The sequence below is a fragment of the Amphiura filiformis genome, chromosome 15 (assembly GCF_039555335.1).
Source record: "Amphiura filiformis chromosome 15, Afil_fr2py, whole genome shotgun sequence".
Taxonomy (NCBI): domain Eukaryota; kingdom Metazoa; phylum Echinodermata; class Ophiuroidea; order Amphilepidida; family Amphiuridae; genus Amphiura; species Amphiura filiformis.
Window position 1 is genome coordinate 54,356,184 of NC_092642.1, and position 57,688 is coordinate 54,413,871.

Here is a 57,688-nt window from a genome sequence, read left to right on the forward strand (position 1 = left end):
AAACATTCAGCTGCACAATTGTAAAAGGTAGTCAAAAAGCTTAACCGAACCATAATATTTAAAGGGCATTAGACCTCGACCATTGCATGGTCATTATTTATCAAAGTTCGAGCAAAAAGAAAAGTATTTTGTCTCATCGCATCTTGATAATACAATACATTTTCCTTTATGTTATTTTAATACATTTTCATCAATATAGCACCAACATTTAAGTTGAATATGCGGCTAATAAAATAAGTTACAAACCCATAAAAAGTATCTGTATATGAATATCGATTCTGCGTGGAAATTGGAAATTGAATGCATTTAATTAGCAAATAACGCAAAGTTCTACAATAATACTGGTTTCGAAATATAACAAGGGTGTATTATTTCGTTTCAACTAGCAAATTTATACTAATTTGGTGTAAAGTAGTTACCTCCCACGATCAAAATGTACATGCACACAAATACGTCCTTGCGATAAATAATTACTGTTGACCTTTGCAAGGACCATACCAGTAATTGAACCTTTTCTACCGGATGAATGATTTTGATATGTACGAGCAACCAGTAGCTACGTGCTATAAAGGCAACATGGTATAGAAACAGAAACACTCTCTGTCGCAATACAATTAACAAGTTGCTAAACAAATTGAATTGGTATATATTTGAAATATTTACGTAACATTAAATTACTGTCAGTTTGTGGTCGGATCAGGTGCCGGGGATTCATCATGAAAAAGGCAATGACAAGCATCGGCATTAGGTAAGCCAATAGAATAACATAAGCGGGCGTTAGGTGATTGCATGTTATTGGGTGCGTATGCATATATGCATTGCTAATATGATTTGTGCTTGAGACCCAAACTACACAATGAGGACCTCGTGTATGACGAAGACCTGGACTCGGGTCCTCGAAACATATTAGTTATCTGAAAATATTACAAATGGGGTTCTATACCCTATCACAAATGAGGTTCTATACCTTAACTACTATGTACCTCTGTCTATGGTTATTGTTCCGATATTTTACTGAATTATAAAAACTGACTTTCAACTTTCAAGTCTGAGAGGATGACAACCTCTTTAGCAATATGATTGAGTTTTTTTATGTAATGATTTGTTTTTAAACAGCTTGTTTAGGCTTTTTTAAGCTTTAATGAGTATTCAAATGAACAATCATTTTGGTGATATCTTTTTTTTTAGACCAAGATAAATCTTAATCATTTTTCTTTCTTCATATTTAGGGCCATGAGCGCTGTTCAAAGCACGATTTCTTCCCTGCAAATTAAGAAATCATTGGAGGAAGTGAAGCCTGATATCGATAAAGCCGTCACGTATCTCCAGACATGCGAAGATTATAGTTCCAAACAGGCCAACTTTAGCTTCGGTAGTCTTGTGGAAGTAGCTGGATGTGGATTTATTGCTTGTGATCTAAATAAAGTGGGCACTTACCTGATAGAAATCGGCTACGTTGCGCTATTCCCAAAAATGTGGAGTGCTTTACAAGAATATGTGGTGAAGGAAAAATTAAAATCTCAAGGCTGTGAAAACTTAATAGACATGTTGAATGGTTATATGGGTGTTTCAGATATCAGTGTTGATTTCGGAGAAGAGCTCGTGAAAGTTGATGCAATATCGTTATTGTTTTCAGCTCTTAAAAATCTGGATCATAATGACAAACGTGCGTATGAATTGATCAATCCGATATTAGGTAATTTGCAGAATATCATACGACTCAACAACTCACATCGCCCCTACTATAGAAAGGAAAACGCTGTAACCATTCTGGAAAGGTTCTTGGATTCCTCAAATATGGTACTGAAAACAGATAGTTTGTTGATATTAGCCTATATTGTAGAGGAGGACGACAACAAGCATCTTGGTGACAAAGGAGTAATAGACTTTCTCGTTGATATTTTGAGAGCTGCGGTGAACACGAAGAGCCATACAGCGGCAATATCATCCGGAGCTTACTCAGCGATGGAAATTCTTGATGGTTTGAATCATTTAGCTGTCAATGATGATAATAAAGTGGCAATCGACAAGGCAAAGGGTATCCCAGTCATCGCGCAAATGTTGCTTAAGGGGTTTACATTGGAAGAGCAACAACTAGCTGCAGAAGCTCTGTGGAATTTGGCTTTTGTTGAATCCATTAGGCAAAACATTCTTAAAAAGGGTGTCGGTGTTCCAGGTAAGATTCAGAGAATTAGTATAGAAGGTATAGACATAGGAACATGCCATACTACATTTAGATATAATATATATAAATATATTATTTTACTGGAATAAAGCGGTAGAATATGTAACAATGTAACCATTGCCACTATTGCTTTGAAATATTCTACACATTGCATTCCTGAAAAAGTATTGGCAAATTGTTAAATATTACATTATGCTCTTATAATATTAGTACTAGCACATGCATATTATCATGTTATGTGTTTTGTATTCCTCTTTGAACATTAAAGCTTTGGAAAAACTACAGAACTCTGAAAATCCAGACCTTCATCAGGCCTGCGTGTCTGCTCTCTGGCAGATTAAATTAGGTGGACTCGCAAATATGCCAAAACAACCACCAACATACAGGGAAGCTGTCTCGCAAGAAGCCCAGTCCCAACAGCAAACTCCGCGTATTATGATTAGCTATCAGTGGGATTCCCAAGATCGCGTGCTGCAAATACGAGACAAGTTATCGGCTGCTGGTTACGAAGTTTGGATGGATGTTACAAATATGAGTAAGTTGTAAATTCTTATTGGCTAGTTTTTTTTGCAAATACTGAATTTGAAACTGGAAATGATTAAATTTTGTGCCATTTTTACTTGGTGTCCATAATCTGTCCAAACTGCCTATTCAAAACACGCATATAAAATTGGCCATAACTTCATAACCATTTATCCTATTGAGGTCATTTACATTTGTCCATAGTTTCGACTATATTGGAACAACTACGATATATCTTTTTTCCAGTTGAGAGTGCGAAAATGTGCACAAGTCGAATTTCGGTTTTCAAAAGAATACTTATGATGAATTGCGCGTGAAGCACCCGAAATGTTTGACTGACCATTTACAATTCGCAAAATCGATAAGAAGGGTATCCAGGGAACATACCATCCCTTGCCCCTTATAGCTATGCCACATTATTAAATGAGATAATATAATTGATTTCAAGAGGATAATTTTAAGTTCTTCTATTCTTCCAGAGGGAGATATTTTGCATGCAATGGCCCAAGGTGTGGAGAATTCTACAGCTATACTCATGTGCATGTCTGAGAAATACAAGGAAAGTCGTAGCTGTCGATCAGGTAATTCGTAAAACAAAAAATACCATTACTAGCAATGATAGGCTAATGGGTAAACGATAATGTTCCTAGATTTACATAACATTTACACACATATTATACACAAGTGCGCAAGAAATTCTGTGTCAGTGTTTGACACGGAGAACTTCTTACAGCTTCCCTTTTGATGTTCACTGATATACGAAGAGCTCAGTTGCAAAAGGCATTATATCCACCTATGGCTGAAATTGAGTTGTTGGCATGACTTTATAGCTTCATAACACCTTCCTTCTGGGGATATCGTATGCTTTCCGTTTGGAAAATCTAGGGGAATTTCCGAAATCTGAACTTAAAAAGAAAGTTATATTTAAGGAAAATATTCTAATGTGTTAATATATAATAGTAACATTGAATGTATGTCAAAAGATAAAAAAAAAAAGAAAAACATTGAATGTTCTGTAACTATTAGAACAAAAAGGAACTTTGGCAATTAGAAAATACCGTTGTGACATGATGCTTACATTAACGTCAAGGGCACAGTCTTAGCTCTCAAATGCCGTTTGTTCTGTTCAATTTGCTTTTTTTTAATCTCGTTTTTTTAAATCGTGCCACTTTTACTAGGGAATAGGGCTGTACATGTAAATTAATGATAGCCGATGTTGATGCGTTAATCATATTTCTGTTTATATTTCACAAACAGAGGCCACCTATGCCTACAAGCTACAATCAAGTGCAAATTTGCTGGGACACTTTCATAGTTCAATGACCCTCCCGCACCCCTTATTCAATGTTGTATACCAAATGCCTCATTTTTTAAATGGCCTATATTTTTGCTCCAACATTGGTTGGTGGGGAGGAGGATTCGAAATAGGTTGGAAACTATACAAATAAAATATCACATGGTGAACTTCATATGACCGGTTTTATTGAACAGAGGGCGCGAAATATGAACAAGTGTCCCAGGGACATTTGCACTTGATTGTATTGAAGAAGAAAAAAAATAATCTATTACTTTCAGTAAAATTACCATACCTCGCAATCGCGTTGCTCGATTGACATGATTTGTTCACTAATTTAAAACAAATAACATTGCGCATTTTTGGTTACTTTAATTGTCATTTTTGTCAAACTAAATATTTTAGGTATCAAAATGCTGTAATACATGCATTATTTAAGGCATATTTGACACATGATTGCTATTATAAGCGCATTGTCTCAAAATTCACTTTTAAAACAATTTAAAACTAATCAAAATTAAATCATATTGGAAATATAGAGTACAATCAGTTAAAAATACCTACTGAAATAACAAAAAAATCATAAAACAAAACAATTGTTTCCCTTTAGTTCATTGGTAAATGTAAATGTAAATTGGCAACATAAAGGAAAAAGAAAAAAAAGAAAAAGAAAGAAAAAGAAAAAAGGAAAAAAAAAAAGAAAAAAAGAAAGAAAGAAAGAAAGAAAGAAAGAAAGAAAGAACGAAAGACAAAAAAGAATAAAAAAGTAAGAAAGAAAAATAGCATTACATGGATGCTAAAGAAAGAAAGAAAGAAAGAAAGAAAGAAAGAAAGAAAGAAAGAAAGAAAGAAAGAAAGAACGAAAGACAAAAAGAATAAAAAAGTAAGAAAGAAAAATAGCATTACATGGATTCGAACTCGAGATCTCGGGGGCGAGAAGCGAGGCCAGTAACTATATGCCACCGGGAGACTGATGACAATTGCACTCGATTTCAGCGTATTTAATCCTATCATTGCAATGCTACTGTATTGTGTTATCGAGCTTCGATCCAATGAAATCATTCATTAAAACTGATGTTTTGGTCGTATTCAGCATTTATCTAACGTATATTTTGAATATACACGGTCACATTATACATACCTTCCTAACTTTGATATGTTTATTGGTAATTATTCCTCCATTTAAGCCAAATGAGCACGGTCTACCATAATGTTAAATAAATATATATTACTTTTTAAGTTATATTATTCTGGTAGACCGTTATTGCGTCATTAATTCTTGTTATCCTTGTTATAAATAAATTCGCATGAATAACAACAGCTCAACCATAGTGTAGTGGTTTGCTTACTGCCTTCTGATCATGAGGGCTACGGTTCGAAGCTCATTGTCGCCGATATCTTTACTTTTAAATCCTGCTCTTTATCTCTTTTTTATTTTTGAATACCAATAATAAGCACATTTAAAATGTGTAATTGTATATAATTGTATATACACTTTTGGCATGGCATTGTTACGTTGAATTAGCGTGTCTGTGATGGTAGTTGAAGGCCTATATTAAAGAGTTTAACGTGCATTCCGATAATAGCATTTGAAATAGGGTAATGAGTTTGAAAGATCAATGATAAGACAAACATCATGATTCTGTTCTATTTATTTCTATATTTTCTTAATTTCTTATTTGGTTTGCTTTTATTATGTTTGTAAATTCTTCCAAAGGAGAATTTATATGTCCACTCTAATTTAAACAATCAATGTGTCAAATATTCCTTGAAAAATGCATGCATTGCAGGGTTTGATATTCAAAAAATGTTTAATTTAATAAATTTTTAAAATTGGCTCATCATGTAATGCATAATGAAAATATCTTGACATCACTGAAAAAATTATGAAAATCGAGCAACGCGTTCGAGAGTTATGGCGATTTTATTGATATTAATAGATTATTTTTCGCATCCCTATACAATCAAGTGCAAATTTGCTGGGACACTTTCATAGTTCAATGACCCTCCCCGCACCCTTATTCAATGTTGTATACCAAACGCCTCATTTTTAAATGGCCTATATTTTTGCTCCAACATTGGTTGGTTGGGGAGGGAGGGGATTCGAAATAGGTTGGAAACTATACAAATAAAATATCACATGGTGAACTTCATATGACCGGTTTTATTGAACAGAGGGCGCGAAATATGAACAAGTGTCCCAGGGAAATTTGCACTTGATTGTATAGAAGAAAAAAAAAAATAATCTATTACTTTCAGTAAAATTACCATAACTCGCAAACGCGTTGCTCGATTGACATGATTTGTTCACTAATTTAAAACAAATAACATTGCGCATTTTTTGGTTACTTTAATTGTCATTTTTTGTCAAACTAAATATTTTTAGGTATCAAAATGCTGTAATACATGCATTATTTAAGGCATATTTGACACATGATTGCTATTATAAGCGCATTGTCTCAAAATTCACTTTTAAAACAATTTAAAACTAATCAAAATTAAATCATATTGGAAATATAGAGTACAATCAGTTAAAAATACCTACTGAAATAACAAAAAAATCATAAAACAAAACAATTGTTTCCCTTTAGTTCATTGGTAAATGTAAATGTAAATTGGCAACATAAAGGAAAAAGAAAAAGAAAGAAAGAAAGAAAGAAAGAAAGAAAGAAAGAAAGAAAGAAAGAAAGAAAGAAAGAAAGAAAGAAAGAAAGAAAGAAAGAAAGAAAGAAAAAGAAAGAAAGAAAGAACGAAAGACAAAAAGAATAAAAAAGTAAGAAAGAAAAATAGCATTACATGGATGCTAAAGAAAGAAAGAAAGAAAGAAAGAAAGAAAGAAAGAAAGAAAGAAAGAAAGAAAGAAAGAAAGAAAAAAGAAAGAAAGAAAGAACGAAAGACAAAAAGAATAAAAAAGTAAGAAAGAAAAATAGCATTACATGGATTCGAACTCGAGATCTCGGGGCGAGAAGCGAGGCCAGTAACTATATGCCACCGGGAGACTGATGACAATTGCACTCGATTTCAGCGTATTTAATCCTATCATTGCAATGCTACTGTATTGTGTTATCGAGCTTCGATCCAATGAAATCATTCATTAAAACTGATGTTTTGGTCGTATTCAGCATTTATCTAACGTATATTTTGAATATACACGGTCACATTATACATACCTTCCTAACTTTGATATGTTTATTGGTAATTATTCCTCCATTTAAGCCAAATGAGCACGGTCTACCATAATGTTAAATAAATATATATTACTTTTTAAGTTATATTATTCTGGTAGACCGTTATTGCGTCATTAATTCTTGTTATCCTTGTTATAAATAAATTCGCATGAATAACAACAGCTCAACCATAGTGTAGTGGTTTGCTTACTGCCTTCTGATCATGAGGGCTACGGTTCGAAGCTCATTGTCGCCGATATCTTTACTTTTAAATCCTGCTCTTTATCTCTTTTTTATTTTTGAATACCAATAATAAGCACATTTAAAATGTGTAATTGTATATAATTGTATATACACTTTTGGCATGGCATTGTTACGTTGAATTAGCGTGTCTGTGATGGGTAGTTGAAGGCCTATATTAAAGAGTTTAACGTGCATTCCGATAATAGCATTTGAAATAGGGTAATGAGTTTGAAAGATCAATGATGAGACAAACATCATGATTCTGTTCTATTTATTTCTATATTTTCTTAATTTCTTATTTGGTTTGCTTTTATTATGTTTGTAAATTCTTCCAAAGGAGAATTTATATGTCCACTCTAATTTAAACAATCAATGTGTCAAATATTCCTTGAAAAATGCATGCATTGCAGGGTTTGATATTCAAAAAAATGTTTAATTTAATAAATTTTTTAAAAATTGGCTCATCATGTAATGCATAATGAAAATATCTTGACATCACTGAAAAATTATGAAAATCGAGCAACGCGTTCGAGAGTTATGGCGATTTTATTGATATTAATAGATTATTTTTCGCATCCCTATACAATCAAGTGCAAATTTGCTGGGACACTTTCATAGTTCAATGACCTCCCTGCACCCTTATTCAATGTTGTATACCAAATGCCTCATTTTTTAAATGGCCTATATTTTTGCTCCAACATTGGTTGGTGGGGAGGAGGATTCGAAATAGGTTGGAAACTATACAAATAAAATATCACATGGTGAACTTCATATGACCGGTTTTATTGAACAGAGGGCGCGAAATATGAACAAGTGTCCCAGGGAAATTTGCACTTGATTGTATTGAAGAAGACAAAAATAATCTATTACTTTCAGTAAAATTACCATAACTCGCAAACGCGTTGCTCGATTGACATGATTTGTTCACTAATTTAAAACAACTAACATTGCTGATTCATTTGGTTACTTTAATTGTCATTTTTGTCAAACTAAATATTTTAGGTATCAAAATGCTGTAATACATGCATTATTTAAGGCATATTTGACACATGATTGCTATTATAAGCGCATTGTCTCAAAATTCACTTTTAAAACAATTTAAAACTAATCAAAATTAAATCATATTGGAAATATAGAGTACAATCAGTTAAAAATACCTACTGAAATAACAAAAAAATCATAAAACAAAACAATTGTTTCCCTTTAGTTCATTGGTAAATGTAAATGTAAATTGGCAACATAAAGGAAAAAGAAAAGAAAGAAAGAAAGAAAGAAAGAAAGAAAGAAAGAAAGAAAGAAAGAAAGAAAGAAAGAAAGAAAGAAAGAAAGAAAAAGAAAGAAAGAAAGAAAGAAAAAAAAGAAAGAAAAAGAACGAAAGACAAAAAGAATAAAAAAGTAAGAAAGAAAAATAGCATTACATGGATGCTAAAGAAAGAAAGAAAGAAAGAAAGAAAGAAAGAAAGAAAGAAAGAAAGAAAGAAAGAAAGAAAGAAAGAAAAAGACAAAAGAATAAAAAAGTAAGAAAGAAAAATAGCATTACATGGATTCGAACTCGAGATCTCGGGGGCGAGAAGCGAGGCCAGTAACTATATGCCACCGGGAGACTGATGACAATTGCACTCGATTTCAGCGTATTTAAGCCTATCATTGCAATGCTACTGTATTGTGTTATCGAGCTTCGATCCAATGAAATCATTCATTAAAACTGATGTTTTGGTCGTATTCAGCATTTATCTAACGTATATTTTGAATATACACGGTCACATTATACATACCTTCCTAACTTTGATATGTTTATTGGTAATTATTCCTCCATTTAAGCCAAATGAGCACGGTCTACCATAATGTTAAATAAATATATATTACTTTTTAAGTTATATTATTCTGGTAGACCGTTATTGCGTCATTAATTCTTGTTATCCTTGTTATAAATAAATTCGCATGAATAACAACAGCTCAACCATAGTGTAGTGGTTTGCTTACTGCCTTCTGATCATGAGGGCTACGGTTCGAAGCTCATTGTCGCCGATATCTTTACTTTTAAATCCTGCTCTTTATCTCTTTTTTATTTTTGAATACCAATAATAAGCACATTTAAAATGTGTAATTGTATATAATTGTATATACACTTTTTGGCATGGCATTGTTACGTTGAATTAGCGTGTCTGTGATGGTAGTTGAAGGCCTATATTAAAGAGTTTAACGTGCATTCCGATAATAGCATTTGAAATAGGGTAATGAGTTTGAAAGATCAATGATAAGACAAACATCATGATTCTGTTCTATTTATTTCTATATTTTCTTAATTTCTTATTTGGTTTGCTTTTATTATGTTTGTAAATTCTTCCAAAGGAGAATTTATATGTCCACTCTAATTTAAACAATCAATGTGTCAAATATTCCTTGAAAAATGCATGCATTGCAGGGTTTGATATTCAAAAAAATGTTTAATTTAATAAATTTTTTAAAAATTGGCTCATCATGTAATGCATAATGAAAATATCTTGACATCACTGAAAAAATTATGAAAATCGAGCAACGCGTTCGAGAGTTATGGCGATTTTATTGATATTAATAGATTATTTTTCGCATCCCTATACAATCAAGTGCAAATTTGCTGGGACACTTTCATAGTTCAATGACCCTCCCTGCACCCCTTATTCAATGTTGTATACCAAATGCCTCATTTTTTAAATGGCCTATATTTTTGCTCCAACATTGGTTGGTGGGGAGGAGGGATTCGAAATAGGTTGGAAACTATACAAATAAAATATCACATGGTGAACTTCATATGACCGGTTTTATTGAACAGAGGGCGCGAAATATGAACAAGTGTCCCAGGGAAATTTGCACTTGATTGTATTGAAGAAGACAAAAATAATCTATTACTTTCAGTAAAATTACCATAACTCGCAAACGCGTTGCTCGATTGACATGATTTGTTCACTAATTTAAAACAAATAACATTGCGCATTTTTTGGTTACTTTAATTGTCATTTTTTGTCAAACTAAATATTTTTAGGTATCAAAATGCTGTAATACATGCATTATTTAAGGCATATTTGACACATGATTGCTATTATAAGCGCATTGTCTCAAAATTCACTTTTAAAACAATTTAAAACTAATCAAAATTAAATCATATTGGAAATATAGAGTACAATCAGTTAAAAATACCTACTGAAATAACAAAAAAATCATAAAACAAAACAATTGTTTCCCTTTAGTTCATTGGTAAATGTAAATGTAAATTGGCAACATAAAGGAAAAGAAAAAAGAAAGAAAGAAAGAAAGAAAGAAAGAAAGAAAGAAAGAAAGAAAGAAAGAAAGAAAGAAAGAAAGAAAGAAAGAAAGAAAGAAAGAAAGAAAAAAAAGAAAGAAAGAAAGAACGAAAGACAAAAAAAAGAATAAAAAAGTAAGAAAGAAAAATAGCATTACATGGATGCTAAAGAAAGAAAGAAAGAAAGAAAGAAAGAAAGAAAGAAAGAAAGAAAGAAAGAAAGAAAGAAAAAGAACGAAAGACAAAAAGAATAAAAAGTAAGAAAGAAAAATAGCATTACATGGATTCGAACTCGAGATCTCGGGGCGAGAAGCGAGGCCAGTAACTATATGCCACCGGGAGACTGATGACAATTGCACTCGATTTCAGCGTATTTAATCCTATCATTGCAATGCTACTGTATTGTGTTATCGAGCTTCGATCCAATGAAATCATTCATTAAAACTGATGTTTTGGTCGTATTCAGCATTTATCTAACGTATATTTTGAATATACACGGTCACATAATACATACCTTCCTAACTTTGATATGTTTATTGGTAATTATTCCTCCATTTAAGCCAAATGAGCACGGTCTACCATAATGTTAAATAAATATATATTACTTTTTAAGTTATATTATTCTGGTAGACCGTTATTGCGTCATTAATTCTTGTTATCCTTGTTATAAATAAATTCGCATGAATAACAACAGCTCAACCATAGTGTAGTGGTTTGCTTACTGCCTTCTGATCATGAGGGCTACGGTTCGAAGCTCATTGTCGCCGATATCTTTACTTTTAAATCCTGCTCTTTATCTCTTTTTTATTTTTGAATACCAATAATAAGCACATTTAAAATGTGTAATTGTATATAATTGTATATACACTTTTGGCATGGCATTGTTACGTTGAATTAGCGTGTCTGTGATGGTAGTTGAAGGCCTATATTAAAGAGTTTAACGTGCATTCCGATAATAGCATTTGAAATAGGGTAATGAGTTTGAAAGATCAATGATAAGACAAACATCATGATTCTGTTCTATTTATTTCTATATTTTCTTAATTTCTTATTTGGTTTGCTTTTATTATGTTTGTAAATTCTTCCAAAGGAGAATTTATATGTCCACTCTAATTTAAACAATCAATGTGTCAAATATTCCTTGAAAAATGCATGCATTGCAGGGTTTGATATTCAAAAAAATGTTTAATTTAATAAATTTTTTAAAAATTGGCTCATCATGTAATGCATAATGAAAATATCTTGACATCACTGAAAAATTATGAAAATCGAGCAACGCGTTCGAGAGTTATGGCGATTTTATTGATATTAATAGATTATTTTTCGCATCCCTATACAATCAAGTGCAAATTTGCTGGGACACTTTCATAGTTCAATGACCTCCCCGCACCCCTTATTCAATGTTGTATACCAAATGCCTCATTTTTTAAATGGCCTATATTTTGCTCCAACATTGGTTGGTGGGGAGGAGGGATTCGAAATAGGTTGGAAACTATACAAATAAAATATCACATGGTGAACTTCATATGACCGGTTTTATTGAACAGAGGGCGCGAAATATGAACAAGTGTCCCAGGGAAATTTGCACTTGATTGTATTGAAGAAGACAAAAAATAATCTATTACTTTCAGTAAAATTACCATAACTCGCAAACGCGTTGCTCGATTGACATGATTTGTTCACTAATTTAAAACAAATAACATTGCGCATTTTTTGTTACTTTAATTGTCATTTTTTGTCAAACTAAATATTTTTAGGTATCAAAATGCTGTAATACATGCATTATTTAAGGCATATTTGACACATGATTGCTATTATAAGCGCATTGTCTCAAAATTCACTTTTAAAACAATTTAAAACTAATCAAAATTAAATCATATTGGAAATATAGAGTACAATCAGTTAAAAATACCTACTGAAATAACAAAAAAATCATAAAACAAAACAATTTTTCCCTTTAGTTCATTGGTAAATGTAAATGTAAATTGGCAACATAAAGGAAAAAAGAAAAAGAAAAAGAAAGAAAGAAAGAAAGAAAGAAAGAAAGAAAGAAAGAAAGAAAGAAAGAAAGAAAGAAAGAAAGAAAGAAAGAAAGAAAGAAAGAAAAAGAAAGAAAGAAAGAACGAAAGACAAAAAGAATAAAAAAGTAAGAAAGAAAAATAGCATTACATGGATGCTAAAGAAAGAAAGAAAGAAAGAAAGAAAGAAAGAAAGAAAGAAAGAAAGAAAGAAAGAAAAAGAAAGAACGAAAGACAAAAAGAATAAAAAAGTAAGAAAGAAAAATAGCATTACATGGATTCGAACTCGAGATCTCGGGGGCGAGAAGCGAGGCCAGTAACTATATGCCACCGGGAGACTGATGACAATTGCACTCGATTTCAGCGTATTTAATCCTATCATTGCAATGCTACTGTATTGTGTTATCGAGCTTCGATCCAATGAAATCATTCATTAAAACTGATGTTTTGGTCGTATTCAGCATTTATCTAACGTATATTTTGAATATACACGGTCACATTATACATACCTTCCTAACTTTGATATGTTTATTGGTAATTATTCCTCCATTTAAGCCAAATGAGCACGGTCTACCATAATGTTAAATAAATATATATTACTTTTTAAGTTATATTATTCTGGTAGACCGTTATTGCGTCATTAATTCTTGTTATCCTTGTTATAAATAAATTCGCATGAATAACAACAGCTCAACCATAGTGTAGTGGTTTGCTTACTGCCTTCTGATCATGAGGGCTACGGTTCGAAGCTCATTGTCGCCGATATCTTTACTTTTAAATCCTGCTCTTTATCTCTTTTTATTTTTGAATACCAATAATAAGCACATTTAAAATGTGTAATTGTATATAATTGTATATACACTTTTGGCATGGCATTGTTACGTTGAATTAGCGTGTCTGTGATGGTAGTTGAAGGCCTATATTAAAGAGTTTAACGTGCATTCCGATAATAGCATTTGAAATAGGGTAATGAGTTTGAAAGATCAATGATAAGACAAACATCATGATTCTGTTCTATTTATTTCTATATTTTCTTAATTTCTTATTTGGTTTGCTTTTATTATGTTTGTAAATTCTTCCAAAGGAGAATTTATATGTCCACTCTAATATAAGCAATCAATGTGTCAAATATTCCTTGAAAAATGCATGCATTGCAGGGTTTGATATTCAAAAAATGTTTAATTTAATAAATTTTTAAAATTGGCTCATCATGTAATGCATAATGAAAATATCTTGACATCACTCAAAAAAGTATGAAAAACGATCAACGCGTTCGAGAGTTATGGCGATTTTATTGATATTAATAGATTATTTTTTCGCATCCCTATACAATCAAGTGCAAATTTGCTGGGACACTTTCATAGTTCAATGACCCTCCCTGCACCCTTATTCAATGTTGTATACCAAATGCCTCATTTTTAAATGGCCTATATTTTTGCTCCAACATTGGTTGGTGGGGAGGAGGATTCGAAATAGGTTGGAAACTATACAAATAAAATATCACATGGTGAACTTCATATGACCGGTTTTATTGAACAGAGGGCGCGAAATATGAACAAGTGTCCCAGAGAAATTTGCACTTGATTGTATTGAAGAAGAAAAAAAATAATCTATTACTTTCAGTAAAATTACCATAACTCGCAAACGCGTTGCTCGATTGACATGATTTGTTCACTAATTTAAAACAAATAACATTGCGCATTTTTTGGTTACTTTAATTGTCATTTTTTGTCAAACTAAATATTTTTAGGTATCAAAATGCTGTAATACATGCATTATTTAAGGCATATTTGACACATGATTGCTATTATAAGCGCATTGTCTCAAAATTCACTTTTAAAACAATTTAAAACTAATCAAAATTAAATCATATTGGAAATATAGAGTACAATCAGTTAAAAATACCTACTGAAATAACAAAAAAAATCATAAAACAAAACAATTGTTTCCCTTTAGTTCATTGGTAAATGTAAATGTAAATTGGCAACATAAAGGAAAAAGAAAAAAAGAAAGAAAGAAAGAAAGAAAGAAAGAAAGAAAGAAAGAAAGAAAGAAAGAAAGAAAGAAAGAAAGAAAGAAAGAAAGAAAGAAAGAAAGAAAGAAAGAAAGAACGAAAGACAAAAAGAATAAAAAAGTAAGAAAGAAAAATAGCATTACATGGATGCTAAAGAAAGAAAGAAAGAAAGAAAGACAGAACGAAAGACAGAAAGAAAGAAAGAAAGAAAGAAAGAACGAAAGACACAAAAAATAAAAAAGTAAGAAAGAAAAATAGCATTACATGGATTCGAACTCGAGATCTCGGGGCGAGAAGCGAGGCCAGTAACTATATGCCACCGGGAGACTGATGACAATTGCACTCGATTTCAGCGTATTTAATCCTATCATTGCAATGCTATTGTATTGTGTTATCGAGCTTCGATCCAATGAAATCATTCATTAAAACTGATGTTTTGGTCGTATTCAGCATTTATCTAACGTATATTTTGAATATACACGGTCACATTATACATACCTTCCTAACTTTGATATGTTTATTGGTAATTATTCCTCCATTTAAGCCAAATGAGCACGGTCTACCATAATGTTAAATAAATATATATTACTTTTTAAGTTATATTATTCTGGTAGACCGTTATTGCGTCATTAATTCTTGTTATCCTTGTTATAAATAAATTCGCATGAATAACAACAGCTCAACCATAGTGTAGTGGTTTGCTTACTGCCTTCTGATCATGAGGGCTACGGTTCGAAGCTCATTGTCGCCGATATCTTTACTTTTAAATCCTGCTCTTTATCTCTTTTTTATTTTTGAATACCAATAATAAGCACATTTAAAATGTGTAATTGTATATAATTGTATATACACTTTTTGGCATGGCATTGTTACGTTGAATTAGCGTGTCTGTGATGGTAGTTGAAGGCCTATATTAAAGAGTTTAACGTGCATTCCGATAATAGCATTTGAAATAGGGTAATGAGTTTGAAAGATCAATGATAAGACAAACATCATGATTCTGTTCTATTTATTTCTATATTTTCTTAATTTCTTATTTGGTTTGCTTTTATTATGTTTGTAAATTCTTCCAAAGGAGAATTTATATGTCCACTCTAATTTAAACAATCAATGTGTCAAATATTCCTTGAAAAATGCATGCATTGCAGGGTTTGATATTCAAAAAAATGTTTAATTTAATAAATTTTTAAAATTGGCTCATCATGTAATGCATAATGAAAATATCTTGACATCACTGAAAAATTATGAAAATCGAGCAACGCGTTCGAGAGTTATGGCGATTTTATTGATATTAATAGATTATTTTTCGCATCCCTATATACAATCAAGTGCAAATTTGCTGGGACACTTTCATAGTTCAATGACCCTCCTGCACCCTTTATTCAATGTTGTATACCAAATGCCTCATTTTTAAATGGCCTATATTTTTGCTCCAACATTGGTTGGTGGGGAGGGAGGGATCGAAATAGGTTGGAAACTATACAAATAAAATATCACATGGTGAACTTCATATGACCGGTTTTATTGAACAGAGGGCGCGAAATATGAACAAGTGTCCCAGGGAAATTTGCACTTGATTGTATTGAAGAAGAAAAAAAATAATCTATTACTTTCAGTAAAATTACCATAACTCGCAAACGCGTTGCTCGATTGACATGATTTGTTCACTAATTTAAAACAAATAACATTGCGCATTTTTGGTTACTTTAATTGTCATTTTTGTCAAACTAAATATTTTTAGGTATCAAAATGCTGTAATACATGCATTATTTAAGGCATATTTGACACATGATTGCTATTATAAGCGCATTGTCTCAAAATTCACTTTTAAAACAATTTAAAACTAATCAAAATTAAATCATATTGGAAATATAGAGTACAATCAGTTAAAAATACCTACTGAAATAACAAAAAAATCATAAAACAAAACAATAGTATACATTTAGTTCATTGGTAAATGTAAATGTAAATTGGCAACATAAAGGAAGAAAGAAAGAAAGAAAGAAAGAAAGAAAGAAAGAAAGAAAGAAAGAAAGAAAGAAAGAAAGAAAGAAAGAAAGAAAGAAAGAAAGAAAGAAAGAAAAAAAGAAAAAAGAAAGAAAGAAAGAACGAAAGACAAAAAGAATAAAAAAGTAAGAAAGAAAAATAGCATTACATGGATGCTAAAGAAAGAAAGAAAGAAAGAAAGAAAGAAAGAAAGAAAGAAAGAAAGAAAGAAAGAAAGAAAGAACGAAAGACAAAAGAATAAAAAAGTAAGAAAGAAAAATAGCATTACATGGATTCGAACTCGAGATCTCGGGGCGAGAAGCGAGGCCAGTAACTATATGCCACCGGGAGACTGATGACAATTGCACTCGATTTCAGCGTATTTAATCCTATCATTGCAATGCTATTGTATTGTGTTATCGAGCTTCGATCCAATGAAATCATTCATTAAAACTGATGTTTTGGTCGTATTCAGCATTTATCTAACGTATATTTTGAATATACACGGTCACATTATACATACCTTCCTAACTTTGATATGTTTATTGGTAATTATTCCTCCATTTAAGCCAAATGAGCACGGTCTACCATAATGTTAAATAAATATATATTACTTTTTAAGTTATATTATTCTGGTAGACCGTTATTGCGTCATTAATTCTTGTTATCCTTGTTATAAATAAATTCGCATGAATAACAACAGCTCAACCATAGTGTAGTGGTTTGCTTACTGCCTTCTGATCATGAGGGCTACGGTTCGAAGCTCATTGTCGCCGATATCTTTACTTTTAAATCCTGCTCTTTATCTCTTTTTTATTTTTGAATACCAATAATAAGCACATTTAAAATGTGTAATTGTATATAATTGTATATACACTTTTTGGCATGGCATTGTTACGTTGAATTAGCGTGTCTGTGATGGTAGTTGAAGGCCTATATTAAAGAGTTTAACGTGCATTCCGATAATAGCATTTGAAATAGGGTAATGAGTTTGAAAGATCAATGATAAGACAAACATCATGATTCTGTTCTATTTATTTCTATATTTTCTTAATTTCTTATTTGGTTTGCTTTTATTATGTTTGTAAATTCTTCCAAAGGAGAATTTATATGTCCACTCTAATTTAAACAATCAATGTGTCAAATATTCCTTGAAAAATGCATGCATTGCAGGGTTTGATATTCAAAAAAATGTTTAATTTAATAAATTTTTTTTTTTTGGCTCATCATGTAATGCATAATGAAAATATCTTGACATCACTGAAAAAATTATGAAAATCGAGCTACGCGTTCGAGACTTATGGCGATTTTATTGATATTAATAGAGTATTCTTTCGCATCCCCTATACAATCAAGTGCAAATTTGCTGGGACACTTTCATAGTTCAATGACCTCCCCGCACCCCTTATTCAATGTTGTATACCAAATGCCTCATTTTTTAAATGGCCTATATTTTTGCTCCAACATTGGTTGGTGGGGAGGGAGGGATTCGAAATAGGTTGGAAACTATACAAATAAAATATCACATGGTGAACTTCATATGACCGGTTTTATTGAACAGAGGGCGCGAAATATGAACAAGTGTCCCAGGGAAATTTGCACTTGATTGTATTGAAGAAGACAAAAAATAATCTATTACTTTCAGTAAAATTACCATAACTCGCAAACGCGTTGCTCGATTGACATGATTTGTTCACTAATTTAAAACAAATAACATTGCGCATTTTTGGTTACTTTAATTGTCATTTTTTGTCAAACTAAATATTTTTAGGTATCAAAATGCTGTAATACATGCATTATTTAAGGCATATTTGACACATGATTGCTATTATAAGCGCATTGTCTCAAAATTCACTTTTAAAACAATTTAAAACTAATCAAAATTAAATCATATTGGAAATATAGAGTACAATCAGTTAAAAATACCTACTGAAATAACAAAAAAAATCATAAAACAAAACAATTGTTTCCCTTTAGTTCATTGGTAAATGTAAATGTAAATTGGCAACATAAAGGAAAAAGAAAAAAAAGAAAGAAAGAAAGAAAGAAAGAAAGAAAGAAAGAAAGAAAGAAAGAAAGAAAGAAAGAAAGAAAGAAAGAAAGAAAGAAAGAAAGAAAGAAAAAAGAAAGAAAGAAAGAACGAAAGACAAAAAAGAATAAAAAAGTAAGAAAGAAAAATAGCATTACATGGATGCTAAAGAAAGAAAGAAAGAAAGAAAGAAAGAAAGAAAGAAAGAAAGAAAGAAAGAAAGAAAGAAAGAACGAAAGACAAAAAGAATAAAAAAGTAAGAAAGAAAAATAGCATTACATGGATTCGAACTCGAGATCTCGGGGGCGAGAAGCGAGGCCAGTAACTATATGCCACCGGGAGACTGATGACAATTGCACTCGATTTCAGCGTATTTAATCCTATCATTGCAATGCTATTGTATTGTGTTATCGAGCTTCGATCCAATGAAATCATTCATTAAAACTGATGTTTTGGTCGTATTCAGCATTTATCTAACGTATATTTTGAATATACACGGTCACATTATACATACCTTCCTAACTTTGATATGTTTATTGGTAATTATTCCTCCATTTAAGCCAAATGAGCACGGTCTACCATAATGTTAAATAAATATATATTACTTTTTAAGTTATATTATTCTGGTAGACCGTTATTGCGTCATTAATTCTTGTTATCCTTGTTATAAATAAATTCGCATGAATAACAACAGCTCAACCATAGTGTAGTGGTTTGCTTACTGCCTTCTGATCATGAGGGCTACGGTTCGAAGCTCATTGTCGCCGATATGTTTACTTTTAAATCCTGCTCTTTATCTCTTTTTTATTTTTGAATACCAATAATAAGCACATTTTTAAATGTGTAATTGTATATAATTGTATATACACTTTTTGGCATGGCATTGTTACGTTGAATTAGCGTGTCTGTGATGGGTAGTTGAAGGCCTATATTAAAGAGTTTAACGTGCATTCCGATAATAGCATTTGAAATAGGGTAATGAGTTTGAAAGATCAATGATGAGACAAACATCATGATTCTGTTCTATTTATTTCTATATTTTCTTAATTTCTTATTTGGTTTGCTTTTATTATGTTTGTAAATTCTTCCAAAGGAGAATTTATATGTCCACTCTAATTTAAACAATCAATGTGTCAAATATTCCTTGAAAAATGCATGCATTGCAGGGTTTGATATTCAAAAAAATGTTTAATTTAATAAATTTTTTAAAAATTGGCTCATCATGTAATGCATAATGAAAATATCTTGACATCACTGAAAAAATTATGAAAATCGAGCAACGCGTTCGAGAGTTATGGCGATTTTATTGATATTAATAGATTATTTTTCGCATCCCTATACAATCAAGTGCAAATTTGCTGGGACACTTTCATAGTTCAATGACCCTCCCTGCACCCCTTATTCAATGTTGTATACCAAATGCCTCATTTTTTAAATGGCCTATATTTTTGCTTTTACATTGGTTGGTGGGGGAGGGAGGGGATTCGAAATAGGTTGGAAACTATACAAATAAAATATCACATGGTGAACTTCATATGACCGGTTTTATTGAACAGAGGGCGCGAAATATGAACAAGTGTCCCAGGGAAATTTGCACTTGATTGTATAAAAAAAAAAAAAAAATAATCTATTACTTTCAGTAAAATTACCATAACTCGCAAACGCGTTGCTCGATTGACATGATTTGTTCACTTATTTAAAACAAATAACATTGCGCATTTTTGGTTACTTTAATTGTCATTTTTGTCAAACTAAATATTTTAGGTATCAAAATGCTGTAATACATGCATTATTTAAGGCATATTTGACACATGATTGCTATTATAAGCGCATTGTCTCAAAATTCACTTTTAAAACAATTTAAAACTAATCAAAATTAAATCATATTGGAAATATAGAGTACAATCAGTTAAAAATACCTACTGAAATAACAAAAAAATCATAAAACAAAACAATTGTTTCCTTTAGTTCATTGGTAAATGTAAATGTAAATTGGCAACATAAAGGAAAAAGAAAAAAGAAAGAAAGAAAGAAAGAAAGAAAGAAAGAAAGAAAGAAAGAAAGAAAGAAAGAAAGAAAGAAAGAAAGAAAGAAAGAAAGAAAGAAAAAAAAAGAAAGAAAGAAAGAACGAAAGACAAAAAGAATAAAAAAGTAAGAAAGAAAAATAGCATTACATGGATGCTAAAGAAAGAAAGAAAGAAAGAAAGAAAGAAAGAAAGAAAGAAAGAAAGAAAGAAAGAAAGAAAGAAAGAAAGAAAAGAACGAAAGACAAAAAGAATAAAAAAGTAAGAAAGAAAAAAATAGCATTACATGGATTCGAACTCGAGATCTCGGGGGCGAGAAGCGAGGCCAGTAACTATATGCCACCGGGAGACTGATGACAATTGCACTCGATTTCAGCGTATTTAATCCTATCATTGCAATGCTACTGTATTGTGTTATCGAGCTTCGATCCAATGAAATCATTCATTAAAACTGATGTTTTGGTCGTATTCAGCATTTATCTAACGTATATTTTGAATATACACGGTCACATTATACATACCTTCCTAACTTTGATATGTTTATTGGTAATTATTCCTCCATTTAAGCCAAATGAGCACGGTCTACCATAATGTTAAATAAATATATATTACTTTTTAAGTTATATTATTCTGGTAGACCGTTATTGCGTCATTAATTCTTGTTATCCTTGTTATAAATAAATTCGCATGAATAACAACAGCTCAACCATAGTGTAGTGGTTTGCTTACTGCCTTCTGATCATGAGGGCTACGGTTCGAAGCTCATTGTCGCCGATATCTTTACTTTTAAATCCTGCTCTTTATCTCTTTTTATTTTTGAATACCAATAATAAGCACATTTAAAATTTGTATTGTATATAATTGTTTATACACTTTTTGGCATCGCATTGTTACGTTGAATTAGCGTGTCTGTGATGGTAGTTGAAGGCCTATATTAAAGAGTTTAACGTGCATTCCGATAATAGCATTTGAAATAGGGTAATGAGTTTGAAAGATCAATGATAAGACAAACATCATGATTCTGTTCTATTTATTTCTATATTTTCTTAATTTCTTATTTGGTTTGCTTTTATTATGTTTGTAAATTCTTCCAAAGGAGAATTTATATGTCCACTCTAATTTAAACAATCAATGTGTCAAATATTCCTTGAAAAATGCATGCATTGCAGGGTTTGATATTCAAAAAAATGTTTAATTTAATAAATTTTTTAAAATTGGCTCATCATGTAATGCATAATGAAAATATCTTGACATCACTGAAAAATTATGAAAATCGAGCAACGCGTTCGAGAGTTATGGCGATTTTATTGATATTAATAGATTATTTTTCGCATCCCTATACAATCAAGTGCAAATTTGCTGGGACACTTTCATAGTTCAATGACCTCCCGCACCCCTTATTCAATGTTGTATACCAAATGCCTCATTTTTAAATGGCCTATATTTTTGCTCCAACATTGGTTGGTGGGGAGGAGGGATTCGAAATAGGTTGGAAACTATACAAATAAAATATCACATGGTGAACTTCATATGACCGGTTTTATTGAACAGAGGGCGCGAAATATGAACAAGTGTCCCAGGGAAATTTGCACTTGATTGTATTAAAGAAAAAAAAAAATAATCTATTACTTTCAGTAAAATTACCATAACTCGCAAACGCGTTGCTCGATTGACATGATTTGTTCACTTATTTAAAACAAATAACATTGCGCATTTTTTGGTTACTTTAATTGTCATTTTTTGTCAAACTAAATATTTTTAGGTATCAAAATGCTGTAATACATGCATTATTTAAGGCATATTTGACACATGATTGCTATTATAAGCGCATTGTCTCAAAATTCACTTTTAAAACAATTTAAAACTAATCAAAATTAAATCATATTGGAAATATAGAGTACAATCAGTTAAAAATACCTACTGAAATAACAAAAAAATCATAAAACAAAACAATTGTTTCCCTTTAGTTCATTGGTAAATGTAAATGTAAATTGGCAACATAAAGGAAAAAGAAAAAGAAAGAAAGAAAGAAAGAAAAAAAAAAAAAAAAAAAAAGAAAAAAAAAAGAAAGAAAAAGAGAAAGGAAAGAGGGAAAGAAGAAAGAAAGAAAGAAAGAAAGAACGAAAGACAAAAAGAATAAAAAAGTAAGAAAGAAAAATAGCATTACATGGATGCTAAAGAAAGAAAGAAAGAAAGAAAGAAAGAAAGAAAGAAAGAAAGAAAGAAAGAAAGAAAGAAAGAAAGAAAAGAACGAAAGACAAAAAGAATAAAAAAGTAAGAAAGAAAAATAGCATTACATGGATTCGAACTCGAGATCTCGGGGGCGAGAAGCGAGGCCAGTAACTATATGCCACCGGGAGACTGATGACAATTGCACTCGATTTCAGCGTATTTAATCCTATCATTGCAATGCTACTGTATTGTGTTATCGAGCTTCGATCCAATGAAATCATTCATTAAAACTGATGTTTTGGTCGTATTCAGCATTTATCTAACGTATATTTTGAATATACACGGTCACATTATACATACCTTCCTAACTTTGATATGTTTATTGGTAATTATTCCTCCATTTAAGCCAAATGAGCACGGTCTACCATAATGTTAAATAAATATATATTACTTTTTAAGTTATATTATTCTGGTAGACCGTTATTGCGTCATTAATTCTTGTTATCCTTGTTATAAATAAATTCGCATGAATAACAACAGCTCAACCATAGTGTAGTGGTTTGCTTACTGCCTTCTGATCATGAGGGCTACGGTTCGAAGCTCATTGTCGCCGATATCTTTACTTTTAAATCCTGCTCTTTATCTCTTTTTTATTTTTGAATACCAATAATAAGCACATTTAAAATGTGTAATTGTATATAATTGTATATACACTTTTTGGCATGGCATTGTTACGTTGAATTAGCGTGTCTGTGATGGTAGTTGAAGGCCTATATTAAAGAGTTTAACGTGCATTCCGATAATAGCATTTGAAATAGGGTAATGAGTTTGAAAGATCAATGATAAGACAAACATCATGATTCTGTTCTATTTATTTCTATATTTTCTTAATTTCTTATTTGGTTTGCTTTTATTATGTTTGTAAATTCTTCCAAAGGAGAATTTATATGTCCACTCTAATTTAAACAATCAATGTGTCAAATATTCCTTGAAAAATGCATGCATTGCAGGGTTTGATATTCAAAAAAATGTTTAATTTAATAAATTTTTTAAAAATTGGCTCATCATGTAATGCATAATGAAAATATCTTGACATCACTGAAAAAATTATGAAAATCGAGCAACGCGTTCGAGAGTTATGGCGATTTTATTGATATTAATAGATTATTTTTTCGCATCCCTATACAATCAAGTGCAAATTTGCTGGGACACTTTCATAGTTCAATGACCCTCCCCGCGCCCCTTATTCAATGTTGTATACCAAATGCCTCATTTTTTAAATGGCCTATATTTTTGCTCCAACATTGGTTGGTGGGGAGGAGGGATTCGAAATAGGTTGGAAACTATACAAATAAAATATCACATGGTGAACTTCATATGACCGGTTTTATTGAACAGAGGGCGCGAAATATGAACAAGTGTCCCAGGGAAATTTGCACTTGATTGTATTGAAGAAGACAAAAATAATCTATTACTTTCAGTAAAATTACCATAACTCGCAAACGCGTTGCTCGATTGACATGATTTGTTCACTAATTTAAAACAAATAACATTGCGCATTTTTGGTTACTTTAATTGTCATTTTTGTCAAACTAAATATTTTAGGTATCAAAATGCTGTAATACATGCATTATTTAAGGCATATTTGACACATGATTGCTATTATAAGCGCATTGTCTCAAAATTCACTTTTAAAACAATTTAAAACTAATCAAAATTAAATCATATTGGAAATATAGAGTACAATCAGTTAAAAATACCTACTGAAATAACAAAAAAAATCATAAAACAAAACAATTGTTTCCTTTAGTTCATTGGTAAATGTAAATGTAAATTGGCAACATAAAGGAAAAAGAAAAAGAAAGAAAGAAAGAAAGAAAGAAAGAAAGAAAGAAAGAAAGAAAGAAAGAAAGAAAGAAAGAAAAAGAAAGAAAGAAAGAAAGAAAGAAAAAAGAAAGAAAGAAAGAACGAAAGACAAAAAGAATAAAAAAGTAAGAAAGAAAAAAATAGCATTACATGGATGCTAAAGAAAGAAAGAAAGAAAGAAAGAAAGAAAGAAAGAAAGAAAAAGAAAGAAAGAAAGAAAGAAAGAACGAAAGACAAAAAGAATAAAAAAGTAAGAAAGAAAAATAGCATTACATGGATTCGAACTCGAGATCTCGGGGGCGAGAATCGAGGCCAGTAACTATATGCCACCGGGAGACTGATGACAATTGCACTCGATTTCAGCGTATTTAATCCTATCATTGCAATGCTACTGTATTGTGTTATCGAGCTTCGATCCAATGAAATCATTCATTAAAACTGATGTTTTGGTCGTATTCAGCATTTATCTAACGTATATTTTGAATATACACGGTCACATTATACATACCTTCCTAACTTTGATATGTTTATTGGTAATTATTCCTCCATTTAAGCCAAATGAGCACGGTCTACCATAATGTTAAATAAATATATATTACTTTTTAAGTTATATTATTCTGGTAGACCGTTATTGCGTCATTAATTCTTGTTATCCTTGTTATAAATAAATTCGCATGAATAACAACAGCTCAACCATAGTGTAGTGGTTTGCTTACTGCCTTCTGATCATGAGGGCTACGGTTCGAAGCTCATTGTCGCCGATATCTTTACTTTTAAATCCTGCTCTTTATCTCTTTTTTATTTTTGAATACCAATAATAAGCACATTTAAAATGTGTAATTGTATATAATTGTATATACACTTTTTGGCATGGCATTGTTACGTTGAATTAGCGTGTCTGTGATGGTAGTTGAAGGCCTATATTAAAGAGTTTAACGTGCATTCCGATAATAGCATTTGAAATAGGGTAATGAGTTTGAAAGATCAATGATAAGACAAACATCATGATTCTGTTCTATTTATTTCTATATTTTCTTAATTTCTTATTTGGTTTGCTTTTATTATGTTTGTAAATTCTTCCAAAGGAGAATTTATATGTCCACTCTAATTTAAACAATCAATGTGTCAAATATTCCTTGAAAAATGCATGCATTGCAGGGTTTGATATTCAAAAAATGTTTAATTTAATAAATTTTTAAAATTGGCTCATCATGTAATGCATAATGAAAATATCTTGACATCACTGAAAAAATTATGAAAATCGAGCAACGCGTTCGAGAGTTATGGCGATTTTATTGATATTAATAGATTATTTTTCGCATCCCTATACAATCAAGTGCAAATTTGCTGGGACACTTTCATAGTTCAATTACCCTCCCCGCACCCCTTCTTCAATGTTGTATACCAAATGCCTCATTTTTTAAATGGCCTATATTTTTGCTCCAACATTGGTTGGTGGGGAGGGAGGATTCGAAATAGGTTGGAAACTATACAAATAAAATATCACATGGTGAACTTCATATGACCGGTTTTATTGAACAGAGGGCGCGAAATATGAACAAGTGTCCCAGGGAAATTTGCACTTGATTGTATTGAAGAAGACAAAAATAATCTATTACTTTCAGTAAAATTACCATAACTCGCAAACGCGTTGCTCGATTGACATGATTTGTTCACTAATTTAAAACAAATAACATTGCGCATTTTTGGTTACTTTAATTGTCATTTTTGTCAAACTAAATATTTTTAGGTATCAAAATGCTGTAATACATGCATTATTTAAGGCATATTTGACACATGATTGCTATTATAAGCGCATTGTCTCAAAATTCACTTTTAAAACAATTTAAAACTAATCAAAATTAAATCATATTGGAAATATAGAGTACAATCAGTTAAAAATACCTACTGAAATAACAAAAAAATCATAAAACAAAACAATTGTTTCCCTTTAGTTCATTGGTAAATGTAAATGTAAATTGGCAACATAAAGAAAGAAAGAAAGAAAGAAAGAAAGAAAGAAAGAAAGAAAGAAAGAAAGAAAGAAAGAAAGAAAGAAAGAAAGAAAGAAAGAAAGAAAGAAAGAAAGAAAAAAAGAAAGAAAGAAAGAACGAAAGACAAAAAGAATAAAAAAGTAAGAAAGAAAAATAGCATTACATGGATGCTAAAGAAAGAAAGAAAGAAAGAAAGAAAGAAAGAAAGAAAGAAAGAAAGAAAGAAAGAAAGAAAGAACGAAAGACAAAAAGAATAAAAAAGTAAGAAAGAAAAATAGCATTACATGGATTCGAACTCGAGATCTCGGGGCGAGAAGCGAGGCCAGTAACTATATGCCACCGGGAGACTGATGACAATTGCACTCGATTTCAGCGTATTTAATCCTATCATTGCAATGCTACTGTATTGTGTTATCGAGCTTCGATCCAATGAAATCATTCATTAAAACTGATGTTTTGGTCGTATTCAGCATTTATCTAACGTATATTTTGAATATACACGGTCACATTATACATACCTTCCTAACTTTGATATGTTTATTGGTAATTATTCCTCCATTTAAGCCAAATGAGCACGGTCTACCATAATGTTAAATAAATATATATTACTTTTTAAGTTATATTATTCTGGTAGACCGTTATTGCGTCATTAATTCTTGTTATCCTTGTTATAAATAAATTCGCATGAATAACAACAGCTCAACCATAGTGTAGTGGTTTGCTTACTGCCTTCTGATCATGAGGGCTACGGTTCGAAGCTCATTGTCGCCGATATCTTTACTTTTAAATCCTGCTCTTTATCTCTTTTTATTTTTGAATACCAATAATAAGCACATTTAAAATGTGTAATTGTATATAATTGTATATACACTTTTTTTTTTTGCATTGTTACGTTGAATTAGCGTGTCTGTGATGGTAGTTGAAGGCCTATATTAAAGAGTTTAACGTGCATTCCGATAATAGCATTTGAAATAGGGTAATGAGTTTGAAAGATCAATGATGAGACAAACATCATGATTCTGTTCTATTTATTTCTATATTTTCTTAATTTCTTATTTGGTTTGCTTTTATTATGTTTGTAAATTCTTCCAAAGGAGAATTTATATGTCCACTCTAATTTAAACAATCAATGTGTCAAATATTCCTTGAAAAATGCATGCATTGCAGGGTTTGATATTCAAAAAAATGTTTAATTTAATAAATTTTTTAAAATTGGCTCATCATGTAATGCATAATGAAAATATCTTGACATCACTGGAAAAAGTATGAAAATCGCGCGACGCGTTCGAGAGTTATGGCGATTTTATTGATATTAATAGATTATTTTTTCGCATCCCTATACAATCAAGTGCAAATTTGCTGGGACACTTTCATAGTTCAATGACCTCCCTGCACCCTTATTCAATGTTGTATACCAAATGCCTCATTTTTTAAATGGCCTATATTTTTGCTTTTTCTTTGGTTGGTGGGGGAGGGAGGGGATTCGAAATAGGTTGGAAACTATACAAATAAAATATCACATGGTGAACTTCATATGACCGGTTTTATTGAACAGAGGGCGCGAAATATGAACAAGTGTCCCAGGGAAATTTGCACTTGATTGTAGGTAAGACCATCGTTCCACTACTCCTTGAGCCTGGTTATCAGCCAGATGGCTGGTTAGGCATCCTTCAAGGCATGGACCTTTACTATGAGTTTCATTCTAGTGAGCTTCTGGAAAACAACATGAAGAGATTGACGAAAGCAATTGACGATTGTATAGGGAAGGAGAAGACAGGAGGTACGTTAGTGCTATTATATACCCTAATGAATGCAGCTACTTACAGTGCAGGGTAATACATTCAGAAACATTCTATGTGGCAATGCATTCAGAAATACTGTAAACACATCGCTACGGTAATTAATTTCTCTACCTGATTGGGACCTCAGTGGCAGTATCGTTGACAACACCAGAAAAGACTTTCTGAACATGCAATACTGCTTAACAATATGACATATTTTCTCTCATTTTATTTTAGAGCCAATGGCTACCAATACAAAGGAAGATCAAACAGATGCAGCCATATCATCTGACATCAAGGTATCGTCGATCGAATTGGCGCCATCCAGCGCTTCTTCAACAGAAGTGACACCACATAGCACATCTTCACCAGAAATGGCGTCACCCAGTATATCTTCAACCGAAACGACACCACCCAGCGCATCTTCAATCGAGACGGCGCCACCTTGCGCATCTCCAACCAAAACAGCGTCATCTAACTCCTTTTCGACCGATACGGCGGCACCTAGCGCAGCACGTACCCCGTCTAAATCTACTACTTCTGAATGGTCAGCCGATGATGTCCAACAATGGTTATATAAGATCAATCTTCCAGAGCTTTGTTCCATCCTGGATTTCTGTGATGGTGATCATCTGGAAATGCTGTATACGCAATTTTGTAATAACCCCAAAGAGTTTAAGGACGAAATGAAATCTGAATTTCAGATGAGCGCTAAAGTGTATCTTCAGTTCACAGTTGCGCTTAAGAAATTATTTAAGAATTAATATTATTCAGAACATGACTTGTTGTTTAATATCATTTTAACGCTAGTGAGCAAATTAATGTTAGACGCAAGTGCCCTCCAAGATAGGAATACGTTCAAGAACAATATTTAAATGCTTAGATTTTGATACCACTGTAATGCAGCGGTGCTATAAGCCTATAATTAATTGCTCCGTATTCAATTCAATGGAAGCTATTTCACTGATATGCCATGGATGTTTTATATACGGATCTTGTTATTTTATACTGTATAATGTAACTAATTTCAAGCCTTATTGAATCAATACTGAAGAGGAGTCGGCTCATTTTTTTACTAAGAACTAAGAACGGTTAAATGACAAACATGTTTCATGATAATTGAAGTCTATAGTGGAAAAATAGCTCAACGACCATTACGTTTTGAGGTATAGGCCATCAAACATGTATACATTCCATAACTCTACAGCACGTTATAGTTTGAAATTCATATTTGGTATGAGTTGTTATGTTTATGAAATAATAACCAATTTACAGGGTCATATAAATTACCGATTTCTTGTTTCTTGTTTCTTCATAATCGCCATTATGGATTTGAGTCCTTCTTCCACTATAATCATGGTCAACATTGAAATGATTGCAATTATTTTAAAACTTCAAACAAAAGCTCAAACAATAAAAAAGTATATAAATTTGTAATGTGCAAGGTAAGACGAACAATTTGATATATCACTCATGAAAATCCGACATTTTTGAAAATTTGACCCCACTTGACCTTCAAGTGACCTTTCGTCATTATCTCCATAATATAACCATACGTCTGACATATAGCAAAGTATACATATTCGGGATCTTTACAACGTAAAGAGTAATTTGATATACATGGTTATTTTGATCATTTTAAAATGTTGACCCCTACGTGACCCTTACGTGTCCCCTACAGGGAAGGGGTCAAATGCCTAATTTTTGTGCCAAAGTATAAATCGTCAAACCACAATAACTAATTTTCGCCAAAATGGTCGTTGAGTCCTTTTTCCACAAGGGTCTTCAATTTGGATATCGTATTACATACATAGAAAAAAGGATGGTTTCGAATGTTGTTTGTTGTCATTTTTCTTTCTTGGGAAGACACTCCGATATTTTGACAGTATAAACTTATAAAGTATCCCAAATATTGGTACAGTTGAAAAGCATTATTAAAAAAAGTAAAATAATGGGATCTTAAAGTGACAACATGACCTTAAGGGGGAGGATGTGCATTAGAAAGACAGATTTAAACCAAAGTTGCCTATGAGGGCGCACACCACTAAAGTATTATTATTATATTAACGTACGCCCGTCTGGAATGAAACACATGAAAACCCCGTGTACATGTAACATTGTGTAATAACCGTGACATGATTAAAATGCAACATAGGCGTGTTAGTTATAAGCATATAGTTTCTGATCATTTCATTGGTTATTTCAAAAGGATCTATTAATGTTACATTTTATGTAAATAGCACAGGTACAAAATCATTCTATATCGTGTTATATTACTTGACTTTTAAAATTACTTCCGCGGTTTTCTTTCAGTTCCTAAATGCACAGAAACTGAAAAGTACTTAATGGTGAACAAAGTCCTTGATTTTCAGTAACAATTGGCTTATGATGCTCTTGGAAAGCTGTAATTAATATCAGAATGCTAGATAGTGGTCAGAAAAAAACCCCGTAAATATTGAGGTGATGCAACTACTGCATGAGTTGCAAAACAAAACGGCGGAAATTCGTAAATCGAGTTTTACACATGATGGGATGAGGTCATCATGATTCATAAGGGTTACATACACGGGTTCTCCTAAAAGAATCTTCATACGCGGATGTCGAATAATGTTAGAAAATTTATCAAAAGTTATTTTAAATATGTACTGTAAAGTAAAATGAAGAATTTTAATATAAGTAATATAGCATTTCCATCGGTAGTTTAGAGCAAATTTATGCTTCAGCAATCAAAGGTGTCACAATCAACTTCAATGTATGGGAACTACCGCATGCTGTTTCAGGAATGCATTAGTAAACCAAATCAGTTAAAGTGTTTGTTATAAAACTTTTTTCATGCCAGATATAATTATACAAGTATACATTTTGGAAAGGAAACGAGTCATGGAATCTAAATATAAATCGTGTGTAAAACGACCAGTTAGAGAAAATTGAAATATTATAATTTGGAACATACTACACACGAGGGAAAATGCAAAATTGGACATGAAAAAATAGACACTCCATTTCAGGAAACTTATTTTTTAATTTTTGGATATCGTGGCCACATCATAAGTGTTACACCTTTATCCAAGAAAGTCATCACTTTAGATCAAGATGCAAGATGCTTCAACCTACCCATTTTAGGTAAATGTTTAACCTTTTGGTCAAATGTATGCATGGATAACCCATTTCTCATTCCTAGTAACTTCATCAATCTTCTGATTGAACAAAAAAAAACCTCATTTATGTCAAAATTAATTTCAACGAATCATTATTTTGTACTGAATGATGGTTGCATAGGGAGACTGAGGGATCAGTGACAGAAAGGTGAAGTTCGTCAACATTTTAGGGGGTATTTATGTTGAGCCCTGTATTTCAACGAGACAATTGATACTAATTTGCTTTATTTTAGTTACCGCTCATGATCAAAGTGAACATGTACCCTAATACTTCCTTGTGCTATTAAATAATCATGACATTGTAATTCTTTGACCTTTGGCAATGTTTACTAAAACTAATTGAACTTTTTTACCGGATGAATGATTTTGCTTTAGCTGTATGAGCAACCAGAACAGAAACAGAAACACTCTATGTCGCAATAAAATTATAAAATTGCTAACCAACATTAATTTTGGTATTTATATTTTTAAAAGAAGCTAACTCATTTAATTACTGCCAGTTTGTGATCGGGTTTGGTTTGTCATTTTTTTGACACCACAGAATGTATATACATGTATAAACATTTCTGTTAAGTTGAAATCATGACAAATTATCCGTCTGATGATCGTAAGTGAGGGTATTCCGTGAAACGGTTGTCTTGCCAGAGGTCTATACTTTGAATTTGTTTCTATAGCTCATCTGTAATGGGTTTGAGCACTCTAAATTCCAAAGTTAGTCACTATTATGCCCCCACTATTGTTTAGTGGTTGAGCACTCTCGACTACTTTTGGAGTAGAGACTGTTCTGGTTGGCTTGGTTTGTCATTTTTCCACAACACAGAATGTATACATGTATAAACATTTCTGTTAAGGGGGTACTAAACCCATTGCATTTTCTTTGCATTTTTTTGCATTTTGTGAAGAAATGAGAAAAAGAAATTGGACAAAGTGGTATGCAAAATGAAGGGGCAAATCTTCTCGTTCAATTGGTGGCATCAGTATCAATGACGCGTACATGATTCTAATGGTATAAGCCAAAAAGTGGTACATCACTGATGTTTTAAATTCACTTCATTTTGGAAAGCTTACTATCAACGGATTTCGTTAAAATTTTGGATATGTGTTGCTAACACATTAGGGAAATAATGTTGATATGTAAAATGGGAATAAATGGTCCCTGATTTCTTTTATGACTTCATGAACTTGGTGCTCCACAACTATCAAAAAACGAACCGGTTAAAATGCTTCTATTTTCAATGTTGAGCTATATTTTGTATTTCGAACTTGCGACACTATTTCACTGAAATTTAATTAAGCCATAGGTAACAGGTTATCACAACCACACTACAGCAATGTTGAAAAAGATTGTATTTTTTGTCACCTATACCACCATATTAGGTAGTTTTCCGTAAGCTTCATTTTTGTGATTTTGGTAACTATTTTATATTTATTTGCCCAATCCATCTCAACTAGGCAATCTAAATTGTACTCACCATTTACATCCCACGGTATTTTAGCATATCCACCTAACACATTTCCATTATATATCCAGTAACAGACAAAATATCAAAATTGATGCCTCATTATGACATGTATGATATCACAGACTACCACATGTATTCAGAATTGATGCCTGAATTTGACCTGAACCAATTGATCTATAACCTGACCTTTGATGACCTTATAGCCTTTTTTAATCTCTTTTCCTAACAACACATCATGGAAGATACATACATGGTGTAGTATTAAAAATTGTCTATGTGGAAGAGATTAGGCCTATTTAATTTATTCAGTGTTATAATCAGTGAGTATATTTCTATAGATAGTATAACAAAGGATTTAATGTATTCTATTCATGTATTCTACTTGGACATGTTCAATAGAATAAATTATGGTTTGTTATGAAACACACATCTCAGTTACCAGGATACAGTAAACAAAAAAATATATAGGGCTAACATGATTTTCTAAAATGATTTAAAATCACTTTGTAGGTAGAGATATTTTATAAGTTTAGGACATGAGATGATGAACATATTTATGTAGTTCATAAATTTGCAAGAAAAAAAAGAAGAGGGGTACTGATGAAAATCAGGGTATTATTCCCCCTTAAGTTGAAATCATGACAAATTATCCGTCTGATGATCGGTATACCCACTGATCGTAAGTGAGGGTATTCCGTGAAACTATTAGTAACGGTTGCCTTGCCAGAGGTCTATACTTTGAATTTGTAGATATATATATATATATACTGCGCCAATAAAGTATCCTTACACTTGGAAAAATAATCACAATTTCAAAACTGAACAATATTGGAGTAAATTTGTTTTTTTAATAGATGCACTATTCAATCATGCACATTATGATACCACATTGAGTCCAATGTGACCTCAAGAAGTAAAGTTACAAGCAATTGAATAGACGAAGGTCCCGTTTTAAAAGTGACAAACTGGCCTATGCAAGGCGCAAAAAGATTCCATCAAGCGAAACAAAGAGACACACAGTTTCTTCAATGAAGCGTTTAATATTTAAAGCAGTTTTTATTTCAGTTTTTACTTCTCTGTACTTTTCATAACTTTCATTTTATTTGTTAGTTCTTTTGTTTTAAGTTTTCTTTTGTTCCTTTTGTTTTAAATTAAAGCCAAACGCATATATTAACCATTCATCACTCTCAAACCAGATGTCTAGTCTGTGGAGTTTTGAATAGGCCAGTTTGTCACTTTTAAAACCGGACCTTCGTCTAATCAAATGTTTGTAACTTAGCTTCTTGAAGTCACATTGGATTCAATGTGGTGTCATAAATGTGCAGGATTAGATTAGCGCATCTATTAAAAAACAGATTTACCCCAATATTGTTCAGTTTGGAAATTGCGATTATTTGTCCAAGTGTAAGGATACTTTATCGGCGCAGTATATTTATAAATATATTATTTTAATGGAATGAAATCGGTAGAATATGGAACAATACCATTGCCATGATTGCTTTGAAATAATCCACACATTGCATTCCTGAACAAGTATTGGTAAATTGTTAAATATATGATTACATTATGCTTTTATAATATTAGTACTAGCACATGCATATTATCATGTTATGTATTTTGTATTCCTCTTTGAATATTAAAGCTTTGTGAAAATCTTTGAAACACACACACTCAATTTATTTGCTCTCTAAGGTTTAATAGCAACTATTTTAAACTGTTGCGAATTGATAGCACATCATCTTGTGAATGGTAGCGAGCTTTGGCAAAATTGTATTGATCATTTCATAGCGAGTGTGTAGAAGAATTCAAATATCACAGGTATATTTTGTAGGTCCTATGGTTAAATACCACTAATTATGTATTACACGGGTTTCAATGGGAAAATGGCTAATTCCGGGTAAAATTTTCTCATATTTAGAACTCTCACAGTTAAATGCCACTAATATCAGGTGAAACTATATGATTTAGATGCCAAATGATCAAAAACTCAACATAGGTTGACCTGAGACTTTTCTTGTTTAAACGCACTGAACCGTAAACACCTTAAAATGACAGTGCGCCCTCGAAGCTGAAAGTTACAATATGGTAGGGCGAATATTTACTAAAAACCGAAGCCGTGCGTATGAATTGTGGTACTATTGCAACAAAAATGTCATATAATGAGAGAAAATATACCATTTTGAAGCATCAAACCCTAAAAAGTACTTTTTGCCTATATAACGTGATCAATTTCAGCGATTTTGATGCAGCCTTTTCAGATGCCATGCAAACAAATAGTTACTCATCGTATTTCCATGTATCGCCCAGGCCTATTAGTGGTATGTAACCCTATGGTTCTTGAATTATGTTGTAAAGAGAGCTTAAACAACAACACTTTTGTAAAACTTACATAACTAATTAACAACAATAAATCAAGCAGGGTCTCAAAGTGTATGATTTGTATAATAAACTTTTGCAAAACATCCACGTTTTATTTTCAATAATATACTGATTTAGATAATGAAAATCGATATTTTGGTTGCTTCGACCAACAATACTGCGTCTACTCCTAATATGTGACACGATTTTGTCCACGGAGACCAAAGGCGGCACATTTGATATTGAGATAAAGGCAATAATATGGAGTAAAAAACAATAAAATACATAAGAAACTTCATAACTTTAGAACCAAGTATGCTAGACCTTTGATGTTTTCAGTATATGATAGCCTAATGTTTGTTTAAGGTAATAGTTATAGTAACTCAATTTTCAATTTTTCTATGGAAAGTCTCGCGATCACTCGATGAGAGTGACAGGTTGCAAATATCGCCCTCGTGAAAGGTTTTACATTTGCCCATAGTTTCGACTATATTGGAAAAACTAGAATATATCATTTTCCAGTTGAGAGTGCGAAAATGTGCACAAGTCGAATTTCGGTTTTCAAATAAATACTTATGATGAAATGCGCGTGAAGCGCCCGAAATGTTTGACTTCACCATTTGGAGTGCGCAAAATCGATAAGAAGGGTATCCAGGGAACGTGCCATTCCCTTGGCCCTTAGTATATGACACATTATCAAATGAGATAATATAATGGATTTCAAGAGGATAATTTTAAGTTCTTCTATTCTTCCAGAGGGAGATATTTTGCATGCAATGGCCCAAGGTGTTTGTCTGAGAAATACACGGAAAGTCGTAGCTGTCGATCAGGTAATTCCTAAAACAAATACCACACTATTACTAGTAACGAAAGGCTTAGGGGTAAACGATAATATTCCTAGATTTACATAACATTTACACACATCTTATACACAAATGCGACAGAACGTCTTTAGCTTCCCTTTTGACGTTCACTTCAACATGCAAAATTTGGAAGCCTTTCCTGATAGATGCACAAGTTTTGTGTGGCATGGAAATGTAGATGAAAATATCAAACCCCTTTCTTGTGCATTTACATCTAATATACGTGAACAACTCATCTGTTGGTAGGAAATCATTTTATTGAAAACAAAACAACCTACTCAATTTTAAATAACCCCTGGGCTAAATGTATTTCAAGTAGTTCTTTCATAGGCATAGCCAGCTAATCGACACCAGTGAGCACAAACTTGTAAATGTATCGTCGCCTAAAGATTTCGACAGTTTTTGAAAGTGTGTCAATTTATAAGTGTGGTTTTTAAAAGACAGACGGTAAATCAGAGAATTCTGAACATGCCTAACAACATGACATATTTTCTCTAATTTTGTTTTAGAGCCAATGGCTACCAATACAAAGGAAGATCAAACAGATGTAGCCATATCATCTGATATCAATGTATCGTTAACCGAATTGGCATCATCCAGCGCATCTTCAACAGAAGTGGCACCATATAGCGCACTTTCACCAGAAATGGCGTCACCCAGTGTATCTTCAATCGAAACGGAACCACCCAGCGCATCTTCAATCGAAACGGAACCACCCAGCGCATCTTCAATCGAAACGGCGCCACCTTGCGCATGGCCAACCAAAACAGTGTCATCTAGCTCCTTATCAACCGATACGGCGCCACCTAAAACAGCACGTATCCCGTTCAAATCTTCCACTTCGGAATGGTCACCCGACAATGTCCAACAATGGCTAAATAAGATTAACCTTCCAGAACTTTGTTCCGTCATGGATTTCTGTGATGGTGATCATCTGGAAATGCTGTATACGCAATGTTGTAATAACCCTCAAGAGTTTAAGGATGAAATGAAATTTCATTTTCAGATGAGCGCTAAAGTGTATCTACAGTTCGCAGTTGCGCTTAAAAAAATATTTAAACAATAACAATTCAGTATACGACTTTATACAAGTTGATACCACTAATTAAGAGGGTCTATTTTTTGCACGGCATCTGAAAAATGTGTTTAATAATCAACGAAAAAAATACCAAGCGGTATAGCCAAAAAGTTTGCCAAATTTAAAATAACATACAGAAATGACATGTTTCTAGCATTATTTTTCAGTTTTGATGAAAAGTGACCCAAAATGTATCCACTATTTTCCAACCCTGCCGATGTGCTCCTATGTGGTCCCAAAAAGAGGGCGTCCTGTAAAATTGTGGTCTTTACACGACAGTGGTTTAAAACAAATAAAAAAGTCTCATGTCATAAACTATGTTGAAAATTTGGTCATTTGTTGATACAATATTGGTAATAATGCACGTTTATTTGATGTATATAGAACTGGCTTCATTATTAAGTAAATGTAAACTATAGGTGATGCTATTTATCATAAATCATATTTCTGAATTTGCAAGGGTTAGGTAATCAATACTGCCATTTACATAGGTGAAATAAGCAACAAAGAAATTTTTATAAACATATTTCATCAAAAAAATAAAAGGAAATACTTGTATTAAAAGCCTGAAAGAGTAATTTCTAGTATCTAAATAGCGCCACCAATCTTGTCATAAATAGTTACATTTTATATCAGAAAAAGCTTGAAAACATGCTGTGAAAGTGACCAATGTTGTAAATAAGGGGAAATTAAAGTTGAAAATGACTCAAAAGCATCTGTAAATATTAGCATGATACCGCTTTAAGCTGTTTAAACCTAAAATTGGGTTGTACATGATGTTTTGTTTGAAAAACTAATACATGATCACATCAAACAACCGTGAATGTCTTTTCGCTCTGAGAGTTCCATGTATTAGAAATTGTGCTTGAAACCACATATTATTCCATTGAAATCTGCGCTAGAAATATAGACTGAGAATTATTGGTATTTAACCCTGCTGCCCTCTGTTATAAGAATACGATCAAGCATATTGTTTAGGTTTTGCTATGCAGCGGCGCTATAATTATATAGTGTACTGGGTAAAAGACTAGTTACTAGGATGCCATAATTTAACAACAAATATTTCTTACATGGTATTTCTAATAAACCTATTACTATGGTAATTAGTACCGTTATGTAGCTATTTCTACACCGAATATTCACAAAGTAAGACGGGAGACTGGGTTGAGAGAGCAATATAATGTTAAGCGCTGCTGCCCTCTATAGAATACAATTCTTATTTTTGGCGCCGTGTCTATGCAGTGGCGCTATAGAAGATATGGATAATGTATAACTTGTCCTGCTATTTTAATAAGATGTAACTAATACTAGTATAGCAATATTGATTGCTATGAGGGACATGGCTAAAATTCTAGGCCCAAGGTGATCTCAAAACCATGCTATGACCCGAGGTCATAATTTTAACCATGTCCATAATGAAGCAGTCAATAGTTGTTTTATATACCGAATGGATGTGCGTGGATGTTGCGATTGCGCAGTTTGATTGGAACGCACGTGACCTTTCCACAGTTCATTTCAATGAACGGTCCGTGGTTTACTTTGAGGGCATAGCTAATTCAATAACTGCAGTTCCAACCAATCAGATGACAGGGATCTATATATCTTGGGAAGATATTTTAATAGTAACCTAACATTTTGACTTTTTTAGTTTAAAGGCCCATTCAGTGATTGGCTTATCCGGACCTGTGCCCACTGGGGCTCTTTATTTGGTCGTGATTTTAGTTACACTCTCAGTAGATTACAGGGAGGATCCTTTGCCATATTGAGTGGTTAAATGATTTTTTTTTCTTTTTCAAAATTTTGATAAATGTAATAAAACCAGCAATAATAGCGGAATTTTTTCTCATGTATGATAATTTAAAAACTGCGTAAAACTTGTTGTTTATACTTTGTTGCTTGTACTTATTGGACAAAATATTGCACTTACACTGCGATTTTGATGCGTATACACTCTATCTTAGGGGTTCGCTCGTGCATTAGACCAATAAACATATCAGCGAGCGTACATTATTTAGTCAATATCACCCAAAAACAATGTGCATTTATTGACCTATAAAAATTGAACAGGTTAATATAGCTCTATATTTGAAATTGAATATACCCAATGAAGCCCAAAATACATGAAAAGTTTCCCTACATGCTCATGAAACAAGAGACTTTAATTGGATCCTCGGTAAATTACAAGGATGGCTAGACATTTTGACATATTGAGTAGCTAAATGAAAAACACCGTATTGCTCGAACGACTATTTTCTTAAGCATGTCAAGATCGTTTGGCTTGTTCATCACAATAAGCTATTCCAATTGAATTTCATACATGACTTTAATCTTCCAAAAAGTGGGTGTATATTTCAAATGGGGTCACCAATTAAGGTAACTCCATTTGATATTTATATTTGTGGAAGAGTAAGGTCGAGACTTCTATAGGGGTGTAGGGATTGCAAACGGAATAGCCAAATACGACATTAATCAATTGCAACCCTGTAACCATGGTAATGCAAACATTGAACCAAAGTTACGGCGCTTTCCTATATTTGTTCTTTACTTTACATTGGTCGTTTAGTTTGACAGATTCTCGGAAATTTAGCTTAATATCTCTGACTTGTTTCATTTGGAATCCGAAAGATTACTTCTTGCATGAAATGACCACACTGTGCAAGAAACCATAAACCAATAAGGCTCAACGTATTTGATTGAATTCATAATTCGACATTGAATATAACGATGCGAAAATGTTGCATTCTTATTGGCGGGAACAAGATATAGAGCTTTATTTAATATCAACGGAAACGACACATGATTGCCAACAGAGATAATTAATGATTAACGTGTGGTCATATGGAATCTTCTGTCTACTTACTGTATTATCATTAATGGCCAAATATAATTTACGTTCCACAGAGTGCAAAATCATTCATACGTTTAGCGGTCAATTACTTAAGTATAATAGAGATAGCAAGGGGAATTACCATTAAAAATCATTCCCTTAATGCACGCAAAGCCGCAGCAAACCACTTAATACTATAATATTAGTTGCGTACATAAACTATAAGCAAAAAGCATGCAAGCAAATTAAGTACATGGTTGATCTATGTTTTGGTAATGTTGGGACAACGAATTATAATTGTCTACTGTGTATATTATAAGACTTGCTCTAACTAAATGACCATCAAAATGACGAAATGACATTCTGAGATAATCCAGATTTGAAATCCCGACTTTATATATATAAGTAGGGATGACCATCATAATTTCATGTTGCCCCTTTTGCTACAAAAGATTGTTTTCTGGAAAGAACTCATCAACAGAAGTATTTTGGTGGTTAAATGGTCAAAATCGGTCAAAAACTTTTCGAATTATGAATTTTCAAAGTTTCCCATTCTGACCGGTCATTGGAACGAAATAAATTGACAAAGTCTAAATATAGCAATGTGAGCAAAATTGGTATAAGCATATATTTACCTTTTTATATTTCTTTATTTTAATATATATGCAAACATGAAACAAGCACATTGTGAAAGTATCAAATGGGGTTTCGTATGAAATGGCACTTTACTAGTCAATAGCATTAAGTATTTCTTCAAACCGAGGCACTGAAATCATGCTTTTAGAAAACATTTGCCAAAAATCATCCATAATGGCCAAAGTGGCACAAAATCAAAAGTCCAGGTGAACTTTTTTTTCCACAACAATATACAATACACATAAGAAAAATACTAATGTACTACAAGGGATTTTCAACATAGGAATCCAAACAATCAAGTACCAACATGCACAGCTTTGTCCTGATATCACTTCTGGGGTTTAAACAAAATGTTTAACCTCTATTGTGATTGGCAGCAGCATAAGGTATATCTTTGATAGCTGATAATGCCCAGCCATTCAGCAAGTGGCTAATAACAGACCTTGATAGGCTTGAATGAATACTGTCATGTGCTACAAAACCATCACATCCAGGGCCTGGTCATTCCATATGCTACAGGGAGCACAGTACTTTAACAATGGAGTGAAAGACTCATTATTGAGTAGGCGCGTATTTTAAAAGTACAGCTCCTGTGCGTGTATAGCAGCAAGTCAGTGCAGATGGTATAAATATAAGAAAATGTTTAGGGTTGAGATCAGGTGAATAATACAACAAATGAGCATGAAACTTCACATTTATGTTCAGAAAGGTGTCTATTTAACATGATTCGAAAGGTGTTTGGAAATTCCAAAGGGAAGCTGGTGATTTAATTTTTAACTCGAGATCTACTTGTCCGTTTTTTTTCTTTTTACAGAGGGTATGATAGAGGTAATAACAACAACTCTGCCAAATTACAGCTCAGTAGGTCAAGGTGTTCACCTGATCTTTTTCATCTGAATATTTTGTGCCATTCTGAGCAGTGCTGCACTGGGCCACTGGCAATTAAGCGCACTGTGGCGATGGACCAATTTTGACTCACACTTACAGAAAAACCAAATAAGTTATGATGCTGTAATTTGCAGGATAGTTACAAAACATAATTGGCATTAACATCTCCAATTTTTACAGAAAAATTATGAAAAATAAAAGAATGAGCTCAATTTAGAAATGTCTGTGCAAGCAGTGCACAGTTGAGCTCCCTGCATGTATATGGGAGTGTTCTAATCAAGTTGATGGTTCATTGGTCATTCCTAATATAAGCTTTTAAAGCGTATCACAATATGTTAGATCTTCAAAAAGCAATATCTCTGCCAGAATGTATTTAGTTTGGACCTGTTCACTTTTAAATATATTTAAAGCACTAACCTTGGTTCTTAATCTTTTAAAAAGTACCCTTTTGATGGCGATTTTACGCTCTTTTGTGGCTTGGCAGTGGCGTAGATATCCTTTTGACATTAGGGGGGGGGATGACGTTTGAAACAAAATCTTCTATAGTCAATGCAGCACCTTTTGGCTACAGAAAAGTAAATGGTACGATTGCGCGCGAAGCTAAACTGATGAAATATGGTGTAAAAGTAGAATAAGTGCGAGCGAAGCGCGCCAAAATTTGCACTGTTGGGGCTAAAATGGGTAAATATGAGGTTAATTTGGTCAGAAACTCGTTATCAGGTGTCAACATTGGGGGGGGGGGGTGGTGATTGTATGGACCCCGGGATCCACGCCTATGGGGCGTGGTAAACTCATTAGAAGGGTTAACCCTTGTAAATACTGCAATGTGTCAAACTTTAAATAGAGAGAACTATTATTTTGTTTCTGCACATTGTTGAATGCATGCATACGTTTCCAAAGCGTAAACCTTACTTACATGAAGTTTTTTACCACAATTGCATCAACAGTTACGCAAAATTATAATGGGTAAACCTGTACAAAAGAACGTATTTAGATTGGCATATCTCATGATTATTTTCATACCAATCTATTCGATAACAAGTATTGTAAAAATATTAGTTCCACTTTCAATACTAATTGTTATTGGCTGTCAGAAACAGTGATTAAAAACAACGTCTGGTGTGTTTGTCAAACTTGGCAATATAAACACCAATTATGGGCATACAAATTGAATACAGGTATTACAATTGATTCCAATAATTTCATTTTTATGAAAGAAATCACGAAGTAAAGGAAATTGCTTGTTACTGCCATGACGACGGTACAAATGCTATTTTGTTTTTTATTGAATGCAAGTAATATTCAGCGAGGTAAATAATTGCCAACTATACTTTTGAATTGATTGCATATCGAATGCAATAAAAAGGCCTCATATAAACGAAACTATCAAATTAGCGTATTCTTCAATAACAGTCTCAAATATTTGTATAAGTATCCAAAAGAAGCAATGTGGTTAATTACAAATGTCAGAAAAATGGGTAACTTACTATAGAGAGACTTATTCTGACTTCATGGCTGCTATGGACAACAAACGCCTTTCAGTACACGAGCCATGCAGCTAAAAGTGCTCTATTTAACGGTTTCGTAGGACAAATGTTTCAATGGACAAATCATATATCAAAATGTTCAGGAGAATCTTTTCCGCCATGTTGGCAAATTTGTAAGCCGTAAGTTCTGTTCCGTTTCCATGGCAACGGTCACACTATTTAAGATTAAAAATGTTTTACCTGAAAATGATACATTTTAACTAGCTATTTCTTTAAAACTAAATGGAGTAAAAACTTCATATTTGGTGTCACATGGGTATTTAAAATACAATATATGAACAAAATCATCAAAATAACCTCAAATAGCGTGACCGTTGCCATGGGAGCGGAATAGAACTCGCGGGTTACAAATTTGACAACATGGCAGAAAAGGCTCCCCAAACTTTTTTGAACATTTTGATACTAGTATATGATTCGTCCATTTGAAACATCTGTCCAACGACAAGAACATTTCATGGGGCTCGCCCCTATACTGTTTAGAAATGCATTCTGTAGCCATTAGAATACTAAATTTCCAACAAGCGTGGCAAAGAGACAACACATTTTCCTCAATGAAGCTCTATTTAAAGCAGTTTTTATTTCAGTTTTTACTTTATTTCTCAGCTCTTTTGTTTCATTTTTCTTTGGTTAGTTTTGTTTTAAATTAAAGACACGCACAAATTAGTCATTCACCACTCTCAAACTAAATGTCTAGTCCGTGGAGTTTTGACTAGAACAGTTTGTCACTTTTAAAACTGGACGTTTGTCTAATCAAATGCTTGTAACTTTGCTTCTTGAAGTCACATTGGATTCAATTGGGTGTCAAAATGTGCCGGATTAGATAGTGCATCTATTAAATAGAAACAAATATTATACAAATATTGACTGCTATGAGGGGCATGGTTAAAATTATAGGCCCAAGTTGATCTCAAAACTATGACTATGCCCCGAGGCGTAGCCAAGGGGCATAGTCATGGTTTTGAGATCACCGCGGGCCTATAATTTTAACCATGCCCCGAATAAAAAGCAGTCAATATTTGTTTTATATACCAAATCTTAAGATTCTTGTCATCTGTTTGGTTAAAAGCATCGATTTTGGGAAGAGAAATGTATAGTTTCAATGCGAACGGCACACAGATTACAATCTGCGATTTCTGCGTAATTTAGCGCGTGAAAACATTAACGCGTGCGTAATATCATTTTACGCTGGGAAAAACGTGCAGTTTGATCGTGACGCACGTGACCGGTCCATAGTTCATTTCCATGGACCGGTCCATAGTTAATTCAATGACTGCACTTTCAACCAATCAGATGACAGGAATTTCTATATGAGGTATATAAACCCCAATATGGATCAGTTTTGAAATTGTGATTATTTTTTCAAGTGTAAAGATACTTTTTTTGGCGCAGTACATATCAGTGTGCTCTTTCAAATAATGACATAAAATATGAAAAATATTGTTTTGGTCAAGAATTGTGCTGGGATAGGTCGTTTTCAACAGATTTACCACATTCGCCTTGCTATAAACATTGATTTGCTAAAGAAAAAAGTGTTTTTAGGGGAAAGTGTTAGCTTTCATTCGATTCGATTTGGATGAAGGGAACACTTGAGGTTTTGACAAAAAACAATCACAGATGTCTATTTTCCACTAGATCACACACAGCTCTTATGATGCAATGGACTCAACCTGCGTAGAGTCTAGACTCGGGTGTATCGAGATGAAAACTGTGCGTAGATGCATTTATAAGATAATCATTTTTGTAGTCAAACTTTTCATATGTTGCCATAAAACGCGTATTATATCTAGATTTCGAATATGAATATTGACCCAAGTCTTATGAGGAGCGTGACCCACGGTGGTGGAATAATTTTTATTATATTATTTACTTTGTTCTCTTTCATTTGACACCACTCGGGGGTACATACCTTCTTGGGATTTTAGAGATATGAAAAGGACCCATACAAATATTGACCTTTATATACTCTTTACTTCTTCCCCTTTCATTTCACACCACTTGGGGTTCATAACTTCGCGGTATTTAAAGATATGTCCATTTCAGACCAAAAGGTTGGTAAGTAAGTTAGTAAGTAAGTAACATACACTAATATTGGCTGATACCATTTCATTGTCCAGCAAAAATACTATGCAAACGGTGCTGTCCGTTACCTTAAATTTAAAGCCACCGTCACCTCACAAATAAAATCCACACATCGCAATGAACTGCTAGTGTAAGCAAGTATTATATGAATCTGACAAAGTAACGACGCTTTCCAAATGCACACATAGTAAATCATTTAAAGCGTATGAAATATAATGCGTGCCAATGGGAAAAACTCTAGCCAAAACACATTTCCTTTAGCTAGCATTTAATATGAATTTTAAGCTTATTAATGACATTTAATACTTACTTTTTACTAATTGACCATCGGTTAATTATGATGTACTCCTAATTGACAACATTCTATACTGTCCTGATAGTAGTTGGATAATTGTTGTTCAATTATTTTCTGAGAAAAGCTCAGTATTTATTGCTAGAAATCATGCTGCGGCACAGCGGGGTAATTAAGAGTATAGCTCTATCGAACGCTACAGTGGCTATGGCTATGAATAATAAAAAAAGATATCGAGAATGAGAGGACAACGTCGAGCCTTAAAAAACGACAAAACGGTGACGCCGAGATTGTAAAACCAACGCGCAGTTTGTAACGCCCATTTTTTTCGCGTCCTGATTTTTTTCGCGGCTTGATTTTTAAACTTGGAGGATGCGCGACAATAGGTTATTTCAAGGCGAGATGGACGGACATTACATAACACGTTTTGAATAAATAAATAAATAAATAAATAAATAAATAAATAAATAAATAAATAAATAAATAAATAAATAAATAAATAAATAAATAAATAAATAAATAAATATATAAATAAATACATAAATAAATAAATAAATAAATAAATAAATAAATAAATAAATAAATAAATAAATAAATAAATAAATAAATAAATAAATAAATAAATAAATAAATATTATCTGACTAATCACCTGTTTTAACGTTACTTGTTGTTGTTTTCATCGGCTCGGCTTTTGCGCGCACGTTTACCTGTTGCCGATGGTCCCTTTGTATTTTTTGTAATGCTTGTTCATCATGTTTGTCAACGTTTCCTAATAAAAAACATTGTTGCAATGTAGTTCAATGTTGTTCTTATTGTTATTTTGTTCGTATTATTATTATTATTATTATTATTATTATTATTATTATTATTATTATTATTATTATTATTATTATTATTATTATTATTATTATTATTATTATTATTATTATTATTATTATTATTATTGAGAATTAATGAGAATTTCCATAAGTAAAGTATGCAAGCATTAAGTGTAGGATTTCTTCAACAGACTAACTGTTTTGTTGAAATCATTCGTACAATTTTACACACAAACCGGTCACTTGTAAATTAGTGGGTTAGGACCTTTTTGTCCCAAGAACTCCACACTAGTTTCTAGAACTACTTATGAGATGGAGATTTCTTTGAAACACATTCTCAATGATTACAGATCAAAATTGTTGTTCATAGAAATCTAAGACACCAGGTTTAAAGTCGGTAGCAATATCGTGCTAACCCACATTTCATTTTTGAAGAAGAACAGGGAACATAACATAGCTGTAATCATGCCAATAAGTTCATATTGGTGCAACAATTACACATTATTTTAATAAGTACAATATAAGGATTACTTTTTATAAAAATGGACTAAGTAGTTGTCCAATCTATATGTTTAACTGCAACTGATTTGAACCAGTAACAAGTGCACCGAAACAAAGGGGGAGGGTTAGGACTATATTATACCCACCCACCCATCTTCTTCTTCTTCTTATTATTATTATTATTATTGCTACCTTCATTATTATACACATCAATAGATCACAATAAAACCTCACACGCTTTTTCATTGATCGGTATTTAAATAACCGAAGACATTCTGAATTTATTCATATAATTTAATAAATACAATAGCGTTGAAAAATGAGACAATTGTGTTCTTTTTTTTAAAAGGAAAACAAAAAAATCATTAACTATACCAAAATACGGTATTAATATATAAAAACACCAGTAACAATACCCTGAACCATAAAGCCAAGACACCAATACGTTACTGCTGCAACTTGACGACGTAGCTCGTGAGTATGGGGGTGTGTTCACGCATGTATTATAATGAGCAATTTTACTGCTTCTGACTGGGAATCCGTAGAATTCATTGACAAAATGTGCGTGCGTACAGACTAAGGCAAAAATGACCTTACTGCTCATCAGAGTCATATTCAATGCTATGTAACAGCAGAATACACCTGCTTTTTATAGACCTATCCATTTCAATGTCTATACGGATAATGTAAACACGGAATTTGTATTCGTAATATGGATCTAAAAGCCGTAAACATGATAACACGGAATTATTTACGGAGCCTGCTAATAGTTGTAGCTGTCAGCATATTTGGTAAGTGTCTGATATGAAATCTATTTGTAAAACAATTTGATAAAGTTTGTTGCTTTAATTTTCGTAAATTGCACATAGGCATTGGTACGCCAATGCAGTAGTATTAACAGCGGATGTCCAGGAAAGAGTGCTTAAGAAGCATTGTTTACCTTTGTGATAAATATTGATTAGATGAAAAATATTTTTGTTTTTATTTCAAATTGTTTTGGCATAATTGAATACATTTTACTTAATTTAAAGTTTCGACTGATTTTTATCAACCTTAAAATATAAAGCGATTTCTCGAGACGCCTCTACACGAGTAGTGTTTCATATATGATTGATCTGGACTTGACACAGCAAAAACACCATAATCAATCTCATCTCTTTTAACCCTAATCCTGTGTTCGAATTCCGTCAGAGCGTATTACTCCCATCACTACTAGGTTGATAACCTTAGAGCAATGTTTGGTAGTCTTGTACAACACTTGCTCTCTTATTATGTTAGGTATTATTTACTTATAGTATCATCGATCTGCGAGGGAAAATAGTAACGGAATAGGATGTTTTCATACTGTAAGTCTATGTTTCCAGGTTAGCATTTTGAATTATCGAAGGAATGAGTCTCCTTTACAAAATATATTGCTTTGCTGGAGAAAAAAATAAAGAGCACATTTTGTTCTTGTTATGGTGTTCTGTGTCGCCAATAATGTGATGCCTATCACGGTCAAATATGTTCAAGTATATGAACTATTTATTAAGATATCACTCCTTTGCCACTACAAAAGCATGATCAAAAATAATATTTAGTTGCTTATTTATTTTATTATGTATATATACGTGACGTTCTAGACTAATCAAATATTTTTGACATTTAAACCGAAAGAAATGAATATAATATTGAAACAAGCTGCATTTTTATAATTTTTTAATAAAGATCGCCATTGCTGTACACAAATACGTTTGACGCTTGAAACAAAAATTATATTAGTCATCGTTTAAAGGTTATAATAGCCTTTAAAAGATGACGTCTTTTCACTATATAGCTTTCACCTTGAATTCGCCATAATCCAATCAATACTATACAAATGACTTTGTGAGCTACACATTGTAGCTTCAGATTTATTTATATATAAGTGATAGCCTTATTGTGTAACAAAGTATGCCTCCACACATATTGTTCATCAAAATTCACATGGGAAGACTTCTTCTTTCTGGCGAAAAAATAAGAATGCAATAAAGAATCTAAAAATAGCTTTTAATCATAACGGTAATGCCTTACATCATCACATACATGACAAAATGTGTGAGTATGAAATTTTGTAACAGTCTGTGTTAATATTATGATAACAAGTAAAATACATAAACACTAAAACAATCAAAAATAGATGGATACTGTGTAATTACGATAATGATTAATTATATAGCGCCTCTTTGACAGATAGTATAACCAAATATGAGTAGATAAAAACACCATACAAAACACAGCAGTACCTTTACAGAGAGGGTATAAGTGAAACAACTGGGACTCCCATCAACTGAGACTCAGACTCATCAACTGAAAGTGTAAACATTGAATACATTGAACGCATTCAAGGAAAATACTCGCGTTCTTCACTATCATTGCAGTATTGTCAGGGAAAAAAAATTGAGAAGCAATTCTAAATATTTCTGCAAGCATTAGGATTAGCATGTTTGTAAATAATAATAGCTCAGAGTCGCAGATGGCGTTTAGATATCCAATTAACCATTTTAATTTGAATGGTCAATTATCTTTTGGTTCAGTTACGGTAAACTGTACTTAACCTATATAGAGCCGTTATATATGTAGAGCCTATATAAACATCTCAAAAAAAGTAACTAACCCCCTTAAATAATGACTAATATTCAGAAACGGGTGATTGTATCAAATCTGTAAAATGCGTTGGAACTGGAAGCAGATTTTATTTCCGCACACTTTGACACCTCATTTGTAGCAATTGACTAAATATTGACGTCACAGCGTACATTTAAATCAATGTAGCCCAAGATTTGAAAGTTGTAGGATTCTATTGATTTTGCATTCAGTGTAATGGAAGGAAATCTGTGTAATGATATCTGAGTGTTTTTGTATTGTAAACAATTGTACGTAAGTGCAACTTTCAAATCTGGACCTCACTACATTAAATTGACCGGTGTTTTATTGTTTTCTGGGCTATCGTATCAAATGAGGTGTTAAAATGCGCAGAAATAAATTTTGCTTCCAATGCAATTTACAGATTTGCAATACAATAGCCTCTTTTTGAATAATGGCCATTATTTAATGGGGGTAGTTACTTTTTATTGAGATGTTTAGAACGAGCTTACTGCCAGATTAATCTGCCCACATGTTTAACCATATATAAATTTATGTACTTTTGAAATGCAAGTTTCCTGTGAAAGTAGAGGTTACCATGACTAAACTCCTATTAATTTTTATAATAAAAGTAATATCAAGAATAGTAATAATAGTATAAATATAGCAGTCCTTTTTGGGTACGTTATGCGTAATTTTAATGGGCACTTATTTCAAATGATCAAAATTTCAAAATATCCATTTGTTTACTTGTTCAAAAATTATATAATGCCAAATGCCCGGTTATTTTTTTTATAAATATTGTGAAGTTTTCGAGTTAAGTAATGGTACGTTGAAGGGATAGGTCATGCTAAGGCTGTGGCGCATACTTGTTAGTAGGCTGATTTACTATTACTACATAGCTAGAACAAAAAATATAATAAACAGACCAAGAAGATGAGCAACATTTAACCCTAGAAATACGAAGGGAAGGGGGTTGTACCAGCCCCTCTACGATTTTGTATCTGTCATACAAATGCGCGTGTTTACACCCATATGACCTAAGCTAATCATAGATCCATCTTTTGCGCTCGTTTTATGATTCCATTCAAATCCACGATTTTCATTTCGCTCTTGCAAAATAATTTCAAGAGCTACTGGCTTTTTAGATTGTTAGATTGAAACAGTCATTCCCTTTATTATTTTGAGAAAATTCGTTGAAAATCCCATGTTCATAGAATTTTAGCCGAAAATAATTTTGCTTATACTTTTGTACATAACCAGAATTTCCCGGGCGCGCTCCCATTATGATGTTATAGCGACATTATGAGGGTAATGTTTGTACTTATTTTAGCTATGCATGTACATTGATACCAAAGATAATGGTATATGACGTTTATAATTGAAATTATGAGGGGGGAGGGGTGCAACAACCTCAACTTCGTTCGTAGTCCGTATTACAAAGTTTGGCTCAGTAGGTCTAGGGTTAAGCCAATTATAACGTCAATATTAACTTTCAGATTTGCTTTAGTATTTTCCTTTGACACCCTACTTACAATACAATAAACGTATTATTGTTCAAACAGTGTGCGACAGACTTAGTTGTGACAAACTTTTGATTTATGTTAATGAAAAAGACAACATTTGCTCTCTTTAATAATATTTTAAACAGTTTTTTTAAATATCCTATTTTGTAGTCTGTTACTGATGAATACGAGCCAAGCGGTTCATCGTCCATCGTAAAGGTATATTGACAGTCAGTGTTTTCTGTCAGAAGTGTATTATAGATCGAGAGATGATAAGTAAGGCTGGTAACGAAATGTGACATTATTTTGTCATGTGTGATAACATAATGCATCACATACAGTAAACAGGTGCCACGGAAGAATGAGTTTCATATGAATATGTTATCTAATAAAGATTGGAATGATGTTAATTTTGATTACAGGAAATTGAGAGTGTTTTCATGTGGGAATAACTTGCAAGGATACTCAATCTTAATATGTGACCCGGCAGCACAAATGAGCCGTAAATTCCCTAAATTGTATTCTGAGGTACGGTGTAAAATGTGTACGAAGGTCATATTCATCGGTAACTTAAGCTGGCCCGACATCCGTCTCATTTCGATAGTCAAAAACTAATCAATAATCCTATTGTTGAAGTGGATAATAAGCTTCTACCTTAGATGGCTATAGAACTTTTAATAGCTCTGGTCTTTGTTTGCTTATATTGCTAAATCCTGTTCAAGTGGTGGGTTACCAGGCATTGTATTTTGTACAGGTATGCATAACCAACAATTAACAATGAGAGAACTTTCTTAAACCTCGTTGACTTGGGGATGATTTGAAATGACCGCCAATTATGACTGTTTGATATTTATTGCCAACAATGTGGACAAAGAGACACATGTAAAAACGTAAAAAGCTATAATTGTGTTGAAGGAGCAAAGTTTACCAAACCATAACCCCGCTTCTGGATATCGTTTGAAGTCAAATGATATACCATTTTTAAGTTTATGATGTTTATTTTTAAACACGAAATAAAACAAAATTGACCGGGGAGGAATTTACGGCTCATTCGCCGTGGACGGTCACATATCGTTATCAAACTTTAATAAGATGAAATGTAGTGCATTCCATACTCGTCGGAATTTGTTCAAGAAATTCATTATCTTGTAATATATGAGTCCAAAATACTAGTAGTTAGCGAATTAAGGAGAGAGTGGTTACCACGGCAAATGAAAAAAGTAGTATATATTATAGCCAGGTGTGCTTATTTTTACTCAATCATTCAGCATGTCTAGTATTTTACGTTCTTCGTTAAAGACTCCTTCAGTGATCTCATCGTAAGTATAATAAAATAAAACTGTTTATTACCTAAAAGTGAAAAGATATTAGTCATTTAAATTGTCATAAGGTATTTTTGAAATTAAATAATAATTGGCAAAAAACGAAGAAGACAGCAGTGTAGACAAAGTTGAAGCCCCATTCCAATAACAATCATGTCAATTTCTATACTTAAGTAGAGAAATGAAAGATCTGTTTAAAATGTCTTCTATTGTTTTTAATAAATGCCTTTTAGCCTATGTTAACACATCAACGACAGTAATAAATGTGCAAAAATGAACTTTGATGACTTTTATGATTCTCCTGATGAGCAAATCACTGAACGGGTATTTAATTGTCCTAAAATTACGAAGTCATGTGTAGAACGTCACATGGGCGTAATTAAAACGTGATTAAGACGAGCAAAACAACTTATACTAGACCGTTTTTGTTTTTTTCTTGTTCACGTTTTTTCCTGCTCATGCTCTTATTGTCTCAACTTCCTCTCTTTACTCTGGTCACTTCGTTTGGGTACCATGACAGAGCTGGCCACACCAGTCCAGTAGATACACGTGATACGCGAAGGAGCATCTCATGTCAGGTGTAATTAAGGGGACCGAATTGTCTGTATCTGATCCTGTTAAACCGGCCTGCAACTGGTGTGATATACAACGAATGACATTTCCACGAAGCATTGTTGTTCAGGTGCAATAAGCCTTCCGGAGATTGAGGCACCTAGATTCAAATAATTTAGATTTAAACATAATTAACTAATGCAGCGCTATATGCGGATAATCGATTCTGATGCAATGGCATTATTATTATTATTATTATTATTATTATTATTATTATTATTAGTAGTAGTAGTAGTAGTAGTAGTAGTAGTAGTAGTAGTAGTAGTAGTAGTAGTAGTAGTAGTAGTAGTAGTAGTAGTAGTAGTAGTAGTAGTAGTAGTAGTAGTAGTAGTAGTAGTAGTAGTAGTAGTAGTAGTAGTAGTAGTAGTAGTAGTAGTAGTAGTAGTAGTAGTAGTAGTAGTAGTAGTAGTAGTAGTAGTAGTAGTAGTAGTAGTAGTAGTAGTAGTAGTAGTAGTAGTAGTAGTAGTAGTAGTAGTAGTAGTAGTAGTAGTAGTAGTAGTAGTAGTAGTAGTAGTAGTAGTAGTAGTAGTAGTAGTAGTCGTATTTATCAAGAGATAACTGCAAGTCAAACAAAACATAAACATAAAATGTGTCCGCTTTCTTAACCAAGCCAACAAACGCATTGAACGTTATCTTAAAAAGTAACTGTTATAAAAAGATTTTATTTCTTAAAACTGTCAGTGTTCCGTGATAAAAGCTATATCTCATTCCATAGTCCATGACTTTAGAATGACATCTATCAGGGCCGGATTTACCTTTTGGGGGCCCTGGGCCAGGCCAAACTTTGGAGGCCCCAAACTTACCACGAGGAAGTCATGTGCACTAAAGTGGCCATGTTTTGGTTTACAATTTAGAGGTTGACGAGCACATTTTGTTCCGATTTTACTAGGACATTACTAGGAAATTTTAATTTCAGATAATTTTTTGGCCCAAAATGAAGGTGAAATTTGGTATGAAAAAGGCCAGTTTTATGCAATTTTACCATATTTTGGTCCAAAACTTTTGGGGCCCTGGGCCCGGGCCCATCTAGCCCAATGGTAAATCCGGCCCTGATATTAATGCTATTTATACCTATTATTGCATTGATTAATCGTGTTTTTTCTTCAAATTTCCCGTACCCCTTTTCGCCGTTGTTAAAGTACATTTTAGTGGTCAATCTGATTACACTTGTATCATTAGAATATCAGAAAACAGATGTAATAAAAAACGTGTAACGGTTTCATCATAGATGTGTAATCTCCATGTATGTAATCTATATCATACCCGCTAGATACGTAGAAGCGGCAACTTAGAATGTCAATCTATAATTATGAACAATCTAAAATGTGACAATCCGGAAGTAACCCCATGCAGTCCTTGCAGCATGTTTTTTTTCAGTATGACCAATTTATTCATTTCAATTCTTTCCATCATGCATTCATCATATAGTATGCTTAATGTTAATTATAGTGAGACTATTTATATCAACAAACTTAACCCTAATTTCACCTTACTCCTGCTATCACTCTAAATTTAACCAGACATTCATGATACAGAATAGCGTACTCGCAAACCAATGTGTAAATGTTATTTGAGAGACAAAAACTATTGGGAAATCAGATATAGTGGTTTTGATTGACGATAAGTAACAACTTGTAATACTATCTATTTTTACCCAGCTTACTGTTTTGATGTCTCTTTCAAAGGAGGAAACCACAGTCTAATACTTGGTTAAATCCACCATGTATACCCTAGATATATACGAAATGTATATCAATGTGTAGAAGTTGTTAATCTTATTAAACAAGTCATTCGAAGAAAATTAATTTCATTTCAACATTTTACGGACTAAAACTGAAAATATAAACAAACGGCATAAGGGTAATGTAGACACATTTAAAACTTATTCACATAAGCATGGTAATTTTAACTTACGAGTTAAATTTCGTGGCTCATCCGAGAACCACTACTTCAACACTGGTGTTCGGTTAATCCTGGAAGACGTACCGCTACTTACGGGCACATGATCTGGGTGATAAACCCAATTCTTTATTCCATAACTTTACGTTAAAGATCATTAGGCTTGCAATGAGCAAGTTTAATGGCTCAGAGTCACATTGGAACAGACATATGTTAATAACACAGAATATAGTGAAATGGTCGTTAAGTGCATTTTCGTACCCGGTTTCGCCATTATTGAAAGTCCATTTTTTGACGGTGGGTAAGACAAAGTAAAACACAGAATACCAGCAACAAAATATGTAATCTATATCATACCCGCTACGTTGATAGAAGCGACTACCCTATATCAATCTGCGTTTTGGAGACCAAAATTGATAATTCGGAAGTACCCCCAACCTTTACAGCAAAATGCGTTTTATGTTAGAAAGATATTGATTCCAATTCTTCTCGCATGCATTGGATATGGGATAACCTAAACTTAACCCTTAATTATCCCTTAATATATTATACAAAAATATATACAATAATTATAATTATGATAACAATTTCAATATCAACATCATTGGCAATGTGAGTATTCTTGATATGTAATTCCAAACTCGTGGAAGTACATTATAGTGGAAAATCGTAATATAGTACGATGAAGAACATAGGGAAAATACAAAGAACCAAGGACATCATACTGCGTGTTTTTCATCACCGACAAGTATAATGCAAAATCAATTAAAAAATAATGTGAATAGATTGATACTTCTACTACATATTTTGGCATTGAATATAATGAAAATGCAATAGAAACAATATATAGAGACATCGCAGTACTAAATCAAAATGTAATACAAATAACGACAGCAAGACAATGACACACATAAACAAAAGCAAAGAGACACAATCAAAAAACAGAGAAAGCAAGACAATTGAAATGACATACATAATCAAAACCGAAGGTACACAACTATTAGATCCACACACAATAATTCAAAACAGGCGTCGAATTGAGAAGGAGAATACAATAACTCACTGAGACTGAAACACGGCGAGAGGGAAAATATTACAGGTAATTGCAACGGAAAGAGAACGACGATATCGACAGATAGCGACACTATGATAAAAACTGTAAAGAGATACATGTAGTACTTCCTTCCTCAAACTCAAAATGAGAAAAGACAAATCTAATGGTTGTCATGTCATCTATGTGCGGAGTTTTCAACACTATGAAAGAAAGAAAATTATAGAAAAGAAAAACCGAAAGAGAGTAACTGACCAACAAAACGAAGATGAAGAGTGAGAGTGAGAGTGAGACTGTGTCAGAGAGTGACGGGGTAATAAGAGCGACTTATGTTACAAAATATCAGTTTGTGAGATATACCAAGGTAAGTGTTTCCGTCTCATGTGGAAAGTATCTTTATAATGTACTCAAACTCTCCTGTTGTATTCACAGCGAAATGTGTTTTCGTTTTAGTAAGATATTGATTTCAATTCTTCTCTCATGCATTCGATATGGGTTAACCTAAACTTGACCCTTAATTCTCCTTTAGTCTATTATACAAAAATATATACGTACAATATCACACCACTCCACGCCATACATAAATTCTGCCAGTCACATTTCCCCAATATGAAATTTTTTTAAAGTAAAATTTTAATTTTAATTTTACTTCATTAAAGTTTGGCGGAGGCGGGGTTCGAACTCACGGCGGCGGACTGCTTTGAACACACTATGAACCCAGCGCCTTAGACCACTCGGCCACTTGTCTTGTTGGAATTCATTTGAAACTTATTTGAAGATATAATCGCAACTTCAACATAGGCCTACCACGTGACAAGCAAAGGCAGAACACGTACCATATTTTGGAATTTTATTTGCCTAAAACATTTATGTGTATTATTAGCGCTCAATTATTGTTAACTGCGTGTTTTATACAAAAAAAATCCAACAATAAACATGATAACTGGGCGTCTATATGGACAATACATTATATCGATTTTGACACGTGCTTGTGTCTCAGTACATTTCCATGGTCAGTAAAATACTATAGAGGAAACCTACCATTTTCTTGTATACACGTTCGATGTTTTGATCAAGTATGTGAATATTCGACATTAGACCCAAAATGTTTTTTTCAGGAAATAAAAGATTAGATTACCATAAAAACGAAACAGTAATCTTTGGTTGGGTCTAATGTAATATTCACATAGGATTTTCAACGTTTTTTCTATCCTTATTCTTGCTCAATTAAAGAAATATTTTGGCGTATATAAAATTGAAATAAAATTCTCTGCCTCTTAAACGACATCACATGTGCCACAATTGGGTATCACGAATCGTTATATATGATGTGCAGTTAATATTCATATTTTCTTTTATACAGAGGATGCTTCAGTTTTGACAGGAAAAATATTTTCTTGAAAACCCTCTCACTCGGTTATTTTAAAAAGGTAACCACGCTTCCCTAGAATGTGCAATAAATTAGCATTAAAATTTGTCTTATTCTAACAGCAAGCGTTTCTAGAATGTATTATGGCGAAATGTGGTGTAGTACAATAAAATTATAATAGTAATTTCAATGAGCAATATCATTGGCAAAGTGAGTATTCTTGATATGTAATTCCAAACTCA

The 57,688-nt window shown here is 32.6% G+C and overlaps 2 protein-coding genes across 2 annotated transcripts in view; both read left to right on the forward strand.

The window, feature by feature from the left end:
- Nucleotides 1-568: 568 nt before the first annotated feature.
- On the forward strand, nt 569-32,358 carry LOC140171844 (uncharacterized). The gene is made up of 7 exons (XM_072195173.1): nt 569-748; nt 1,230-2,176; nt 2,454-2,720; nt 3,187-3,288; nt 3,965-3,985; nt 28,398-28,574; nt 28,813-32,358. The coding sequence occupies exons 1-7, from the start codon at nt 717-719 to the stop codon at nt 29,337-29,339; spliced, it is 2,073 nt and encodes a 690-aa protein (XP_072051274.1). The 5' UTR covers nt 569-716; the 3' UTR covers nt 29,340-32,358.
- Nucleotides 32,359-47,660: 15,302 nt separating this feature from the next.
- The window catches only part of LOC140171842 (uncharacterized), a 327,519-nt gene continuing 317,491 nt past the window's right edge, over nt 47,661-57,688 (forward strand). Inside the window, exon 1 of the mRNA XM_072195172.1 lies at nt 47,661-47,875. Within this exon, the coding sequence (XP_072051273.1) occupies nt 47,797-47,875 (79 nt within the window). The 5' untranslated portion in view covers nt 47,661-47,796. The remainder of the gene's footprint in view (nt 47,876-57,688) is intronic.

Excerpts from the sequence above, each read along its gene's own strand:
- LOC140171844 (XM_072195173.1), top strand. The coding sequence starts at position 717 with ATGAAAAAGGCAATGACAAGCATCGGCATTAG. Across the intron at positions 3,289-3,964 it reads AAGTCGTAGCTGTCGATCAG|AGGCCACCTATGCCTACAAG; the intron begins GTAATTCGTAAA and ends TTTCACAAACAG. Across the intron at positions 28,575-28,812 it reads AGGGAAGGAGAAGACAGGAG|AGCCAATGGCTACCAATACA; the intron begins GTACGTTAGTGC and ends ATTTTATTTTAG.